General features: G+C 60.7%; 2 protein-coding genes across 5 annotated transcripts; one reads left to right on the top strand and one right to left on the bottom strand.

The window, feature by feature from the left end:
* The first annotated feature begins 12,651 nt into the window (after window positions 1-12,651).
* KIFC3 (kinesin family member C3) lies at window positions 12,652-47,628 on the top strand. 3 transcript variants are annotated; one of them, XM_062175866.1, is made up of 21 exons: window positions 12,667-12,724; window positions 17,529-17,739; window positions 20,657-20,799; window positions 24,193-24,337; window positions 27,012-27,214; window positions 37,820-37,885; window positions 38,291-38,455; window positions 38,544-38,783; window positions 39,194-39,367; window positions 39,824-39,971; window positions 40,147-40,277; window positions 41,181-41,292; window positions 42,891-43,072; window positions 44,015-44,119; window positions 44,415-44,545; window positions 44,831-44,954; window positions 45,452-45,581; window positions 45,668-45,897; window positions 46,081-46,215; window positions 46,505-46,613; window positions 47,231-47,628. In XM_062175866.1, exons 2-21 carry the CDS (start codon window positions 17,568-17,570, stop codon window positions 47,254-47,256), a joined length of 2,871 nt encoding a protein of 956 aa, XP_062031850.1. In that variant the 5' UTR covers window positions 12,667-12,724; window positions 17,529-17,567; the 3' UTR covers window positions 47,257-47,628. The 3 variants fall into 3 exon arrangements, with proteins under 3 accessions (XP_062031852.1, XP_062031850.1, XP_062031851.1); XM_062175867.1 differs by lacking the exons at window positions 12,667-12,724; window positions 17,529-17,739 and adding an exon at window positions 18,019-18,100; XM_062175868.1 differs by lacking the exons at window positions 24,193-24,337; window positions 27,012-27,214 and having other exon boundaries at window positions 12,652-12,724.
* Window positions 47,629-48,036: 408 nt separating this feature from the next.
* Window positions 48,037-67,147, bottom strand: KATNB1 (katanin regulatory subunit B1). Of its 2 annotated transcripts, none has more exons than XM_062175869.1 (20): window positions 67,040-67,147; window positions 65,747-66,046; window positions 61,408-61,538; window positions 58,073-58,190; window positions 53,096-53,196; window positions 52,717-52,758; window positions 52,102-52,185; window positions 51,805-51,920; window positions 51,366-51,437; window positions 51,060-51,210; window positions 50,751-50,941; window positions 50,505-50,635; window positions 50,245-50,295; window positions 49,615-49,682; window positions 49,381-49,497; window positions 49,151-49,300; window positions 48,886-48,962; window positions 48,729-48,803; window positions 48,505-48,621; window positions 48,037-48,397 (listed from the first exon to the last, which is right to left on the bottom strand). In XM_062175869.1, the coding sequence occupies exons 2-20, from the start codon at window positions 65,784-65,786 to the stop codon at window positions 48,265-48,267; spliced, it is 1,965 nt and encodes a 654-aa protein (XP_062031853.1). In that variant the 5' UTR covers window positions 65,787-66,046; window positions 67,040-67,147; the 3' UTR covers window positions 48,037-48,264. The 2 variants fall into 2 exon arrangements, with proteins under 2 accessions (XP_062031853.1, XP_062031854.1); XM_062175870.1 differs by lacking the exon at window positions 67,040-67,147 and adding an exon at window positions 66,756-66,777.
* Window positions 67,148-67,403: the final 256 nt, after the last annotated feature.

The following is a 67,403-nucleotide window of genomic DNA, read 5'->3' as shown; positions in this document are numbered from 1 at the left end:
CCACCCGCCCTCCAGGCCCTGTGGGGCTCCAGAGCGTGTCGATTTGACAGGTTCCTGCTCCTCGGCCTTGACCTGTCCCTTCCGTCCTTGCAGGCACACTCACACCCGCGGCCCCCAGCCCCCGTGAGTGCCCTCCACAAAAAGACTGGGATGTGGGCAGAGTGGGGCCATGTCCCGGCTGCCCCTCACTGGCACGGCGGGCATCCTCTGAGCCCCGGTTTTCTGGAGACTCTCTGGAGAATCAATCTCGACCTTGAGAGTGTCGGAAGAGAAAACACCACGCTGTGCTGGGGCCAGGCTCCGTGTGGCCAACAGTGGGGTGGCGCCTGTTCCGCTGGGAGGGAGCGCTGGGAGACACCACACCACCCTTGCTCTTCTGTCTCCTCCGAGACCCATGGCTTAGCTGGGAGCTGGGAGGGCCTCCCGGGGACTGACTGACTCTCTCTCTCTCTCAAGATTTATTTATTTGAAAGGCAGAATGTCAGAGAGATAGGGAGAGACCAGAGAGACATATATAGAGAGATCTTTCATCTGCTGGTTCACGCCTCAGATGGCCACAACAGCTAATGTTGGGCCAGGCTGAAGGTAGGAGCCTAGAATTCCATCTGCATCTCCCAAGTAAGCGGCAGGGTCCCAAGCACTTGGGGCAACTTCTGTTGCTTTCCCAGGTGGATTAGCAAGGAGCTGGATCAGAAGTAGAGCAGAGGCCAGTGCTGTGGCACAGAGGGTTAAAGCCACGGCCTGCAGTGCCAGCATCCCATATGGGCACTGGTTCGAGGCCTGGCTGCTCCACTTCCCATCCAGCTCTATGCTATGGCCTGGGAAAGCAGTAGAAGATGGTCCAAGCGCTTGGGCCCCTGCGCCCATGTGGGAGACCAGGAAGAAGCTCCTGGCTCCTGGCTTCAGATCAGCACAGCTCCGACCATTGTGGCCAATTGGGGAGTGAGCCAGCGGATGGAAGACCTCTCTCTCTCTCTCTCTCTCTCTCTCTCTCTCTCTCTCTCTCTCTCTGCCTCTCCTTCTCTCTGTGTGTAACTCTGACTTGCAAATAAAATAAATACATCTTTAAAAAAAAAAAAGAAGTAGAGCGACCAGGACCGGAACCGGCTGCTCATATGAGATGCTGGTGTGAACACTGAACACAACCCTCTGCACCACACTGCCGGTCCCGTGTCTGGCTTCAAGCCCCTCAGTTTGTGGAATTCGCTGCACCTCCGACAGCGCTCGGTTGCTAGGTACCTGGCGTGCAGCAGGCACTGAGTAAGGGTCAAGCTGTCACTACCATCACTCATCGTCTCACTTGTGGTTCAAGGAAGGGCGTGATGATTACAGATTTGACAGGGGAAGGGGGAAGACCTTCTGCCATGCTACCTCTTAATTTCGCTGCCCTGGACAGCAGCCCCGGGTCATGGTCTCCCTCGTGTTGGCCTGGAGGCCCCCCCGGGAGCCCCTGTAGCGGGGAGGGGGGTGCTGTCTCCTCGCTGGGCCTCCCGGGAGGCTGGCCAGCATGGCACCGGCCCCGACCTAGTTTCCGGAGCCCCACTCCCCAGATGCCTCCTAAACCTGTCTGGCGACAGCATGTGTCACTTCCCGGCCTGTGGTTTTGGAATGCGGGGACTTCAGCTGCTGCCTGGCTGAGCCCAGACCTTCCCCTGTGGTGGCCCAGACCCTTGCCTCTGGGCCCAGCTTCCGCTCCCGTCCAAGGTGGATCTTCCGAGGCCTCCGCCCGGGGAGGCAGCAGGAGGTGGGCCCTGGGCCCTCTGGGGAGGAGCACTTCCCCACTTCCTCAGGGCTGGGGCTGCTCATCTCTTCTGGGCTTGTCCCCACACGCGTGGGTTTAAGTGGGCTCACCCCACTGGGGCGGTACAGAGAAACGGCCTCCGAGCGCCTGTGTCACGCATGTTCCCGGCACACCGGCTCCTTCACCTTCTAGGCCTTGGTGTTCTGTGTGAACGGGGAGGTTGTGGGCAGCTCCTGGGGTTTCTGCGAGGCGGGGGGGGGGGGGGGGGGGAGGGGATCCTATTGATGCCCCCGACATCTCCCGCTTTGCTGCCACTTCCCTCTGGGACCAGTTGGAGCTCAGAGTGTGGACACGCAGGCCCGTAGTCTACAGTGATGGGGAAGCCAGGCCTGCAGCTGCTCTGGTTACAGATGAACACAGATGTCCTGCGGAGCCACAGCGGCCATGCACCCCTGGGGCCTGTTCCCCACAGGGCTCTGCCGGTGTGGGCTCGCTTTGGGCAAAAGCCACGGGCTGTCACTGTGCAGCTGCCTTGAGTCTCTGGGCCCCCAGGCGTCTCCCTTCTGAAGGCACGTGCTGCAGAGGCTGGGAGGTCCCCCAGCCTGCCCGGGTGAGCCGTGCCCCCTACCAGGTGCCAGGCTGGAGGCTGGCTTCAGAGCAGAGTGAAATCCAAGCGATTGCTGCGAGGGAGCGGGGCAGGCATGGGGCTGGAGCTCAGGGGTATCTGCCTCTGTCCACACAGGATGGGGCCATTTGCCCAGGGAGCAGCGCGGTGTGGACTGGGAGCTTTGGCGAGGCAGAGGTGGGGTGGGGGCTGCTCTCTGGGTTGTCTGCCTTTGGTGATTTGCATAGGGAGCTGTGCTTCTAAGACCCCCGGGACTCTGCTCTGGCCCTGGAAGCTGCCTCTCAGCAGGAGCAGGCTGGGCACCTGCCTGTCTGGCCAAATCTGCACTTGCTGTGGGCCTCTGCACCTGTGCCCCGGCTCAGGGTCAAGTCTGGGTTGGCTGCCTTGGTGTCCCCCAGCCTTGCCAAGCAGGTGTCCCTCAGTCTTGCCAAACACACACGGCTGTCCCAGTTGGCAGGGAGCAATGCGTGTTTCCTATTCACCCTGTCTGGAGGCCTGTGGGGAGCCCAGGCCACTGAGCGCGGCCCTGGCCAGCCCAATGTTTCCAGTCCCTGCTTCTGCTCCCAGGCCCTCCCCAGCGCAGCGATACCTTGCCCGAACTCACAGGCTCTCCGCTGCCCTGGCCACTGTCACCTTTCCCGCCACCCTCCTCCTCCTCCCTCTGGGTCCACACACACCTGTGCTTTGATCCACACTGGCTCCTTGTGCCTCGGAGAGGGTAAGCACCAGAGGCAGGGATCCCTGCCACTCTGGTCAGCAGCCAGAGCCATCGTCTGCCACTTGGGGGTCTTCACACGCTGCTTCTCTGTGTTCTGGAGAGGGGGTGCCTGGAGGGAGATGGCTGGGGAGAGCCTGGGTGCTGAAGGCAAATCCCAAAGGCAGCTCTGGCCTGACCCTGGGCACTCCCTCTCTCCTTCCTTTCCTTCCTCTTGTCCTTTCTTTCTTAAATAGCCTTATTGAGACGTAATTAACATACCATAAAATCCAACCGTTGCAAGTGCAGAAGTCGATGGTTTTTAGCACATTTACAGAATTGTGCAACCATCCCCATTAGCACTCGCTCCCCAGGCCCCTCCTCCTCCCAGCCCCTGGCAACCGCCAGTGTTTCCCCGTGTCCTTGGAACGGCACGCGTACTGCATGTAAATCATGAAGCCAGAGCCCCAGGGGCTGGGGGGGATCGCCCCACTTTGGGACTGGCGGGGCCAGGGCCATCCCTTCCAGCGCCCGTCACTCCTGGCTGTGGGGCTGGGAAGGTCGCCTATTCTTTACTGGGGGGGGGGGGGACATGAGACCAGCTGAGGGCAAGAAACCTGCCCAAGGTGACACATGGGGTTGGGGACACGGCCCCTGTGCTGCGGTTCCCACCTTCCCCATGGCAGCCCCTCCCCCTCGGTGGGGAGTAAATGGCAAATGACAGCACAGGCAGCCCTGGATCTAAAGGTTAAGGCCAGAGCTGGGCACGTAGTTGTCCCTCAGCAGCTGGTCAAACGCCTAGGTCAAACTGCTGCCCTGGCGTTCTAGGTCTGCGTATCCTGCTTGCTTGGGGCAGGAGGAAGTGCATCCCTGCGGCCCTGGAAGGTGGCAGGTGGACCCCGCTGGGGCTGCAGGGCTCCCCGTCACTTGTTCCTGGCACCCGGAGCAGGCGATGCTGGCAGGGCGGGTCGCAGGTTGCTTGTGATGGGCGGGATGACTAAGACCCAGGGCCGTGGGAGTCTGGTTAATCAGCCGTGGCAAAGCTTCCCCTTCTGTTTGCAAACAAGGGCCACCCCCAGAGGAGGAGCACCCGGGCTGCAGGGAGCTGCTGTGGCTGCCACAGGGCCTGGCACAGAGAGTGCGAGGCTACAGTGCCAGGAGGTGGGCTGGGCGGGCTGGGGCTGGGGCTTCCCAGGCGCAGGAGGCTCCCTGGCCCTGGCTGCTGCACCGGCCCCTCCCTCCCCTCCTGGAGGGGTTCTGGTCCAGGAGCGACTGACCAGTGCGGGGCGGTGGGAGAGCAGGGGTGATGTCGGGATGCCCGTGGCTGCCTGAACAGAATCACATGTCTACGGTTTCTTTCTTTTCTTTTCTTTTTTTAAAGATTTATTTACTTATTTGAAAGGCAGAGTTAGAGAGAGAGAGGGAGAGACAGAGAGAGATGGTCCATCCACTGGTTCTCTCCCTAAATGGCCACAACGGTCAGGGCTGGCCTAGACCAAAGCCAGGAGCCAGGAATTCCATCCAGGTCTCCCATATGGGTGGCAGGAGCCCAAGCACTTGGGCCATCTTCCTCTGCTTTCCCAGGTGCATTAGCAGAGAGCTGGATCGGAAACAGAGAAACCGGAACTCCAACCAGCGCTCACACGGGACTCCGGCATCGCAGGGGGCATCCTCCTCCTTGGCCCCCAGTGGAAGGTTTCTTTATCTTTTTAAATTTATTTTCTCTTTATTTGAAAGACACACCCAGAGAGAGAAGGATATTCTATTCAGTGGTTCACTCCCTAGATGCCCACAATAGTTGAGGCTAGGTCAGGCCAAAGCCAGGAGCTGTGAACGCATTCCAAATCTCCCACGTTGGTGGCAGGGACCCAACTACGTGAGCCATCGCCTGCTGCCTCCCGGAGTGAGCATCCATAGGAAGCTGGAATCGGAAGCAGCTTTGGGACTCTAACCAGGCACTCCCATACTGGGATGCAGGTGTCCCAACAGGTGGCTCACCTGCCACACCAACGCCTGCCCCATCTCGGATCCCCGAGAGGGTGTCTGCGGGTGTCTGCGGCTTAAGAGCTGGCAGAGAAGGGAGGGGTGTGTCCGTGTTCTCAGCCCCACCCTGCCCAGCCCGGCTGACACAGACACTCCTGGCCTGAGCACCCGGTGACAAAAGCAACACTCCCCTGGCTCTACAGTCATGGCTCAGGCGGCTCCTTACGTGCCTCGTGCCTTGCAGGGGAAGCAGCCCAGGCGAGCGTTCCAGGTCCCAGAGAAAAATTGTAAATTAGTGTGAAAAATAGTACTCGTCCCCAAACGCTGCCAACCCTCAGTGTAAACTCGGGAGAGCGCGGCCGATGGCAATCTGGCAACACGTTCTGAAAGTCAGACACGCAACCCCGACGCCGCTGAGAGCCACTGCGGTGCAGCTGACAACCTTCTCCTCCCCTCCTCCCCCAGGGGGCCCACAGGGCTGTGGGTGGGGAGATGTTGGCGCCTGTGCTGTTGGTGAGTGTGGGGAAAGAGATGGGAGCTGCTCAGACACGGGACTCGGGCATAGCCGGGTCAGCCAGGGCTGAGGCGAGTGGCCACCTGCTATGCAGCTGCTTAGGACTAGATTCCCGTCGCTGGGACCCCAATGCTGAGCGAGTTCTTGGTCTCACCCTCCCTGTAGGGGCTGTGGTAGGGAACATGTTACCTGGAAAATGCTCGTTATGTGATTTTTCTTAAAAAGATTTTATTTATTTATTTTGAAAGGCAGGGTTACAGAGAGAGAAGGAGGAATGAAGAAAGAGATCTCTCTCTGCTGGTTCACTCCCCAAATGGTCACAACAACGAGAGCTGGGCCAGCTGGAAGCCAGGAGCCAGGACCTTCCTCCGGGTCTCCCATGTGGGTACAGGGGCCCAAGCACTTGGGCCATCTTCTGCTGCCTTTCCAGGCACTTTGGCAGGGAGTTGGATTGGAAGTGGAGTAGCTGAGACTCGAACCAGTGCTCTGATATGGGATTCAGTGTCAAGGGCTGTGGCTTAACCACTGTGCTACAATGCTGGCCCAGGAAAAACAATTTGTAAAAAAATTTATTTAGTTGTTTGAAAGACAGTTATAGAGGAAAGAGAGAGAGAGAGATCTCCCATCTGCTGGCTCGCTCCCCAAATGGCTGTAATGGCCACGGCTGGACCAGGCATAAACCAGAAACTGGGAACTCCACGCAATCTCCCACGTAGGTGGCAGGGACCCAAGTACTTGGGCCATCTTCCTGCTACTTTCCTAGGCGCATTAGCAGGGAGTTGGATGGGAAGTAGAACAGCCAGGATTCCTCTGAGTTGCCTAACCCACAGCGCCAACCCCAAGAAAACAATTTTTAAGTTAAAGAAAATAAACAATAAACCAACCACCTAGAATTTGCAGCAGGTAAGGGGAAATCATGGCAGAGCAGGCAAAAGTGGAGCCGGTGTTAATATAACACAGCTCAGAGCAAGCAGAAGGGTGATAAGAGGGAGGAGGGGCAGGGGGCGGGCCGGCCTGGGCTTTCCCAGGCCATTCTTGCTAAATCTTTTTATTACCTGGTGCTTAAGAACTTTATCTCTGCAGTGTTTGCATTCCTCTCATTTTTTAAGACTACAGGAAATAATAAAGGGGGAAAAAGGCCTCTGTTTGCTTTTGACCTTGAAGCCACTGGGTCACAAACAGGTTTTAGGTTCCCCTCACCTGGGAGCTGGGAAGCTCTTCAGAGTGCAGCCACGCTGGGCAGGGTGGTTTCCACCAAGGTGGTTTGATTGGCAGGAGGACTGCCTTGGTTCCCAGCAGGGACCTCTGCAGGTGGGACAGTGGTTTCCCCTGTCGATGAGGCTGCAGAACCATGGGGAAAGGTGGAAGGCATCACTCACTCAAGTACCTGTGGAGTACCTAGCTCCTGTAGGAGCCAGTTTACAGCCGGCAATGGCTAGGGGACTGCATACCCTAGCCACGCGTTACCCAAGACCTCTGAACTTCCACGCCCACCAGAGAGCACGACTCCTGAGGGCCAGCCAGTGAGCCACGTGCCAAGCTTGCTCAAATGCTGCAGCTGGCGAGGGGCAAAGCCAGAATTTAGACTTAGGGGCTGCTGTGTGGCCGGAGGCAGAGCCCAGCCCTTCTCCTCCCCAGGGTCCTCTCCAGCTCTTTCTGCAGTGCTGCTGACCCAATTTCAGGGGCTATGCAAGATGTGGACTCACAACAGCAGCTGACTGAGGGGTCCTTGCTCTGGAACTGTTGAACCCAGACTGAGAAACTGTTCCCCAGCCTCGAGGGAAGATGCATGGTTCCCATAGCTGCCCCATGGAAATCATTGCCTAGGGGCTTTATCCTCTTCCATCCTTTTGCTAGGAATCATCATTGATTTACAGGGGAAGAAAGTCTATCTGGGTATGTCTCATGCACCTGCTCCTCCCCTCTCAGTTCTGTAGGGTCTGTGTATTCAATGAACACCCAAGAAGGCACTTCAAAAAGTGTTGCTGTGGATTCGTTCTGAGAAGCGTGGTGGGGGCAAGAGGTGCGGAGTCACCACACAGACACCAGGGAATCAGGTGAAAACAGGCCAGAGGCAAGCAGCCCACAGACTCATTTATTTCAGTTGGCACAGCAGCTTATATAGCCGAGGCAGCCAATCCGGTCAAGGGGCGGTTTATGCCCTAACCAATCACAGCCTGTTGCCAGGCAGGCTCCATTGCCAGGTTGTTTCCAAAGCCATTACTGAGTAACTGAGGCTCGCTTGCCAGTGGCCATCTTGGCATGGCCTTCTCATTCCACCACAAAAAAAATTCAAGGAAATGGGATTGAAAGTTTATTTTGGTCCAAAAATTTTTTGAGATCATCAATGCATAGCAGGGTCTTGGGAAAGGTGATGGAAAATTTCTAGTATGAAAAAACTGCATGGATTTCAACATTTTTTTGTGCTAAAAAGTTTCTCATTTTCCAAGAACATTTTGAAATCTTGCATGTGACACCAGGCCCTGGGCTAGGCTCTGCTGAGGTTGATCCTGGAATCAGGAAAGAGCCCTGCCTTCAAGGTGCCAGTAGGACAGATAGGAACGTCTGTGACAGCCCCGGGTGGGGGACACTGCAGGGGTGAGCCCATCTGCGGCTGCCAGGGGTCACGGACAGTCACCTCCAAGGCGACAAGCAGGACAAGCAGAACTGGTGGGTACAGGCTGGCAGAGGCATGTGGCAGTGGGGTAAAGGAGAGGGCAGGCAGGACAGTGTCTGCAAGGCCTGGAGGTGCCTGGCTCTCAGGGTGAATAAGAGAGCCGGAAAATCACGCACATCGTACCCGTGCTGACTGTGGTGCCGTGAGGATCGGGTCACACGCAGTCTGGCTTTCATGTCCCCTCTCTGCTTCCCTTGGCCAAGGGCTCCCAGGCCCTTGCCCGTGTCTCTGAGGGATGCTGGAGAGGTGAGAGTTTCAGGCTCTTTCAACACAAAGATAACGCTGCTGCCTCCTGCCTGGGGCACAGGGTGGATGTGCCTTTGGTGTGGCCCCCTGAGACAGCTGTGCCTCTACCAGAGGTGGCTGAGGCCAAAGGCTGAACCTGAGCATCATCACCTTACGTTGGCATGGTCAGGTTTCTGGAAGTTGTCTGCTTTCCCTGTGGTCAGGGGATCATCTGTGATGTTTCCGGGTAGAAATGACCTTGAAGTTGATCAGTATGAAATTCCTGGTGACTGGTACATTTTTAAAAATAAGTGTCAACAATCATGAAGCCATTAGGTTTTTTTTTTTTTTTCTGTTTAAAAAGATTTATTTATTTATTTGAAAGGCAGAGTTACAGAGGGGGAGAAAGAAAAAGAGAGGGAGAGACGTCTAGCATCCATTTGTTCACTCCCCAATGATTGCCAATAGTCAGGTCTGGACCAGGCTGAAGACAGAAACCTGCACCTCCATTCGGATCATCCTTGGGGGAGGCAGGACCCAAGCACTTGGGCCGTCTTCTGAGCTAGACTGCAAGTGGAGCAACTGAGATTTGAACTGGTGTCCACATGGGATGCGGGTGTCACATCTTTAGGCTTAATCTACTGCACCACGATGCCAGCCCCTAGTTCGTGCTTTTCAAGTCAGAGTTTTGCTACAGTTCTAAGACTATCTCTCTCTCTCTCTTTTTTTTTTTTTACACTTTAAAAGATGATTTATTTATTTACTTGAGAGGCAAAGTCACAGAGAGAGGGAGAGACAGAGGTCTTCCATCCACTGTTTCCCTCTCCAAATGGCTGCAACAGCCAGAGCCAGGAGCTTCCTCCGTGTCCCCAACATGCGTTCAGGTGCCCAAGCACTTGGGCCATCCTCCGCTGCCTTCCCGGGCCATCAGCAGGGAGCTGGATCAGAAGTGGAACAGCCGGGACTTGAACCATCGCCCACATGGGATGCTGGCACCACAGGCGGAATACTAACTCACTACCCCACAGCCCCAGCCCCAGAACATCTCTTCTTCATGTCCCGGATTTCTTGGTCCTTCGAGGGACTGTGCTCTCACACCCGTATACACAGGATGGCCCTCTGGGTGTGCCCACACATCCTTGGGGGCTCCCCGCTCATGTTCACTGCAGGCGGGATTCATCAGCGAACTTCCTGAGGCCCAGCTTGTCTCCTGAAGACAGGCTCCGATGGCGCGGGCGCTCGGGGTTAAATGGGTTCGTGTTTATGAAGCGCTCACTGCAGTGCCTGGCACAGGGCTAGCTTAGAAGTAAATGGTGTCTATTATGTGCCCAGAAAAGGGAAAAAGGCTGTACTACAGTGTTGGCAGGGTTTATCTCCAGTGGGTGGGATAAGGGTTACAACGAACATCTAATCAGAGAAAAAGAACACTAAATGTTATTAAGTTAAAATGCTGGCTCAGGCTTGCCGGAAGGAACCTGCAGTTCGTATAAATGTACCGCCTCCCAAGTAAGACCAGCCCCCTGCCCCGTTTCACACCAGGACTTGGAAGGCAGGCGACCCACCCTCCCACCAACTGACAGGGACCACAGTAAAGGGAAGTGTCTGGGTGCCGGCCCCAAGGCTTTCTCTCCCATGGGGAGGGGCTTCAGGGGGCTTTGGCTGTCAATCAAGCTCACCAGGGAGCCTCGCTGGGAGCCTGCCATCTAACCCTCCACTGAGCCTTCGCTCAGGAATCTCAAATTCAAACAGGCCCTAGCCCACGTCCAGTGGGAGGGACGGTGACTGTCCTGACCTGGCATCCAGAACATTCGGAGGCCCAGGCCCTGGTAGACTGCTAGCCCCAGGCCTGGGCAGCCACAGGAGACAGAACTCGCCTGGAGCGCCAGGACCCTGCAAGCTTCCCCCTTGCTCCTCCTGGGCCACCCTCCGCCAGCCAGCAGGAAGGGCCCCATGCCCACCCTCCTCGGATTACCTGCAGAGCCATCAGCTTGCTTGCTTTCTCCTTCCGCACCCTGGAGGGAGAATACTGCTGCTAACCCTGGAATCAAACGCGCCTCTGTCTGGGAGACAAAGAACAGAGCAGCTCCTCCGGGTCAGCTGTCTGTCCTGCCCGCCCGGCTGAGTCTCCCCCAGGCCCCCACCAGGAGCTCAGGAGCCCCGAGGGGAGGGCCTTCTGGGGCTGAACTGGGAACTGCTGCCTGGGAGCTGCTTTCGCTGGAGCGGAAAAGAATATTTTACCTTAAAAAACCCCCGAGCAGCTTTGCCGCACTGAGATGCTCATTTGCTGGGCTTGGGGGAGGGGAGAGGCTTGGAGGCAGCTTGGCTTCAGCGTTGGCGCTAGACAGCGTGACAGCGCGTGTGCCACAGCACGTGACAGAGTGTATGTGCACCATCTCCTGTGCAAGAGCGAGCATGTGTAAGTGCCTGCCGGGATGGGAAGAAAGTGTGTGTGTGTGTGTGTGTTCGAGCGAGGCTGCTAAGGACAGCGAATGAGCACGTGAGAGGCGTGCACAGGGTCCTTCCACAGAGTCACTGAGGAGCCGGTGTTGCGGTGCAGCGAGTCCAACTGTGCCTCGGGACGCCCGCAGCCCATATCAGAGTGCAGGTTCAAGTCCTGGCTATCCTGCAATTCTGATCTAGCTTCCTGCTAACATGCCTGGGACTTAACAGATGATGGCCCAAGTCCTTGGGTCTCTGCCACCCAAGTGGGAGACCCAGATGGAGTCCCTGACTCCTGACTTCAGCCTGGCTCAGCCTTGGCTGCTGTAGCCATTTGGGGAGTGAATGATGGAAAATCCTCCCCCTCTCTTTCTCTCTCTTTCCCTCTGTCTCTGTCACTGTACCTTTCAAATTAATAAATAAATATTTTTAAAAATGAAATCAATAAATATTTTTAAAAACCAAATAAAATTCATGGAAAAATTGAATTAAAGGGCTGACAATTGGCACAGTGGCTGCTACATATGACACTAGCATCCCATATGAACACTGATTCGAATCTAAGCTGCTCTACTTCCAATCCAGCTCTCTGCTAATGCACCTGGGTAAGCAGCAGATGATCCAAGTGCTTGGGCCCCTGCCACCCATGTGGGAGACCCGGATGGGGTTCCAGGATCCAGGTACAAGCCTGACCGGGTGGCAGCCATTGCAGCCACTTGGGGAGTGAACCAGTGGATGGAAGATCTGTCTTTCTCTCTCTCTCTAACTCTGCCTTGCAAATAAATAAATAATTTTTTTTAAAATCTTCTACTGCTGCTATCCCAGTAACAGAGAGCTGGATCAGAAGAGAAGCAGCAGGGACTAGAACCGGCACCCATATGGGATGTCGGTGCTTCAGGCCAGGTCTTTAACCCACTGTGCCACAGTGCTGGCCCCAATAAATAAATCTTTAAACACCGAATTAAAAGGTATCAATGCATGGGACTACAGCTTGACCTAGTAGTTGAGCCACCCATTGGGACACACCCATTCCAAAACAGAATGCCTAAATTTGAATCTTGGCTCTGTATCCAATTCTAGCTTCCTGCTAACGTTCATCCTGGGAGACAGCAGGTGAACGTTCAAGTACTTGGGTCTCTGCCACCATGCATGCATAGAGAGACATGCATTGAGTTCCTGGCTCCCTGCTTTTGCCTGGCCCAGCGCCAGCTCTTGTTTGCATTTGGGGAGTGAAGGTGAGATCTGTTTTTCAAATAGATAAAAGGAACAAAAACTGAACAGAGTAAACCATCTTCTATGAACTTTCCGGAGCACCTTGTATGTGTGAGTACTGGCTAGGATGCACGCACTCTTTGTCCCAGGACTGACGCGTTGCTCACCAGCACGAGGGAGCGCGCAGTGTGCACCACCGGGTGTGGGCACGTGTGTGATAACTTCCTGGGTGGGCGCTGTCCGGCGTGTGCCGGCATGTGTGTGGCATGCTCTGCGCCCGAGACCGTTCGCGAAAGCAGGAGCACGTGTGCGGGCGCCCGTGCCCCCGCGGCTGGCCGCACACACCGACACCAGCGTGTGCGGGGGCGCGCGCCTGGGCCCGCGCGTGCGCGTGAGAGCGTGCGCGCGCGCCGCCCCCCCGCCGGGGTCGGCGCCGGTTGCCATGGGAACGCGCCGCGGCCCGAGTTAATCATTTCCTGTGGAAAGTGTGCGGGAGGGGCGGGAGCGGGGCGGGCCGAGGAGGCGGCGGCGTGGAGCTGCCTCCCACCGGCGGGCCGGGCCGGGCCGAGCCCCGGGCGCTGCGGCGACGCCGGGATCCTGCCTCCGCCGGGCCGGTGAGTCGGGGGCCCAGGCGGGCTGGGGGCGGGCTGGGCGCTTGGGCTCCGCCCGGTCCGCCGTTCGGGGCGCCGCGTCCGGGCCGGCCTTTCCCACGGGACCCCTGTGCCCCGGCCCGCCAGGGACGCGGGGAGAGCCGGGCCCCTGACACCCGGCCCTGCGCAGGCCCCCGGCGTCGTCCAGCGGGAGCCGAGGACCTTGCTGGGAGCCGAGCACGGGGCCAGCACGTCCCCTGGGATCGGAGCAGGCTCGGTAGCCGATTCTGATTTCATTGGCCGGGGGAGAGCGCAGACCCTACCTGGGAGCTGCAGTGCCAATCAGCGCCGCCCCCTTTGCAGGGGTCTCCTGCTCCCACCCACCCCGTCCCCCTTGGTCCCTCCCACCACGGTCAGTTCTGGCGGGGCACAGGGTGGGGTGCGCCAGTCCCGCGGTCAGGAAGGAGGGTCCGGGCCGGCCGGGGCCCTGTTGGGCAGTAAGGAGAGGGCCTTTGACAGCTGCAGCTGGCAGGGGGCGGGGGTCCCTGCAGGGAGAGTGAGCCCAGGAGCCACCCGTTTCCACCCACCCCCACTGCGAGTTAGAGCAGAACTCTGGCCGGCGCAGTGAAGGGCCTGGTCCTGGGAGATTTTAAAGAGGAAGCTGTATTTGAATTCTAAAAGGCCGTTTGCAGCCCCACTCCCACCGCCCAACACGTGTGGCTCAAGGTTGGGGGTGACGGCCACCTCTGGCCTTTCACCTTCCCTGGCGTTCCCTCGGGGCCGAGGCTGGGTGAGCACCCACCCTTGTCCCGCTGCCGTGTTCCCCGTGCCCTTGGCCGGCGGGAGCTATTTGCTAGGAATGCAGCCTCAGAACCCGGCCCTGTGTTCGCAGTGTCCGGACATGAGGGACGCTGGTGCCGAATTCTGCTGTCTGTGTGGACACCGGGGCGCAGAGGCTTGGAAATCTCAACCCCTGCGCTGCCTCTCCCCCCAGTAGGCCTGTCCCCCTGCAGCAGTCTGTGGGCAGCTGTCATCTGGTCCCCCGTCTCTGCGGGGTCCCTGGTCTCGGGCAGGACCAGAGCCTAAAGCCACAGAGCCAGTTGGCCTCCTCTTCCTTCCACCCCCCGGCCCCCCAGCCAGCTCCTCTAGATCCCCCCACCCCTGGAGCAGTCACTGCAAAATACGATGTTCACGTTCCTGGCGTGGGCCAGTCTTGTGCCGAACACGTTTATACACACACTGCTCTGACCTGTAAGGTGGCTTCTCCCCATTTGGTAGAGGGAAATGGTGAGGCACAGAGGGTCAGAGTCATTCTCCCAAGGTCACACAGCTAGTGAGCGGCAGAGCCAGGGTTGAGCCAGCCTCCTGGCCTTACCCTGTGAATCCCAGGTAGGCAGAGGTCCCGGGAAGCCGGAACCCGGAAGCTGGGTCAAGTGTGAAATGCCTGTGCAAAGGAGGAGAGAGAGGACCTCTTTGTGGGTCCAGACCCTGGACTCATTTGAGATTCCCTGAGACGTTTGACCTTCACAACCGTCCTGCTGCTAAATTCAGCTGCTTCCTCCTCTTTGGGATCTAGCACGCCCTTCCTCTTTCTTCCTGCCGTCTTCCTGGCCGCCTCGCTGGCTTCCCCTCCTGATAGCCGCGGGAACCTTGTCTGCTGGCGCCCCGTAGCCTCACGGATCTCCCTGACACCCCCGCTGCCCGTGGAGTCAGCCTCAGCGCCCTGCAGCCGGGCACGCAGCTGCACCAGCCCTCCCCCGGCTCTGCCGCTGTGCCCAGCTTTGTGCCAGACAGCCTGGAGACCAGGGCGGCGCTGCCTCCCTCGGTCTCCTCCTTTGCGCGCTGCTCCGTCTTGGTTCCCCCGTGGCGTCTGCCCACGTGTTTGGATTGGCCTCTGCCCCGTCCTTGGGCACACACTCCTGTCCTCCTTCCAGCGAGACTGCATCCGGGAGCCTCCTCCTCCAAGCTGTCTTCCTCGGTCCAGGAAGCAAGGGCCCGTGATGCCATCCTCCCGGGGCCCAGCTCTGGGCCTCTGGTACAGGATCTTCAGGCCCACGGCCAGTGCTCTCAGAGCCTCATTCACCCCCGGTTCTCTGTCTACCGGCATGTTCAACCCTGTGCTCAGTGTACCACGTCCTCTGGTGTGTCCTCTCCTTCTCACCCTGGCCAGACAGCCCCGAACAGAAGGGGGCTGCTTGTTCTCCAGCCCTTACCCCACCCCTCAAGCCTTCCAAGCCTGCTCTATGCCCTGCTCCGTTGACCACTGTCTTTTTTTTTTTTCTTTTTAAAAGATTTTATTTATTTATTTATTTGAGACATAGAGTTACAGAGTGAGGGAGAGGGAGAGAGAGAGAGAGAGAGAGGTCTTCCATCTGCTGGTTCACTCCCCAAATGGCTGTAATGGCCAGAGCTGAGCCGATCCAAAGCCAGGAACCAGGAGCTTCTTCTAGGTTTCCCACGCGGTTGCAGGGCCCAAGCATTTGGGCTATCTTCTGCTGCTTTCCCAGGCCATAGCAGAGAGCTGGATTGGAAGTGGAGCAGCCACACATGAACCAGTGCCCATATGGGATGCCAGCGCCACAGACAGAGGCTTAGCCTTCTAAGCCACAGCGCCAGCCCCTGACCACTGTCTTGAGGAGCCCCCAGGGCCTCCACCTGCCTCAGCTTTCTTCCTTCCTGTCCCTCCCATCGGCTCTCCAGTCACTGCTGGGACTGCAGTTGATGGTGCACCTGCCGCCTGCCTGACATACCTTCTCCAGCCTCCTCACTGCCCCTGTGCACCCTGTCCTCACCCAGCTGCCACTCCTCTTGCTCAACCTTTAGTGATTGTGTCCTCACCTCTGGCGTCAGTGGCTGTCTCTCACGCCGAGTCTCAGTGTCCAGCCCTGACCTCTCTCCCAGGTTTCAGTCTCAGCAATTGTATGTGTGCCTTTCAGTTCATCCACCCAGCGAGCCGTACAGAATGCGTGATGTGGGCACAGCTGCAGGCTGGGTGCTGGAGCCAGAGTGGTTAGGGGTAGTGGACGTCGTTCAGACAGACAGCTTTCCTGCCTACAGGAAGTGGTCCTTGCAGTGAGCTGGGGGGAGAGGTAGCTGCACTAGGAGGTACCTTGGGCACCCCCAACTCAATCTGTTTTTTAAATGTTCAATTTGTTTATTTGTTATTGTTGTATATATTTCAGCTGGTTTTTTAAAAAAGATTTATTTATTTGAAAGTCAGATTTACAGCAAGAGAAGGAGAGACAGAGAAATAAGAGAGATCTTCCATCCCCTGATACACTCCCCAAATAGCCGCAACAGCCAGGGCTGGGCCAAGCTGAAGCCAGGAACCAGGAGCTTTATCCAGGTCTCCCATGTAGGTGCAGGGCCCAAGCACTTGGGCCATCCTCCACTGCTTTTCCCAGTCCATTAGCAGGGAGCTGGATCAGAAGTGGGGCAGCTGGGACTTGAACTGGTGTCCATATGGAGTGCAGGCACTGCAGGATGTGGCTTAACCCACTGTGCCACAGCACCAGGCCCCCCAGCTCAATTTTTTTTAAAGTTTAAACAAGTGACTTCAGTTTCTACTGTAAAAAAAAATAAGATTTATTTATTTATTTGAAAGGCAGAATTACAGAGAGGCAGAGGCAGGAGGAGGAGAGAGAATCTTCCATCTGCTGGTTTATTCCCCAAATGACCGCAACAGATGGAGCTGGGATGATCTGAAGCCAGGAGCCAGGAGCTTTCTCTGGGTCTCCCATGTGAGTGCAGGACCCCAAGCACCTGAGCTATCTTCTACTGCTTTCCCAGGCCATAGCAGAGAGCTGGATCAGAAGTGGAGCAGCTGGGTCTTGAACCAGTACCCATATGGGATGCCGGCACTGCAGGCGGTGACTTTACCCAGTACACCACAGCGCCGGCACCCCCAACTCAATCATAAAACCAAAAGCAAGCTCCATGTTGCCTCTCCAGGCTGATTTGCCTTCTTCTGTAAGTGACATCACTGGGCATGAGACTCTAGCTTGGTCAGCTTAAATGCCCTTAAGGCTGCTTTGCACATAGTAGGTGCTCAGTAAAGTCTTGTGCAGTGCATGCTGGAACTCTGGTCCCTTTGTTCTGTTCACGAGGGGCCTGTGAGGTTTTCTGTCTCTGATCAGTGCCCTGCACACCACCTGGTGCCCGGCACCGACCTCCCTACCTCCAGCCTCCCTGGATCCCGTTCAGACTGGGAGGCTTGATTGGAACGTTTATCTCCCTTCTGACCTGGAGCTTGGAGGCTGCATCGCTCCTGATTAAAGAGGACTCCCTTCCCCTCCCCGGCAGGGACCTGACCCACAGCAGGCATCTGATAAGTAAGTGGTAAATGAGGAATGGATGAATCTTGGGATCTCAACAGCTGACGTGGAGCCTGCCCTGCTCCAGGCACAGCGAAGGCTAGGCGGCTACACGAGGGAGCTAACTTTAAGAGAATCTGCTGCAGAAACGTCTAGCTTGGCACTGGCCACAGCCAGGGCTTTCCCAAGCCCTTGTCTACAGAGCAGCCTGAGGCTGACGGTTCAGAAACTAAGACGTCTTGGAGAAGAAGGACCAGACTTCGGGGTAGGGGAGATGCTGCTGCTGTGGTGCCTTCTCCAGGTGGGGCCATGACCTGTGCACTGTCTGTCCGCTGGGCTCAGGGGCGCGCCCCGCAGGGTGCTGCACACCCACACCTTCCTGAGCCTCCCTGCTCAGTAGCAAGCACCCTGCAAATGGTGACAGGTCCCATTTTGTGCTGGAGGCCGCCGCTGGGCAACAGGTGACCCGTGGTCCCCCGACCACTGGAGCTCATCTCCCGTCATTCTCTCCACAGGCTGCCCCGAGCCCAGAAGAGGCCGCTGAGCCCCGGGCCATGGTCCCCTCTCGCAGGACGTGGAACCTGGGAGCCACGCCCTCGCTGCGGGGCCTGTGGAGAGTGGGCCGGGCCGTGGAGCCGGAGCCGGGGATGGCTCGCCCCGCCCCAGCCGCTGCCAGCCCGGCCGCCCGCCCTTCCCCGCACACCGGCCCGGGGAGGTTGAGAACTGGTGAGTCCGCATTTTTAAAATGCCTCTTTATTTCCCGGCCTTCCTCCAGATCGCAGAGATGAGACTGAGGTTTCTCGCCCGGTTCCTCAGTCAGAGCTGTCAGGTAATTACAGGGTAAGCGGCAGCCCGAGCCAGGCGGGCTGGCGGGCGGGCGGGCGGGCAGGCACAGTGCCCCGCGCTGCCTCGCCGGGCGCCCCTTCCCTGCGCCCTGCCTGGACGCTGGGTTAAACTTTAACAGTCCCTGGAACGGGAAAGGGAGGAAGGACAACCACGGTCTCGGTGACCGGGCCCTGCTGGGGCTCTGCTGTCCGATCTGCCGGTCCCAGGCCGAGCGCTCCCGGGCTCGCAGCTGGTAAACAAGGTAGGCAAGCGGTGGCCGGCCGGGGCGCCCTGCGCCGCGCTGACACTTGATCCCGGCTGGGCTGGCCCGAGGGAGGCGTGAGGAGTGGACTGCGGCTGCCGGGGAGCGGCCTGGCGGGCTTTGGGTGCCCATGTGCTCTGTCTGAGGTGCCCTCCAGGCGGCTTCTGTAGGTAGTAGGGCAGCACGGGGCAGGGACGGGGAAGGGGCCCTGGGGAACTGTCGGTGCCAGCACGCCTGTCTGGGTCCTGTCCCCGGGCGGGCGTGCGGCCACCTAGGAGTGCTTGGCTCCTCTGGTGCTGGGTGGGGCTGGATTGTGGGGGCCGGGGAGGTGCCCCGACCCTCTCCGGAGCTCTCCCTGGCAGGGTGCTTTGGTTTGTCAGGAGAGAGGGCTCTCCCGGCTGGCTGGCTGCCTAAAGGGTTTTGCTGTCCGTCACTGCTGCCCGACACGGGGATAGGGGTTGTTACCAGCTGGTCTCTGGGCCATCGGGTTCAAGCCCCTGCATGCACAGAAGGGGAAACTGAGGCCCAGAGCAGGCACGGGGCAGACTCCTCTTCTTTCCCGCTCTCCTGTGTTTGTGCCATCAGCGGCAGCCAGCGGGCCGCCTCCTGAGGTCTCCCTGCTTTCCGGGTTGCCTGTGGCCAGCTGGGGATGACCCAGAGGGGCCTCTGGGAAAAATGTGGCGTTTAGGGACCGGTAGAGCCAGTGTCCAGGAGGGGGCAGAGGGTGCTCTCCTCCCTGCGAGGATGTCCTTAGGATCACAGATATAATAGGAATGAGTTTTGCCTTTCTGGTAGAAAAGAGAAAAAAAGAGAACTTAGAGAACTTCAATATATAAAAAGAAACTAGGAACAGCCTGTAAGGTTGTCACTGAGGGTTTTGTGCAGCCCCTGCCAGTCCTGTGTGCGCACGCGCTCGTGGGTCCCTTAAACAGGTGCTGTGGAGGCTGTGGCCATGCGGACTCACGACAATGACCAAGCAGAATTCAGTATGAGAAGTGAAGGTACAGCACGTGCCAGCGGGCGGGTGCACAGCCCCCTCGACCGCTCTGGGCCCCTTGGCACCCCCTCACTGCCACCCTCTGCAGGGTAGCGCAGAGTGTCCGTTGGCACCCGGTAGTGGAGTACTGGCTCTGGGTGACCCGAGCACACCCTTTTTTTTTTTTTTTTTTTTTTTTTTTTTTTTTTTTTTTTTTTTACAGGCAGAGTGGACAGTGAGAGAGAAAGACAGAGAGAAAGGTCTTCCTTTGCCATTGGTTCACCCTCCAATGGCCGCCGCGGCCGGCGCACCGTGCTGTTCCGATGGCAGGAGCCAGGTGCTTCTCCTGGTCTCCCATGGGGTGCAGGGCCCAAGCACTTGGGCCATCCTTCACTGCACTCCCTGGCCACAGCAGAGAGCTGGCCTGGAAGAGGGGCAACCGGGACAGAATCCGGTGCCCCGACCGGGACTAGAACCCGGTGTGCCAGCGCTGCAAGGCGGAGGATTAGCCTAGTGAGCCGCGGCACCGGCCTATCCGAGCACATCCTTAACCCACTTGAGCCGCTGGTTCTTTGCCAGTCCAGTGGGGAGGTCGTGAGCTGATGGCAGTTGTGGTCCAGATGGGATGCATTTGTGGGGACTGTATGTGTGCCGTCCTGTTAGATCCTCATCACAGGGCTTTGAGGCTGTCTCATTAGCCCCACTGTACTCACAACCAGCCAAGCCCGAGCTAGGTGGGAGCCAGGCGTCTGGTGCAGCAGCTAAGACAATGCCTGGAATGCCTGCCTCCCACATCCGAGTGTCTGGGTTCAGGTCCCAGCTCTGTCCCAGTTCCAGCTTTCTGCATGTGTGCTCTGCTCTGGGAATCAGCAGGTGATGGCTCAAGCAAGTGCTTGGGCCCCGGATGGAGTTCCTGGCGCCTGGCGTCAGCCTGGCCCGGCCCTGGCAGTTGCAGGCCTTTGAGTAACAAACCAGGGCGTGGACGATCCCTGTCTGTCTGTCTGTCGTTTTCTCTCTGCCTTTCAAATATATAAAAAGAAATACATAAATGAAAATGAAAGAGGGGCTGTGAAGCCTGGAAGCCTGGAAAGTGCTTGGCTCCAGGGGCTGGCACTCAGGACACTGTGTCCCCCGGAGTCGCTGGCCCCGCATCTGGCCACAGTAGAGGGTGCTGATGGACGGGGTGGCCTGCCCCAGTCAGCTCTCCTGTCCTGGAGGGAGGCAGTGTGTCACAGGTGCCAGCAGATGTGTTTTAGCCGGTCCTGAGTATGCTCTTGGAGCCAGCAGGGGAGAAGATGCCACCTAGAGGCGGCTGAAGTAATGAAGCCGGCCCCAGGTGCTGGCTGGCATCAGCTTCCTTCTGCCACTGTCTGTAGAGGGCGCTAAAGAGCATGGCCAGCCCCAAAGCCCCTGTGGGGACAGGGAGCTGGTGGGGTCTTGGGCACCCTCCAGAAGAGAACCTGGGGGTGGCCCCTGCTTCTGTGTGGAGCAGGTGGGCGGACAGGTGCACAGGAGCTCAGCCAGAGCGCTGCGCTGGCCCGTAGTCAGAGCTTCTCACCCATCTCTCTATCCCTGGTCAGGGCGTGGAAAAGACACGGTCGGCGGCAGCGACGAGGACTCCAGTGGCCGCAGTGCAGCCCGCCCGGCCCTAGCACAGTGTCGAGCGCTCAGCGTGGACTGGGCTGGCCCTGGGAGTCCCCACAGGCTCTACCTGACCTTACAGGTAAGAAGCTCCCAGCCCGCAGAAACCTGAGGGGCCAGCCGGGCTGGTGGGCATTGGCCCCGTGAACCCCCGCAGCCGGGTCCCCGGCAGGCTCCCGGGAGAGAGCTGGGGACCTGCCGGAGCCTCTTCACCAGGCTGCCCCAGCACGGCCCTGGGAGCCCGCGTCCTTGGGGCAGTTTGCTTCGTTGTCCGGGGGAAGATCTCGCAGGGGGTGACAGAAGCTTTCCTTGCCTAGGAGTTAGGGTGGGAGGATGGGGCCTGCTGAGATGGACTGAGCCCCAGGAAATATCGGGGAGACTGGTGGGTTTGGGGTGCCTGTCGGGCACGTGCACCTGGGGTGGGGTGGGGTGGGGTGGGGGGAGCAACGCTGCTATTCCCTTGTGTGATGTGAGGATCTAAAGCCAGACAGGAGGCTCTGCCAACACCTGGGGTCTTTTCCTTGGCCTCCTCATGGTCACTAACTTCACCCACGTGGGCACCCTCGGCAGTGGCACAGTTGCATGGTGACCGCAGTAATGACAGCGACTGTTTATCGCACGCTGCCTTTGTCCCAGGCAGGACGTAGCTCGTAGCAGCTGTCATGGTCCTCATTCCAGTCTCGAGACACCGTCTGATCCGAGTCTCATAGAGGAAGGTGCAGAGGCTCAGAGAGGCCCAGGAACTCGCTGCTGGCCACACAGCAAGCCAGGGTCTGAACCAGTAACCGTAACTAGCTGTACAGCACTCACACAGGCCAGAGGCACCATGCCTAGACCCCAGATGCCCTCTTACCTTTGAAAAGTGTGCTAGTAAGCGCTTAATGTTTACCCGCTCCTCTTTCCTATCCAAGCGTGTCCTGTGTGTCTGTGATGGTGATCGCTCTTGAGGTTGACCTGCTGTTCTGTGACCAGCTCTTGTTCCCAGCAGTGAGTCTCCATGGTCTCTTCACGCGTGTTCACATGCGGAGAGTAATGCGCCGTGGCCCCGATCCCGGTGTGCACACAGACCCAGTGCTTGATGTGGCTTCCGGGCCCATCTGGTCTTCCGCGGTGTTTCCTGGCCATTTTCGGGCAGTTCAGCTGTGCAGATGGAGGCAGGCCATTCTTTTTTTATCCGCAAGGTCTGGTGAGAGAATAGTTAAGGAAACCAGAGCAGAGCTTGGCTCTGACCTGAGCCGTCGGTAGTTAACTGGGCGGCAGTGGTCAGAAGCCCGCAGCCTGCAGTTGGGCGCGGCTCCATTCTGAGTTTTGATGACAGGGTGCCGGACTGCGTGGCCTGGGCTCAGCAGATCTGCCCAGGATCCACGTCCCTCTGGGCGCCGTGAAGCTCCACTGCTTCAGGTCACGGGGGCGCGTCCCAGGCTCAGGGAGGCGACCCAGTGGGCAGAGGGCCACCCCAGCCTCCGGCCCAGCGGTGGAAACCTGAGGTCCTCCCCACAGAAGCGCTGTAGAAATCCCCAACCCCCCAGGGACCAGGCTGCCCTTCCTGTGGCTTGGCCAGCGGGCCCGAAATAGCGTGACCTTGGCTGAGGTCTGCAGATGGGAAGTGCCAGCTGCTCTGACAAGCCCCTGCCGTGGGACGGCAGTTGGTCCTGGTCCGGGGGGGAAGGGGGGGAGTTTTCCTAACTCCAGGAGGCTCGTGCGCCTCCCTCCCTTAAGTGGAACCTGAAGGCCAGAGGTCATGGGAGGGAGGGAGCAGGTGGCAAAGGATGAAGGAGGAACTCTGCGGGTTGTCCTGTCTCCTCTTTCCGTTCTCTTCCTTGGCTGCTCAGTGACCAAAGTGAAGAGACGCGAAGATGACAGATAATGCAATGAAATCCGAGACCCAGACGCCCCCATATCAGAACTTCCTGTGCGCTGACACGATGCCACAGGTGGAAAAGCCCGCCCCAGGAAACTTTGTGTCGTGCACAGACTCATTAAAGCCGTCCATCAAAATCACCGTCAGGTTCTGTGTGCGTGAAACGGGCACGGACGGCACAGCCAACCTCGGCTCCCCTCCCCACGGTCTGTCCTGGTGTACCGGCGAATGTTCCAGAATACCCGTGGGCCCCAGCTTTGGGACAGGGGATGTTCCGTGTGTAACAGCTGCCCGTGTCCAGTGGCTGGCACTTCCTGAGGACCTGGCCTCGGCTGGCCCCGTGAGGCGGGCGCTGCCGCTGTCGTCTCTGGAGGAGGAAGACAGTGCAGCTTCAGCGAGGGCCAGGAAGCTGCCCGCAGTCACACAGCTCACGCCAGGCAGAGCCAGGCTCCCCACCCGGGCCCTGAGACTCATGACCGAGCATTTTCAGAACACTGAGGGCACAAAGACACGCAAAACCTTGTTAACCCGTGTTGACGTTAAAAAGCAAAAGAAAACACTGTGGATATTTAGAAGGCCAAAAAGGTTCAGAATAAAGTAGGGGCCACTGCCTTCCACTCTCTGCACGTTCCCCCCAGATGCTGAAGAGCCACTGGTTTCCGCCCTTAGCCGCTGCACCATCTCCCCAGCCTCCCAGGGAGAGCCACCTGTCTGGATGTGGTTCTAGATCTGTCTGTGTCGATTCTATCTCTTAGCCTCAAATGGGAGTGTGCCTTACACAGCTGTGCACTGCTTGTCTGGGGCGTCCTTCTTTCTCTTTAAAAACGTTCTTTCTTTCTGAGGCAGAGAAAGAGAGAGAGAGAGATCCCTCATCTGCTAGTTCATTCTCCAAGTGCCCTAAATGGGCCAGGCTGCAACCAGGATAATGGGGCCCAAGCACTTGGGCCATCGCTGCGGCCTCCCGGGATGCCCACGAGCAGGAGGCCCAGTTGGAGCCCAGCCTCTCAGAAGCAGGACACAGGTGTCTTCGCCGCCCTGGAGCTGTAGGGGACTTCCTCTTTCTCTTCTCCCACCTCCTCTGCCGTGTCTCAGCCTTCTTTGCCCGTGTTCCTCCTTGGCCAAGAGATGGGGTTTCCATGGTCCCTGGACAGCCACGTGGTCCTGGTGCTGCGTAGGTAGACTGTGCTGCGTCCTGGGCAGCCCCGAGGGTGCCGTCTGGAAGCAGGGGGCCGTGTCTCTGGGGCAGTGGCAGCCAACATGATGGGGGAAGATGCCCTGAGATGGGTGGGCTTGTGGTGGGGTTGGGACAGGTGTCTGGGATCAACGGGGCTGCCCTGTTGACTCACGCAGGGGCGATCCAAGCTCTGCCTGAGGGCTTCAAGTGCCCATGAGTCTTCTTTGCTGGTGCCCGGGGGCCAGCTGCCCTGGGGGAGGGCGGGAAAGGCAGTGCCACCGTCTCATTGTCCACACCTCTGCCCGAGGGCTGGAGCCTCTGGGCCTGGGTTCGCTCCAGCTGCAGGTGCCTGCTGCTGGAGTCCTGCCGGGTCCCTCCTGGCGCAGGGTCCCTCCCGGCACAGTCCCCTTCACCAGAGGCTTCTGGTTGTGTCTTGGCAGCAGGCCCTGCAGGACAAGGGGTACGAGAGCAAGAGTCAGGGGACGAAAGAAGAGAAGCTCCTGAAGAGGCCGGCGCCGGCCCCCAGGCGGGAGCGGGAGCGGGAGGCCCAGGAAGCCGGTGGCGCCATGAATGTAGAGAAACCAGGTAAAGGAGATTCTGCCCACCGGCCTGACACCCTGGCCAGGCCAGCTCAGGAGGGGGCCCTCGGGGTCGGAGCTGTCCCCAGCCCACCCTTGGCAGCTGTAGGAGCCTGGGCCGCCCCTCCCGGGTCAGGGACAGTGAAGTGTGTGTGATTGCCTGTCCCCGGCCACCCTGCTCCCAGCGCCCCACCCAGTGATAAGAAACCTTGGCCAGCTGGGGCTGGGGTTGAATTTCCCCACGTTTTGTCTTTTCCCAGTGCCTGTCAAAAGCAGGGCAGGGCGGCAGCCGCGCAGGCGCCACTGCCTCTCCCCTGGTGTCCTGCCGTGGCGGGGGTCCGCAGTGTCCTAGGACAGGGCTCTGATTCTGCTGCCTTGAGGCCCAGAAAAAGCTGATGGCGCCACTCTTCTCTGGCAAGGCCGCGATGGCATCCAGAGGCTGCGGTTCTGGAAGATTCTGTAGCCCTCCACCCCGTAGTCTCACAGGTCCGTGCCGGGGCTCCCAAGAGCAAGCCTGAGCCCAGCATCCTCAGCGCGCTCACAGGGGAGGCCGAGAGCGGGCAGACGGAGCAAATGGAGCCGGCCTCCTGCTGCTGCCACAGGTTAACCTGTGTGTCTGAACTTGCCAGGGCTGCAGAGAGCTGCTCCCTCTCTGAGGCGGTGCCGAGCCGTGCTCGCCTATCTGCCCGGGCGGGAGCCGTGACGTCCAGCAGCAGGTGCAGGGCCTGGGAAAGGCGGACATCTCCCAGCTGGCAAGTGGGCTTCTTTATCGGGCAGCAGAGGCTCCGAGAAAGACTAATCCAAGCTAAGAGTGAGGACCGACTCCTGTCTGGTCCCAGCCCAGGGTCTCCCAGGGACAGTACCCCAGGAGGGCCTCTGAGGTCCCCACTTTTTGACCACTGGCCTTCCATGCAAATGCAGCGTGCTGGGCCCCAGGGCCCTGTTCCGCCCGCCTGAGTGTTCCTTTGATCTCACCTTGTCCTACCTTGTGCTTCCTCTGGGGACCTCCTGTAGCATCAAGATCTTTTCTCCCCACCCCTCTCATCCCTAGTAGCCCCTGGTCCCCAGTCGGCACCCTGCACCTGCTGAGGTCAGGAGGCACCTGCTGGGGGGGGGGGGGCTTCTAAGTGTTTCCGAGGCTCCCATGGTTGAAGCAGTGGGCCCAACACAGGGTTCCCTGGTCTCGTCTCAGCCCTGTGGCCTGCAGTCCCCTACAGGCTCTGGGCTCCTTTCCCAAGGTTGTCTTTTGGGCAAGCTGCATTGTCCCACTTCCTGCGGGGAGGGGAGATCCCCGCGGGGCCCCTCCCGCGCATCTCTTAGGTGCCAGCCTCAGCTCTGGGGCCAAGTCCAGCGTGTTCCCTCCCAAACCCCCGCAGCCTACGGACAGCATGCAGGTCACATGCCACCCACGGCAGCCCCGTGTGCAGGCCTGGAAGCGTCTGGCTGCCCTCACTCCCTCTGGAACACATCACAGAAGCCCGGCCAGCTCCGTGTGACACACATGCTATGTCACGTGCAGGCCGCACAGCCAGGGTTCCTGTCCAACCAGGGACTGCCCCAGCCCTGGCTTTCTGGAAGGAGGGAGAAGCCGGCATGCGTGTGCCCTTCCTGCTCTCTCCAGGGAGCCCCTCTTCACCTCTCCTGTCTCCCACCTGTCCACCTGCCTGCCCAGCAGTGCCCAGCCTGCAGCCCCGTGGGGTGGCCTCCCTGCCACCCAGACTGTTAGTCTCCGCAGAGCCGTGAACAAACACACTTGCTGCCTCCCGTCAAGGCTGCCAGCTGGGTCAGGTGCAGGTGGCTTTGTTCACAGAGGCGAGGAGCCCGCCCACTCCAAACAAAGCCCAGAAGCCCTGGGGCTCCAGGCAGAGTGGGGAGGCCAGCAGGTGCCCCTCTGCACTGCCCGCCAGGCCCCCATTGGCACTGCCTGAGGGAGGAGGCAAAGCCTCTGCCCTTCCGCTCTGTCCTGTGCCCGGCTCTGTCCCCTGCGTGCCCGCTCCTCACTGGAGAGCTGCAGACACACACGTGCTGTGACGAGCTTGCCGGGCTCCATCAGCGGACCTCGGGCTCCTCGGGCCTCAATGCTCTGTCCCGCGTCTGTCTATCCCCCACTCCTGGTGGCAGGATGGTGGAAGGCTGTGGGAGGAGAAGGAGGAGGACTCAGCTGGGGCCCCGCCCAGCTCTGAATTGATCATCTTGCACCTGTGCAGTCCCCACATGCCCCTGGCCCGGCTGCATGTGCTGGTCTGTCTCTGCCTCCTGGCCCCTATGTCCCTGGTACCCACACTCACTCCCCTAGCTCTGCCTCCGTGCACCGGTGGGGAGCCCCACTCCTCTGCGGGACACTAGAGGGAGAGAGAGGTGTGAAGAAATCATGTCTCCTGTTCTTCCTCAGCCGCGATTCCTTGCAGACTGGCCCTGGAGAGGGACTGGCCCATCAGGCCTGGAGTGCAAGCTCTGAGAGGGGTCTTCATCCCCCGGAAGCTGCCCGTGGAGGCAGCTTTCCCCGAGGAGGGCCCCAGATGACCTGGCTGACCCCTGCTGCCGCTGCCTGCAGCTCCCCCGGGTCCCCCAGGTCCTCTGCTTGCGTCCCCTGACGTCCCCGACAGCCTGCCCTGCCGTGAGGTCCTCCACCAGGCTGGGACCTCCGCCGCCCCCCTGACCAGCCACTACTTTGCTCGTAGGTGGGCGGCTCTTTGGCAGCGGGAGGTGCTCGAGCCTGTCGGGGTCGCCAGGGGCGGCCCCCGTTGTACACAGGATGGTGGAAGCCATGGCCCAGCTGCAGGAGGAGAAGGCCCAGCTGCAGGAGGAGCTGGTGGTCCTGCGGGAGAGGCTGGCCCTCCACGACAGCGACCAGCAAGTTGCAGCCGCCCAGCTGCAGAACCAGGTACCTGGGGAGGCTGGGCCAGGCAGAAGCCACTGCGCACCTGGGGAACAGGTCAGAGGCCATTGCTCAGGACAGCGGGGGCCTCCACTCTGGGCCTGGCGCCACACTAGAGGGTGAGGCGGGGCCATGCAGGGCCCTGGTGTGACCGTCTCAGTTCTGGGAGGCAGCAGGTGTTCGCGTCCTTGTCTGCGCTGGCTCCTGCCCCAGCTGAGCCGGGTGGGCCCTCTCAGGGGCACCCTTCTCGCCCTGTGTCTGCCTCTTATGCACTTCCCCGCTGCTTTGCCGGCTCCGGGCCTGTCTGCCCGCCGAGGGCCTCCTCGTGGCCAGCTCTGTCCCGCCGTCTGCTTGTGTGAACCTCTTTCGTGCTGGGTGGGTGGGGCCCTGCCCCGTGGAGGCTGCAGGCTTCAGGCAGAGGGTCATTTGTTCCGTGCACACACGTACGGTGAGGAGAGTGACGAGGGCGCAGGAGGGACACACGCACGCACACAACACACACACACACACACACACGGCGGTGAGGGCTTAGCCCCTGGGGAAAAGCAGTGCTGGCACTGAGACCAGCACAGAGCTGAGGGAAGTACATTCTGTGCTCAGGGAAAGCCAGTGCAAAGGGACCGTGGCAGCGGGAGAGCCGTGGCTCTGGGTGCTGTGGGCTTGGTCCAGGGCCCCCGGCAGAGTACACATCTGGCCCGAGGCGGGAGCTCAGCAGCAGTTCTGCCTTCCCCAGCCCGGCCCAGGTTAGGCAAGCCGGGCACTCCTCTTCCCAGACAGCTCTGCGCGTTCCTTCTTCCCCGAGCTTTGTTGAGATTCCGTTCATGCGCCGTAGATTCTGAGCCCTCTGGGACAGACAGCTCCCTGTTCGTGAGTGTGTACCCCTCCCCGCTCTGATTCCAACTCAGCTTAGTACCCCCCCCCCCCCCCCCCCCCCGCCAAAGACAGGTTCATGGTCAGTCCCTGTTCCCCTGCCCCCAGTCCCTGGCAACCCTTAACCCACTTGCTCTGTTTATGGGTTTTCCTTTTCCGAACATTTCCTGTAAATGAAGTCATAGTAACTTGTGGCCTTTTGTGACTTTAAGCAAATTAAAAAGCAAACGCTTCTTCCTCTAATTAGCACCACGAACTTTTTAGGAGGGAAGGTGGAGGTGAAGCAGCCCAGCTGCCCCGGCGCCTGTGGTCCCCAGCGCCGCAGCGGCCCTCAGGAGCCCCCTGCCCCAGCCTGTGCCCCCGATGACTTGGGAGTTCCCAGTGGTCCCCGGTCTCGGCTCAGGAGTTGTCTGTGAACGTTCTGACTGCCAGCTGTTTCCCGGGAATTTCTCAGGGGATGCCCTGAAGCTTCAGATCTCGGAGCTGCTCTCTGGAGGGTCTGGCCCTGCGCAAGTGCAACTGGAGCCAAGGTCAGAGTCTGACTTTGGCACCACTCACTGGCTCTGTGAGCCTGGGTGGTTATAATTAGCACTCTGTGCCTCTGTTTCTTTCTTTCTTTTTTTTAAATTTTTTTATTTTATTTGAAAGTCAGTTACACACAGAGAGAAGGAGAGGCAGAGAGAGAGAGAGAGGTCTTCCATCCGCTGGTTTTCTTCCCAGTTGGCTGCAACGGCCAGAGCTGCACTGATCCGAAGCCAGGAGCCAGGAGCTTCTTCCAGGTCTCCCACGTGGGTGCAGGGGCCCAAGCACTTGGGTCATCTTCCACTGATTTCCCAGGCCATAGCAGAGAGCTGGATTGGAAGTAGAGCAGCCAGGACTCAAACCAGCACCCATATGGGATCCTGGCGCTTCAGGCCAGGGCGTTAACCCGCTGCACCACAGCGCCAGCCCCGCCTCCATTTCCTCATCTGCGAAATGGGCTTAATAACAGTCCCTGGACGAGGTGGTCCCTGGTGAGTGCCCACCACCATCCGGGGTAGCGTTGCAGATTCGTGATGGTCTGAGCAGGAGTCCTACCCTGGCCCTGCCATCCGGAGCTGTAGGAAGTCACTTCTCCGAGCCTTCCTTTCCCAGTCTCTGATCTGGGGCTAAGCATTGCTTGTGGTGGGGAGCAGACCAGTTGTGAGAGTGGACAGAGAAGGGGGTGGCACACTGTAGGGTGCGGTGCCCAGCGGGGTCACTGCCGGGTGCTCTGTCTGACGGTCTGAATGTTGCTCCCCCAAGGAGAGCCCCCCACGGCGCCTCCACCTTGCTTTTCCTGGCCTCGGCCCCGGCCTGTCCAGACTCGCCTCTCCCCTCTGCCTGGCTGCTTTGCCTTGCAGATCCCGGTGTGTGTGTGTGGGGGGGCCCTGCCAGGATCAGCCAGACCTGAGTCAGTGCTGCGTCCGCCACTCAGCAGTCACGTGACCACTCGAAGGTTGCTTAACCAAGGCTAACCCTCCGGAAGCTCGGACGGTGCGGATAATCACACCTGCCTGACGGGCCGTCGGAGCTGACTCAGCCGGTGCGGCTGCCGTCGCGGCTCTGGGGGGTTGTGGAGTCTCTGAGGCTGAGTCGGGGAGTCGGGGGCGGGGGGCGCGCTGTGTGCACTGGGAGCACTCAGGCCAGAGGGCTGCAGCCCTGGACCGTGCCCTGGCGGCCGTGCCTTCCTGCCTTCTTGGGGGGGGGGGGGTGGTCCCTGGAGCGAGGCCTCCAGGTTCCTCCCCGTGTTCCGTGCTGCCCAGACCGTGGCCCTCCCCACCTCCTCCCCTCCCACCTCTAGATAGAACCGTAAAAATCGCCCCTCAGGGCGGGCATCCGGCCTCATAGAGAGGACACCTGCGGCCCACATGGGAGTGCCTGGGCGCGATGCGCAGCTGCGGCTGCTGGCTCCTGCTTCCTGCTAACGCACACCCCCGGAGGCGGCAGCGACGGCGCCAGTGATTGGGTTCCTGTCACCTGTGTGGGAAACCAGGATCGTCTCTCTTTCTGCCTCGCAAATAAAATATTTTAAGAATTATTCTCAGAGGGCACAGACTGGAAAACTAGATCTTGCCCTTTAAAATGTATAATGTGGCCTTAAAAAAAGTTTCATTCATTCATTCATTTATTTGAAAGGCAGAATCACAGAGAGAGAGAGACAGAGAAAAAGAGAGAAAATCTTCCATCCACTGGTTCACTCCCCAGATGGCTACAACAGCCAGGGCTGGGCCAAAGCCAGGAGCCAGGAGCTTCTTCTGAGTCTCCCACATGAGTGCAGGAGCCCAAGCACCATCTCCCACTGCTTTCCCGGGCACATTAGCAGGGAGCTGGATCGGAAGTGGAGCAGCCAGGACCTGAACCGGAGCCCATGTGGGATGCCGGCATCGCAGGTGGCAGCTTTATCTGCTGCACCACAACACTGGCCCCTGCCTGCGTTTTTGTAAACCATCTTTTTAAAACAATTGGAGAATCCATGTAACACCAAACGTTCCATCTTAGCCACAGTGAAGCCTCAGCTGAGCGGCACTGAGGCGATTCACGCTCTTGTGCGACTCTCACCACCGTCCGGCTCCTCCCCCAGCCGTGACCCAAACTCTGTCCCCAGCCCTCCCTCCGCCCCCCAGCACAGCTCCATTCTACTTCCTGTGGCTCGGAACCTCCTCTGGGTCCAGCCTCCGGGTGGCATCCCACAGCGGTCGTCCTGACACCGGCTCATTCCCCCCGCCGGATCAGGGCTCCCTCATGGCGGCGGTGTCAGACTCTGCCCCCGCGGTGTGTCTCACCCGTCCACCCACCGACGGGATCCCAGACCCTTCGGCCCTTGCAGGTAGCAGTGCTGGGTACACTGGGGCAAGCTTGCGGTTCTCGTGAGCGCGTACCCGGCAGTGGGGTTGCTGGCCCGCGTGGTGACTCTGCTTTTCCTCTGTGAGGGAGCCACCGTATCGTGTCCCACAGCGGCTGCAGCGCCTTACGCTCCCCCGGCAGGGCAGGAGGGGCCCAGGCTCTCCACATCCTCACCAGCACCTGCTGTTGTGTTATTTCTTGAATTTCTTGTCACAGCCGTCCTAGTGGAGTTACCTTTGGAAATGTCACTTCCAGGTATTTCTCTCCAATTCCATGGGTTGCCATTTTTACTCTGTTGATAAACTCCTTTGTCATAAAAACATTTTCAATTCTGATGAAGTCCATCCTACCCATTTTTTTCTTTATCATCCGTGCTGTTGGTGTCATGCCCAAGAAATCTTCAAATCCAATGTCATGAAGTCTCTTCCTATGTTTTCTTTGAAGAGCTAAGAGTTTGACAGGGTCGCTGTCGGGTTTTGGTCTTGGATGTATTTGAGGTGAACAGTGTGTGTCGGCGAGGGTCAGGCTCCCACTTGGTTCTTTCGCACATGGATGCCCGGTTTTCCCAGCACTATTTGTGAGAAGACTCTTTGCTCGCTCGGATGATCTCAGCATCCTTGTTGAAAATCGCTTCGCTGTATCCGTGAGGGGTTACTCTTGGGCTCTGTATTCTATCCCATTGGCCTGTATGTTGGTTTTAATGGCAGCCCATGCTGTTTTGATGACAGTGGCTTTGTAGTAAGTTTTTTAAGCAGGAAGTGTGACGTCTCCACCTTTGTTCTTTTTCAAGATTGTTTTGGTTCTTTGATGCCCCTTGAAATTCCATATGAATTTTAGGATGGATTTTTCTACGTCTTCAGAAGCCGTTGTTGGGCTTTTGATAGGGACTGCAGTGGACCTATGGAGTGCTTTTGGTGCTATTGACATCTCAGTAATCCATGAACACGGGATGCCTTTCCATCTGTTGGTGTCTTCTTTATCCCTTTCAGCAACATTTTGTGGTTTTCAGTGTAAAAGTCTTTTACATCCTTTTGTGCTATTTTGTTCCTTTTAATGCTGTCATAAATGGGATCATGGTCTTAATTTCCTTTCGGGGTGGTTCTTTGCTAGTTACAGAAATGCAGTGGATTTTTGTGTGTTTTTGTATCTTGCACATTTGCTGAATTTGGCTATTAGTCTTAATTGGCCTGATTTGTAAAATCAAATTAGTTGCCTACCTTTAAATTTTTAAAATTTATTTATTTGGAAAGCAGAGCTGCAGAGCAAGAAGGAGAGACAGACAGACAGACAGACAGACACACACACACAGAGAGAGAGAGAGAGAGAGAGAGAGAGAGAGAGAGAGAACGAGTGAGTGAGAGAGAAGTCTTCCATCTGTTGGTTCACTCCCCAAATGGCCAGGATAGTCAGGGCTAGGACAGGCTGAAGCCGGGACCACGGAATTCCATCCAGGTCTCCCACATGCTTGGCAGGGGCCTGATTATTTGGGCCATCATCTGTTGCATTCTCGGGTACATTAGCAAGCAGCTGGATCAGAAGTGGAACAGCCAGGACTCAAACTGGCGCGGCTTCCAGGGACTCTAAAGTGGGATGCAGACATCCTAGTCAGCATCCTAACCACTGTGCCAAATGCCTGCCCCAGTTGCCAACATTTAAATATTAGTGAAGGTCACATAAAAAGCTGGGCTTTGTGGTCAGCATTGTGGCACAGTGGGTTAAACCATTGCCTGTGACACCAGCAGCCCACCTCCTCCACTTCAGTCCAGCTTCCTGATAATGTACCTAGGAACGCAGCAGAAGATGGCCCAAGTACTTGGGTTCCACCACCCATGTGGGACACCCGGATGGAGTTCCAGGCTCCTGGCTTTGGCCTGGCTGAGACTTGGCTGTTGCAGCCATTTGGGGAGTGAGCCAGCAGATGGATAATCTCTCTCTCTCTCTCTCTGTCCTCTGTCTCTTCCTTTCTATGTCTTTCCCTGTCTGTTGCTCTGCCTTTCAAACAAATAATTATTTTAAAAAAATCTGGACTCCCTTTGTGCACTAAGATGCTGGGAGAGGTGGTCTTTGGGGCCAACTCTCTCCCCAGCACCTGCTGTCTAGAGTGCTGTAGCAGCTCCCACCCTGGGCAGAGTGAGCTTCCCTCAGTATGCCCCGGCGCCACCACCCTGCCCGCCTTGCACCCTGCTTACCACCTCGCCCATAGATACTACTCTGCTTGGTGGTCCTGGGCACACAGCATTCATCCTACGTGCGTTTACTGCACACCTACTATGTGCCAGCCACTGTCGTATGGCCCTGAGCACCACGGACAGCTCCCTGCCGTCCCGGGCCCTTCATTCCAGCAGTAGGACCCACTGAGCGCTGGGCCCCGTCCCGAGTACATCACCTGTGTCATCCCATTCAGTCCTCACAATAAGGTAGATGAGGAAACCAAAAGGCACTGAGAGGTTAAGTGGCTTGTTCAAGGTCACTGCAGGGAGGGCCGTGTCTCCAGGGGAACCCCGGGCAGCCTGGCTCAAGATCCCTGCTCGCGGTGCAGTGAAGACTTGGCCGAGGAGGTGGTGTGGACACAGCCAGGACCAGGCCTGCTGGGAGCCGGAGCGTTGGGGGGACGGGGCGGGGTGGCTCCCAGGGGGCGCTCCTGAGGCCTTCGGGGCTCAGCAGCTCCTCCACAGAGGGGGGTGGGGGTGGTGGGCAGAGTGCCCGTCTTTCCTGGGAAGACGGCTGAGGACCCTGCCGCCAGGCTCTGTGGGTGGTAGGGCCTTAATCAGCGGGTTATTTGCCATGATAAGAGGCTGCCCGCCCCTGGGCAGACGGCTGAGAACACACAGAGCGAGCGCCCGCCGCGCCCTCTGCTGAGTTGGCTCTGCCCCACGCCGACAGCCGCTCCTTCTCCCCGCACCCCCACTCCCCGCTGAGCCGGCAGGGCTGAGGCCCCATCCCACGACTGGCTTTTTTGGGCTGTGGAGGAGGGTGGGCTTGGGTGGGGGTACCAGCCAGCTCGCCCCTCCAGGGCCCTGGGGCACAGGCTGCACGCCCCAGTCCTGCTCCTGGGCTCCGGAATGGCTGTCCCGCCAAGCAGTCAGTGAGCAGCCACCGGGTTCTGGCCCCTCCCACCTCAGGCTGACGCCCACAGTGGGTGTCGGAGCGCCTTCAGGGCTCCCTGGGCCCCCGGAAGCAGACCGCACTGATGAAGTCGAGGATCCTTCTCCTGGGCCAGGCCGCCCATGGGTGCCCCTGCTCTGCCGCTCGCCTCCCGGGACAAGCCCGGGGATGGCTTAGCGTCCTGTAACTCTGCCCTGGGGTCTTCTACCGCTCTCCCCTAAACCTGCGCTGTTCCAGCCGCTTCCTGTCGGGTGTCCCTGGGAGAGCCCAGCCAGGGCCCAGGAGCACCCAGGTTCTATCTGTGACGCAAGGAGGGAGCAGGCAGGCGGCGGCCGGCAGTGGCACTGGGAAGCCCCATTTTCACTGCCCTGGCATCTGATCCTGGGCAGGGCTGGGCGCTGCAGAGAGCTGCAGTCGGAGCGTGGCTGGTGCAGCCGAGGCAGCCGCCTCTCGGGGGAGGAGTGGGCTTGGGGGCCGCTGACCCCGTCAGAGGAAGTGCACCCACTTACTTCAGTCAGTGTACAAGAGGAACACACACATCTTTTCTTATGTGTATGTGCTTGTAGTTTTTATTTTAGAGATTTACTTATTTGAAAGGCATAGTGATGGGTGGGGTGTGGGGGGAGAGAGAGGGAGAGAGAAACAGAGAGGACTTCCATCCACTAGCTTACTCCCCAAATGGCCACAGTAGCTGGGGCTGCACTAAGCTGAAGCCAGGAGCCTGGCATGTGGGTGGCAGGGGCCTAAGCACCTGAGCCATTCTCTGCTGCCTTCCCAGACACACTAGCTGGGACTTGAACCAGAGCTCCCACACGGGATGCCTGCACAAGTAGTGGCCCAACCTGCCACCCCACAATGCCAGCCCCAAGGAACATATATGCTCTGAGACTTAGAAATTCTGGAAAGAACGAAGAATTTGCCAGCCGTAATTCTACAACCCAGAGCTCCTCCGCCTCTGTACCGCACAGGCAGTTTTTTCCAGGTTGTTCTTTGACTTGGTGTGTCGATGGGCCTTTCCCCATGCCACTGAGAACTCTTGGTGAACATAGTTGTAATGACTGCATAACAGCCCAAGAAGCAGATTCTCATACATCGCTTAACTTAGCTAACTACTCCCCTGATGGTGAGTATCCAGTGTATTCCCAGTTGGACGCTAGGGGGCGCCAGGAAGAGGACTTATGGGTTGCAAGCAGAGAAATGGAAATAGCTTTGCTCTCTGCTGGTCGGTGACACCGTGTCTCATCAGGAATGGACCCGTGGAGGTGGCGACAGACACAGCCTACGTGGGCCCAGCCTTTAGGTCCCCTGCTTGTCCACCAGGAGGCATTGTGCCTCCCAGCCCCTCAGCGGAATCTTGTGTCTTGGAACTACCCCCCCCCCCAACCCTCCCCTGCAACTAAACCACAAGTGAGCCGTGCTGGGGCCACTTTTTTTTTTAATGAGAAATTTTCATCTATCATTTTTTTGACAGGCAGAATTAGTGAGAGAGAGAGAGAGAAAGGTCTTCCTTCCATTGGTTCACCCCCAAATGGCCGCTACGGCCGGTGCACTACACTGATCCGAAGCCAGGAGCCAGGTGTTTCCTCCTGGTCTCCAATGTGGGTGCAGGGCCCGAGGACTTGGGCCATCCTCCACTGCCTTCCCGGGCCACAGCAGAGAGCTGGACTGGGCAGGAGAAGCCGGAACTAGAACCGGTACCCATATGGGATGCCGGCGCCACAGGTGGAGGATTGACCCACTGCGCCATGGCGCCGGCCCCTTATCATTTGTTTTCATTGTGAGTGAAAGGCTGGGAGACAGAGAAAGATCTTTCTGCTAGTTTATTCCCCAAATGTCCACAACAGCTGGGGCTGGGCCAGGCCAAAGTCAGGAGCCAGAAATTCAGTGCAGGTCTCTCATGCGGGTGGTGGGGACTGGGACTTGAGCCCTCACGTGCTGCCACTGAAGGTGCATATTAGCAGGGAGCTGGGTGGGACGCTGAGCCGGGACACTCTGACACGGGCGCAGGTGTCCCACGCGGCATCTGTCAAACTCTGGCCCCCAAGCTCGCTTTCTCTCAGAGGTAGGGACGGGTGCCACGGGTCATCTCCCTCCTGCCTGTTCAGAGAAGCAGGGGCCTGACCCCTGTGGTCACACTGTCCTCTCCCGCCCCCGGAGACACTGACCCCACAGCTGAGAGTGGCCCACAGACTGCCATTGGATGGCGTCGCGGCCATGTTAAGCAGGGAGATCTTCACACGCACACCCACACCCTGAAATCAAATATCAGGCCGCTCTGCACAGATAAGTCTGGCACACGTTGTGGCGCCCCCTGGTGGGTCTCAGCATCCAGTCCCGTAGAGCCCCTCGTCTGCCTGGGCCCTCGGCAGTGGCCGGCGCCACCTGTTGCATTTGCCAGCTGCTCATTACTATAGCGAAGCGTTTAGGGCTGGCTAACTTGAGGAGAGAAGAGGTTGATATTGGAAATTGTATTTATTTGAAAAGCAAAATTACAAACAGAGAAAGACATCTCCTATCTGTTGGTTCATTCCCCAAACAGTCCGAACCCAGGAACACGGGTGCAGGGGCCCAAGCACGTAGACCTTTTTCCGCTTCTTTCTCAGGTGCAGGGAACTGGGTTGGAAGTCGATCAGCCAGGACTCGAACTGGTGCCCATGACGGCGCTGCAGACAGCATCTTTTTTTTTTTTTTTAAGATTTATTTATTTATTTGAAAAGCAGAGTTGCAGAGGGGCAGAAGTAGAATCAGAGAGAGAGAGAGGGAAGGAGAGAGAGAGAGAGATGTCCTCCATCTGCTGGCCCACTCCCAAATGGTCGCAACAGCTGGGGCTGGGGCGTATGAGACCCACAGACAGCGTCTTAACCCATTGTGCTGAGTGCTGGCCCCAGGAAAAAGGTTTAGTTTGCTTCTTGCTGACAGAGCAGAGTGTCGCATGGCGAGAGACAGGGAGCCTGTGAGGCCGTCTATAGGTGGTGGTCCCCCCTGCCCCGCCCATAAAGCCACAAGGATTCGACCTTGAGGCCCTGCCCCAGTGTCCTAACCCAGTCTCATCACTTTCCAAAGACTCTGCCTCTGCACACCGCAGTCAGAGCAAGCTCACGCTTCTCACTGCTGTTAGCGTCCGCCTCGTGGAGTTTCGGGGGGAAATCATATTCAAACAACGGCCCTGGTGGCCGTGAGAACCCAGTGCCTCCACACCAGCTTGTGTACTCGTCCTGAGCCATCACACAGAGGTCCTGCAACTCACTGCACCTTTTCCAAGGGGAAGTATGGACGTCACAGAATGTTCTGGAACAAAAGCCCCAAACATGCCGGCTGAATGCTGGTGCCAGAGCCTTTGTGTGTCTGGGTTATTTCCCGAGGAGACGCTCCTGGGGGCGGGCTGATGTGAGGCCAGAGTCAGGGCCCTTTGGGAAGGGGACAACTTCAGGGACGAGGGTGCTGCCCGAGATCCGTGCTCCGTGGGGACGGGGGGGGGGGGCTCCCCTCTGCCAGGCCCTGGATGAGCCAGGTCCTCTCTCCTACAGGAAACCGCTCAAAGTCTAAGATTCCCAGGGCTGGGCCAGGATAGATCCAGGGCCTCTTACTAAGAAAGAAAATATACAATTGCCTAGGCAAAGGACCTGGGAGGGGACCCGAGTCCCGAAGAGCTACGGCTGGCTCGGTGCACAGTGGGCAGCCGGAGGTGCCCGAGGCTTGAACACAGGGAGGCCCCAGGCTGTGGGCTGGAGGGGAGGACCAAGGCCCTGTGACCCTGGCTTTTCCCTGCAGGTGGAAAACCTGAAGGAGAAGCTCATCAGCCAGGCCCAGGAAGTGAGCCGACTTCGATCAGAGCTGGTGAGGCTCCGGGGCGCCCCCTGGGGGCGGGGAGCTGCCCCATCCTCTCCCCATCAAAAACGCATCGGGAACGCAGGCTCAGCTGCTAGTCCTCGGGGGTCATGTGGTTCCTGCAGGGAGGGGAGCGGATTGCTCGCTGACATAAAATAGGAGTGTGAACCCTGTGCATAAATATGACTTCTCGGCACTTTCACACTCGGGAAACTAGGCCAGGTGGGGGGCGGGGCAGGAGGCCCCTCCTGGCCGCCTCTCTCCCTCTCTGCCACCTGTCTCTGGGTTTCTCCCAGTGTCCTGCTCTCTCACGTTTCTCCTTTTTCTTTCCCCCTCCATCCTGGGCCCTTGCGTGCTGTCTGTCCGCCCCTCTGCCCCCTCCACATGCCTCCCCTGGGCCCCGGCCCTCCGCAGGGAGGCACCGACTTGGAGAAGCTGCGGGACCGGCTGACGGTGGAGAATGAGCGGCTGAGGCAGGAGCTGCGGCGCTGTGAGGCCGAGCTGCAGGGGCTGCGGGCACAGCCGGCCGTGGCGGCGGCGGCGGCACCGGCGCCCTGCTCGGGCTGCGAGCACAGCCAGGTGAGCCGGCCCCACACCCTGGCCCCGCTCGGTCCCGGAGGGTCCGGCTCCTCCTCACTGCCCCTCACGGCGGCCCGCGCCCCCGCAGGAGAGCGCCCAGCTCCGGGACAAGCTGTCCCAGCTGCAGCTGGAGGTGGCGGAGAACAAAGGCGTGCTGTCCGAGCTGAACCTGGAGGTGCAGCAGAAGACGGACCGGCTGGCCGAGGTGGAGCTGCGCCTCAAGGACTGCCTGGCCGAGAAGGCGCAGGAGGAGGAGCGGCTCAGCCGGCGCCTGCGCGACAGCCACGAGACCATCGCCAGCCTGCGGGCCCAGTCCCCGCCTGTCAAGGTGAGCCTCACCTGCGCCTCGGCCCAGGGCAGGGCCGGCTGGAGAGGGGCGCGGCGTGGGGACACAACAGGTGTGGGTATTTAATGGACTCGGTCCCGTGCTGCGCTGGGCCTTGCCCCTTTCTGCGGGTGGCCAGGGCCAGGGCCGGAGAAAGTGTCCACACCCAGTGCTCCGGGTGCCCGCGTGTGCCCTCTGGGTTCTGCCCTTCTCCTCTGTTCCAAGCCCAGGTGGGATTCACAGCTGAGCTCGTAGCAGGCTCTCATTAAAATGAGAAGATTCCAGTGCGTTCTGGAAAGCTAGGACCCCAAGCTGCTCTAGCTTTTTTCCCCCGGGGCTCTTGATGGGGCCCCTCGAGGCTCCCCTCCCCTGGCCACCTCCCAGGGCCCCACACGCCTGCCCTGGCCTTGCAGTATGTCATCAAGACGGTGGAGGTGGAGTCGCCCAAGACCAGGCAGGCGCTCAGCGAGTCCCAGGCCCGGAACCAGCACCTGCAGGAGCAGGTGGCCATGCAGCGGCAGGTGCTGAAGGAGATGGAGCAGCAGCTGCAGAGCTCGCACCAGCTGACCACGCAGCTCCGTGCACAGGTGGGCGGGGGCTGGGACGCGCAGTGGCTAAGCATGTCGGGACGGGCCAGTGCCTCCTCTACCTCCTGACCCCGTGACCAAGGGCAAGGTTTGTCTGTTTCCTCATCTGTAATGCGCTCTGCTCCCAGAGCCCACGGTGGGGACACGACCAGCAGAGGCTCAGGCCAGGTGTGCTCCATAAGCACCACGGGGCTTTTGTCAGTATCGGAGCCCCAGGGCCCAGCTCAGGCGGTGCTGGGGCCCATGGCGGGGGTGGGGGGTGGGCGGTGGTGGCAGCTACATGAAGTTCGCAGCCCTGTGCCCAGGACAGAGAAGCCGGTTGACCCTGCTACCCAGTGTGCTTGTGCGGGAGGAGGGGGGTGGTGTTGGCGAGGGGCAGGGCTCCCCTCCCGTACCTCCCCCCCCCCCCCCCCCCCCATTGCACGGCCCTGAGCCTCCTCGTGGCCTGGCCGCCAGATTGCCATGTACGAGGCGGAGCTGGAGCGGGCGCACGGGCAGATGCTGGAGGAGATGCAGTCCCTGGAGGAGGACAAGAACCGGGCCATCGAGGAGGCCTTTGCCAGAGCCCAGGTGGAAATGAAGGCCGTGCACGAGAACCTGGCAGGTGAGGCGGTCCTGCCCGCCCCCGACCTCGCCGCGGCCCCTCCCACCACACCCAAGTCCTGCCCGCCCCCAACCCCGCCGTGGCCACTTCCACGCTGCCCGAGCCCTGCCCACTGCCCCCCACTGCACCGCGGCCCTCCCACCCCGCCCGCCTCACTCCCCTCGCGTCCACACAGGCGTCCGGACCAACCTCCTGACGCTGCAGCCGGCGCTGCGGACTCTCACCAACGACTACAACGGGCTCAAGCGGCAGGTGCGCGGCTTCCCCCTGCTGCTGCAGGAGGCCCTCCGGAGTGTCAAGGCTGAAGTGAGTGCCGGGGCTGGGTCAGGGGCTGGGAGAGGCCCTGGGGCCTTGGGGCAGGCGCAGCATCCACCCGGGACCCGGTTCCCGAATTCACAGACACTTCCGCAGCTCCCACACGCTGGCCGTGGCCAGCTATCTGACTGCCTGCTGTTCTGTTCTACACGTGTGACCGTGACCTACCGCTTGTTCTCACGTGTGCTAGGTTTCACTTTGAAAGCTGGACTTACAGGGTGGGAATAGCCCACGTGCAAGCCCTTGGCTCCCTGAAATCGCCCGCCAGGGCTCTGCAGAGACTCCTACACTGCGGGTTCTTCCATAAGCAGTGCTGAGCGGTGCACAGCTCGGGGAAAGTCAAAGCCTGCGGCAGGTGCCGAGGAGAGGCTGGGCTCCCCGTGCGCCCCGCAGCCACCCATGTTGAGCCCGTTGGTGTCTGCGTCTCCCTTCATAATAACAAAGGAGGACACGCGGGGTTTGGGCTTCCGCATCTCTTTCTCCCTCTGAAGTTACCTGGGAGACCTGAACTCTACCACCTCGTAGACTCGCGTTCGGTGGTGTCAGCCCCACGCTGCAGGTGAGGGAGCTGGGGCCGTTGTCTCAGGCGCCCCAGCTGTGCAGCTGGAGCTGGGATTTGTGCCCAGTTGAACGCTGTTGCCATCGGGTGCTGGTGCTGCACCCTGCACAGGGCAGGGTAACTGGGAAGCAGTGGCTCAGTTTCTTCACCTGTAAAGTGGGATGGTAGTGGCACCGCCACGCCAAGAGGTCACTGGAAAAAGGTGACATAGGACAGCGCGTGTCAGACCCTCAGCCCACGGCGGGAGGCAGGGTGCACCCCTGGTGGGTGGGTGGCAGGGCGAGCCAAGCCGGGGAGCTGGCCCCCGACAGCCGTGCCCGTGCCCCCGCCCCCAGATCGGCCAGGCCATCGAGGAGGTCAACAGCAACAACCAGGAGCTGCTGCGCAAGTACCGCCGGGAGCTGCAGCTGCGCAAGAAGTGCCACAACGAGCTCGTGCGGCTGAAAGGTGACTGTGACCGCCAGGTGGGCCGGGCTGGGCCGGGCCGGGCAGCACGGCGCTGCCCCACGGAGGAGCTAGACCAGGACACGGAGCCGCAGAGTGGTCGGGGAACGTGCTCCAGGCCGTGTGGCCGGAGAACGGTCTGCCTCGGGCGTGAGCAGCGCTGAAGCCCCCGCCCAGCGCCCGCAGCTGTTCACTCCCCGGGCCCCGGGTGGTGGCAGCTGGGTTGCCACTTGTTCTCACCCGGGGCCTGCACAGAAGCCTAGGTGCTGTGTGCCAGGTGCTGCCACCCCAGAGGTGCCGCCTCTGCCCTCATGGTGCTCGCCTTGGCTGGGAGAATGGACAGTGACCGTCACCCAGAGGACCCTAACTGTGTTCCCTTACGAGAGCCGGGAGGCGCTCTGACAGCCCCTGGTATGGGACAGATGACGGTGTGTAGGGGCTCCTGGAGGAGGCAGAGCTGTAACTGACACGTGGCCTGTGAGCTGGACGGGGACTAAGAGGGGAGGGAAGGGGGGGCCGTGTTGGGCGGTGGGGGAGGGTGCTGGGATTCCACGAGTGGGTTGGAAGCAAGGGGTGCGTGACCAGCTCATGCTGCCAGACACCCTTGGGCTGCCCTAGTGTCTCTGCCCAGCTGTCTGCCTGCCTCCTGGACTGATGGCCGAGTCCTTCTAGAATGACCGGAAAAGGTCCTTGGCTCATCAAGGCTCAAGCTGCTCGTTGAGGGGTGAGGAAGCCAAAGTCCAGAGGGCCAGGCCTCGTCTCGCTCGGGCTCGGGCGGTGCCGGAGCCCCACCAGCGGCCTTTCCTCCCAGCCCCAAGGCAGAGCCCCCAGGGCTGCATTGCTCAAACACACGCCGCAGTGCAGGGGACGAATGTCAGCCCTGGGAGAGGGGGCTCCTGGACCACTCTGCTTCCTGGAACACCAGAGGGTACTAGTGCGAAGGCCATGTAGTTTATTTTATTTTTCAAAGATTGATTTATTTGAAAGGTAGAGTTAGAGACAGAAAGAGAGAGGTCTTCCATCTGCTGGTTCACTCTCCAAGTGGCTGCAACGGCTGCAGCTGGGCCGATTCAAAGTCAGGAGCTAGGAGCTACTTCGGGGTCTCCCACAGGGGTGCAGGGGCCCAAGGACTTGGACCATCTTCTGCTTTCCTAGACTATTAGCGGGGAGCTGGATTGGAAATGGAGTAGCCGTGACTCGAACTGGTACCCATACAGCTTTATCCAATACACCCCAGCACCATCCCTGCCTTTGTACTTTTTAAAGATTTATTTGAAATGCAGGGAGAAGAGAAACAAAAAGACCCTCTCTCCACTGGTTCACTCTCCAGATGGCTGCAACAGCCAGGGCTGGGCCAGGCTGAAGCCAGGAGCTTACAGCTCCAGGTGCAGGGGCCCAAGCACTTGGGCCATCCTCTGCTGCTTTCCCAGGTGCATTAGCAGAGAGCTGGGTCAGAAGTGGAGCAGCTGGCACTCAAACCAGTGCCCACATGGGTGCCAGCATTGCACGCAGAGGCTTAGCCCAACTGCACCAAGATGCCAGCCTTGGCAGTCTGCTCTAGACCCGGCCTGGGCCCTTCTCTCCACCCCCAACCAACTCAGGGAACATCCGGGTGATTGCTCGTGTCCGGCCAGTCACTAAAGAGGATGGGGAAGGCCCGGAGGCGACCAACGCAGTGACCTTCGACCCTGATGACGACTCCATCATCCACCTGCTGCACAAGGGCAAGCCCGTGTCCTTTGAGCTGGACAAGGTCTTCTCGCCGTGGGCCTCGCAGCAGGACGTGAGTGCAGCCCAGAGGGACAGACAGACTCAAGGGGAGAGCCAGACGGAAGGCGGTGGAAGAGGTGGGGATGAGTGAGAAGCAAAGACTGAGGGCCTCAGAAGCCTCCCGTGGGAAGGGCTGGGTTGCATGCAGCCCACCCTACCCATGTGTCTGAGGCCCCGCCCACCCACGTGGCTCCTCCCATTTATGTGATCCAGGGCCCCTAAGCCCCCTCTCCTGCCAAGAGTACCCTCTTTTGTGGTTAAAGATTTATTTGCTTCCAGCTGCTGGTTCACCCCCCACCCCCCAAATGGCTGCAATAAAGCCCAGGCTGGGCCAGGCTGAAGCCAGGAACCAGGAGCTGCTTCTGGGTCTCCCATGAGGGTGCAGGGCCCAAGCACTTGGGCCATCTTCCACTGCTTTCCCAGGCCATTAGCAGGGAGCTGGGTAGAGTAGCCGGGACATGAACTGGCACCCATATGGGGTGCCTGTGCTGCAGGCTGTGGCTTAACCCACTGTGCTACAGCACTGGTCCCAAGGATACCCTCTTGTATCAGTCCCCTGGATCTTGCTAGGGCTTCTGTCCCCGCAGGTACGTGGGCGCTGTGTGGTCTCTGCATCCCCCCTTCTCTCTGCCACACCCAGTCCCCCGGGCCTGTCCTGCCTGTGCCCTCATGTTCCCACGTCTGCCCCTTTGCTCCTGCAGTCTGCTGGCGGCAGGCCCTGGAGGTGCAGGTGCAGGCAGGTGCTGACCTCTGCCTTCCCTCACTGAGCTGCATGGGGGACTGGCGTCCGTGGCAGCACCCCGGCTTTCCACCGGTGTCCAGCAGGGGGGGCTGGAGAGCAGGGAGCGTCAGCAAGGCCGCAGGCCTCGGTGTTGCTGGGGCTAGCGGGCTTGGAGCTGGCGGGGCCCCCTCCCTGCAGTCCGGGACCCCACAGTCCGTCACACTTCTTTCCCAGGTGTTCCAGGAGGTGCAGGCCCTGGTCACCTCCTGCATCGACGGCTTCAACGTCTGCATCTTTGCCTATGGCCAGACGGGCGCTGGCAAGACGTACACCATGGAGGTAGGTGCTGCCCGCGGGGCACCCCTCACGGACACCGGGGTTCTGCACAGCATGTGGTTTGCCTCAGGAGCAGAGGCCTCGAGACCCCAGGCCACTTTAAACTGGGGCCTAGGCAGCAGTTGCTGCTGCCAGTGGAGGGGGTGTTTGGGGACATGACCGGCAGGCAGGGAGGTGCTCCAGATAGGGAGGCTCCCCTGGAGTGGTGGCCGAGGGGCTTGGGGGCAGCAGGTGCCACGGTGAGCATGGCACAGCCCCTCCCCCCGGGAGGCCTGGCTCACGGGGCCCTTCCCTTTAGGGAACCCCCGAGAACCCTGGCATCAACCAGCGGGCACTGCAGCTGCTCTTCTCTGAGGTGCAGGAGAAGGCGTCCGACTGGGAGTACAACATCACCGTCAGCGCCGCTGAGATCTACAACGAGGTCCTCAGGTGCAGGCGCCAGCCCCACGGGCGGCTGTGGGCACTGCTGGGGACTAGGGAGTAGTCCTCTAGGGCCTGTGGAGAGGGGCTCTCCTTGTGGGCTGCAGGGGGTAGTGGTGCATGACAGCCGCTGGGGCCCTGCCCACAGAGCTGCTCACTGTGGAGGTAGGAATGGCGCCATCTACAGGACTCTTGGGGAACAGCAGAGTGCAAGGGAGGAGCTGGAGGAGCCAGGAGAGGCCACACCTGGGAGGAAGGAGTAACCGCCCTCCCGCACCCCGCCCCCCACTCCAGGGACCTGCTGGGGAAGGAGCCTCAGGAGAAGCTGGAGATCCGGCTGTGCCCAGATGGCAGTGGGCAGCTGTATGTGCCAGGACTGACCGAGTTCCGGGTGCAGAGTGTGGACGATATCAACAAGGTGTGCGGCTGGGGGACTCTGGGGAAATGCCGGGGCGGGGGGGCAGCCCCACGCAGAGCTGCCATGGACCAGGATGAAGCCAGGTTCCACTGCAGCCTCTGCCCTGCCCTGTGTGACTCGGGCCTGCCCCCGTCTGCTCTGAACCTGTTTGCTCCTCTACGGTGTGGAAGGGCGGGCGTCTGGGGCGGTGATGTCCACGTCCCCTAGCAGTTTCCAGGCCTGATTCCTCGGCTTCCCCCTTAAAGTGGCTCCTGGGAGCAGCAGGCAATGGCTCAAGTACTTGGGTCCTTAGTGCGCCCCTGGGAGACCTGGATTGAGTTCCAGGCTCCTGGCTTTGACCTGGCCCTGCCCTGGTTGTTGTGGGCAGAGGGGCTGAGCCAGCAGCTGGGAGATGTCTGCCTTGCAAACAAACTAAACATGGCGGGTCACGCTACCCCTCAGCGAGGGCGTTGGGGCCAGGGCGATTCCGAAGACCCGTTCTGAACCCTGTGCCCCAGGTGTTCGAGTTCGGCCACACCAACCGCACGACGGAGTTCACCAACCTGAATGAGCACAGCTCCCGCTCGCACGCCCTGCTCATCGTGACGGTGCGGGGCACGGACTGCAGCACGGGCCTGCGTACCACAGGTGAGCGCGGGGCCCTGGGCAGCCTGGGCAGAGCCCCCGCCGCCCCGCGCCAGGCAGCCCTGACCTGGCCGGCACCCTCCCTGCAGGGAAGCTGAACCTGGTGGACCTGGCTGGCTCCGAGCGCGTGGGCAAGTCGGGGGCTGAGGGCAGCCGCCTGCGGGAGGCGCAGCACATCAACAAGTCGCTGTCGGCACTGGGGGACGTCATCGCCGCCCTGCGCTCGCGCCAGGGCCACGTGCCCTTCCGCAACTCCAAGCTCACCTACCTGCTGCAGGACTCGCTCAGCGGTGACAGCAAGACCCTCATGGTGGTGCAGGTGGGCGATCGGCGTGGGCTGGCACCAAGACACGTCCCGCCCCCCCCGGGGAGCACCGGGCTCCTGAGTCAGTGACGCGTGTGCCTCGCACGCCCTCCTCCCTCCCCTCCTCAGAATCACTGTCCCTCTGGTGCTATGGGGGTGGCCGGCTGGCCTGGGTGGGCTGACCACTCTGTTCCCCAGGTGTCCCCTGTGGAGAAAAACACCAGCGAGACGCTCTACTCGCTCAAGTTCGCTGAGCGGGTGCGCTCTGTGGAGCTGGGCCCCGGGTCCCGGCGTGCAGAGCTGGGGTCCTGGTCCAGCCAGGAGCACCTGGAGGTAAGGGAACTGCCCCAGGCCTGGGAGGGGGGGGGGGGCGTGAGCAGCAGGAAGGGGCTTAGGGGGCAGCCTGTGGGTGAAGGGGGCGGAGCTAGAACGAACCCAGACGCCGAAGCTCTTTAGTCCACATCTGTCATGGTCAGGGAGGCCTGCAGGCCTGGCACACGGAATACCAGGGTCTCACTTAACTCTTATGCTGAGACGGGCTCTCGTTAATACGCCCATTCTACAGACGAGGAAACTGAGGTTTGGGGAGGGAGGCCCAGCCATTGCCCTCCTCCATTCACAGTGGGAGCCAGCTTGCCAGGCATCGCAGCCCTCAGCACGTGCCCACTCAGCCCCCGGCTCAGGGACCACGAGCCGTGCGGGCTCCATCCGAAGGAAGCTGCAGCCCTCGGGTGAGCCCCCACCCCCTCCATCATCACAGCCCCTAGGTGCCCTACCTGGGTGGGCTTTTCTAGTCTCTGAACCTCTGTCACCCTGTCCCCTGCCCTGCAGCGTCGGGCACACAGCGCTGGGTCTACTTTACAGGAGGAGGGCGGGGCCGGAGTGAGCAGCAGCCCAGCCCTCCTGCTGCCTAACGGGCTGGCCGGGCTCGGGGAGCAGGCCAGGGACCCCCTACCCTGGGCACAGAGAGGGCAGGGCCCACCTGTGTCCTGGAGGAGAGGTGAGCCCCAGCACAGGTGCCAGTGCCCGCTGGAGGGCCTGCCCAGGCCTGGACGGCAAAGGGCTAGGGTCGGCAGGACCCAATGGGGGCCTGGCCTGAGGCATGCCCCCAGTGAGACGCCTGTCGCTTTGATTTCAGCCTGAAGGCTGGGCTGCAGAGTCTCCAGGTGAGTGTGGGGCCAGTGGTCCAGCGCTGCTCGCCCGCCTGCCTGGGTGGCGGGGCTGGCTCTGTCCCCGATGCCTGCTGTCTGTGTGCTTCTGCGGGCTCCCTCCTGCTCTCGCAGCACTGCCGTGGGCACCCCTGCCTGCTGCTGGCCCGCAGCTGACCTCCCCGCCTCCCCTCCCGCAGGGAAGTCGAGGCCCTTGCCTGTGTGATGGACGGCCGGACTCGCTGGCTCGCGGGAGGCAAGGATGTCCTGGCCCCTCGCAGAAAAAGAAGCAGCAGCCAGTGGCGCGGACGGCGTGAGCTGCAAGGGCGGGCCGGCAGTGTTCGGGAGGGAGGGCTGGCCAGCTCCCCCCAGGCCCGCGGGGCCTCCCGGAAGGCACCAAGGGGCTCTGGCCACGTGTACATAGCGTTCCCGGGGCGCGGGGCCCAGCCCTCCCTGCCGCCCGGGCTGTGTATTTATGGCCGGGGGCCTCAGCTGCTCCCCCGGCGCCTGGCAGCAGGCACTCTGGCAGTCCCCCCCCCCCCCCCAAAGTCCTATTTAAGAACTTTTGGAAGCGTAGCCATTTTTACTTCTTAAAATAAAAGCCTTTTTTACACAAGTGTGGTCTGAAAGAGCTGGGCTGGCGAGCCCTCGGTCCAGCCGCAGGGGGCGTGGCCTGCTCACCCCCCTGCCCAGGGTTCACAGGGGCCAGCCGTGTCACCTCCACGCAATAGGTGGGAAACTGCAGGGCGCTGCTGGGGCTCCGCTCTCCCCCACTCCCCCTGCACCAGCCTGTGCTGAGTCCCAGCCCTGGGAACTTGTGCAGGGGGGAAGGGCAGTACAGAGCCACCCTCCCCTGGGGCGCAGCTGTGGCGGGGTGGGTCTGACTTAGCCCTTTGCTGCTGTCCCCTGCTGGTCAGACAGCCTGCAGCACCACCCAGAGCTCGGAAGCGCCAGGGCTGGCAGTCCTGGGGGCCAGGCAGTGCCCCTCCCCACGAGGAGAGCAGGCAAGAGTTACAAATTTAATAAAATTCACCTTATAAATTACAGTAGCAGCCCTGGGGCTCAGTTCGCTGCCTAAGCAGGCAGAGCTGGGCAGCCATTGCTGGAGTTGAGTTCGAGGCTCTGGAGGTGCCAGGGGCCCAGTGTCGCCTCCTCCAGGACAGCTCGGGGCAGCGGCGGGGGCTTGCGGGCCAGTGAAGACGCGGGGAGCAGGCACCAGCCCCCCGGGGGCGCCTCAGTCTAGACTGGCCATGAGCAGGTGCAGCTCGCGGAAGGCACTGCCGTGGCGGCCGCTCAGGCCCGACTTGCTCTTGACGAGGCCGCTGATGCCCTTGAGCTGCTTGTAGCAGAGCCGGCACTTGTGCAGCCTGTGGGCGGCAGGGCAGCCCTGAGGACAAGCGTGTCCTAGCCAGGGCCCCGCCCAGGCTGTGCACCAGGCCACGCCCCACACCAGCGCCCTCGCCCCGCCCCTCACCTCTCCTCCCGGCTGATGTCCACGCCCACGGAGGGCGGCGCTGCCAGGATGTCTGTGATGAGGGGCAGAAACCGCTGCAGGATCAGCTTCAGGGAGGTGCAGCCCGTCTGGACGTAGCTTCAGGGCAGACGGAGGGTGGCGTCACCGACAAGCGGAGAGCGAGGCTGGCAGATGGGCCCCACGACCACCCCTCCTGCCACCAGGCGTGCCTTCCCTGCACGCACCTCTCATACTTGCTCTGCAGAAGCTTCTCGATCTGTGGCAGGACGGTGGTGCACAGGTCCAGCTTCCACAGGGAGCTGGGGAGAGGCGGGGGACAGGCACCGTCAGCCCGGCCACGCCCCCTGCCCGTCAGCCTGCCCGCCCGCTGCGGCCACTTACGCTTTCTGGTTGACGATGTTCAGCAGGTCTACCACCACCGAGAGATCATTGATGGCCACCGCCGAGTCCACCGAGGTCTGCACAGACAGAGCTTGGTCAGGGTGGCGGGGCTGTCCCATGACGACGAGCTCAGGCCAGGCGTGGAAGGCGATGCAGCTTGGGGTGAGGGGGAGGGGACCCAGCCCACCACGGCTCTGCCTGCCCAGCCCCACTCCGTCCCCCCTCAGATCAGCCCCAAGGCCCCCGAACAGGGAGGGGCACTCGCCTTGATGTCGCCCGTGGTCCACACGGCCCGCACGGTGTCCAGGTTCTTGTGGCGGCTGGTGAGCACCACGCACATGGTGTCGTGCCCCTTGCGGATCTGTGACATGGCGTCCTCGTCCACCAGCTCCGCCTGCTGTGGGATCTTCACGGCCTGTGTGGGGCAGCCCCAGAGGATGGTGGCAGGGCTCCTCCTGCACCCGGGGGGCGTCCGCCCTCCCCCACCCCACTCACAGGCAGGAAGTCGCAGGCCTTGAGCCCAATGGGCTCATTCCGGGTGGCAGGGATGATGGCGGGCTCACCCTTGGGTGCAGGTGCGGAGGTGACGGGGGGCCGGGGCGGGGCCTCGAGCTGAAAGAGGGGAAAGCTCAGCAGGGGGCCCCTTCTGCCTCCCAGCGTGGGGCACCCTCAGCCGTGCGAGGGAACCCTGCCCCTGAGCCCCACGCTGCGCTCCCACTTTGGACGTACATTTGGCGTGGGGAGCTGCACGTCCATGGCAGGGCTGGGCCTCACTGCCTCCTTCGCTGCGGGCGTGTCTGCAGGCCAGAGGAAAGGCTCGCTGGGGCAGGCCAGGATGCGGGCCAGCGGGTGGGGGACAGGGCTCGGGGGAGCCAGCGAGGCCGGGGCGGGGCCTGCCCTTCCCTCTGCTTGGGGGCTTGCTTCCGGAACCCAGGAGCCCCAGGGCGTGTGGCACAGGGGACGCGCTGTCCGTGTGTGACGGTGAGAAGGCAGTGGGGAGGGAGAGGCCGGGAGGAACCCAGCTTCGAGGGAGGAGGAGACGGTCCCTCAGGGAGCCAGGCGGAGGGCAGACGCCCTGCCCCCTCCAGCACAGGGCCTTCTGGGCCTGCCTCCGGCAGGGACTCGCCCAGCTCCCGCTCTGGCCTCCCTCTCTCACCCGGCCCTCGGGCCTCCCCCAGAGCCTCCTGCCCATCTGGCTGGCTGGCTCCCACCTGCTCACCACACAGCTGGGTGTGAGCCCCCAGCGGGAACACCCGCCCTTGCACAAGCGGACACACAGTAGGTGTGTTTAGAAAGGTGGACGGAAAAGACCCAGGGAGAGAGGGGCCCCCGGCAGGCCAGGTGCAGCCCCCGACTCACCATCCTCTGGGGGTGCTGGGAAGGGCTCGCTTCTTCGGGGTGGCGTCCGGCCTGCAAAGGTGGGGGGTGGGGAGGGGGCGGGGCTGAGGACTGGCCCTGGCCTGCCCAGGGCTGCTGTCTGAGCCCCAGGGGGCAGACCTGCGGACCCTTGCCCAGCCCACCTGCCCACTGTGGGCCTTCCCTTCCCTCTGCTTTGTTCCACCCGTGGGGACCAAGACAGGTGTGGGCCCCCAGGGAACAGGCCGGGGGCCGGGCCTCACTGATGCTGTTCTTGGGCTGGAAGATCTCGTTGTAGTCCTCGGCGTTCTGGATCTCCGCGCGAGACTCGCGCTCGTCCCGGTCCTCCTCGCTGCTCGGGCTGCGGCGCTCACTCTCCGAGTTCTGCTTCACCCTGGGAGCGCAGGGCCAGGCCACAGGGAAGCCGGGGCCCCCAGTGAGCAGCCTTTCCCAGCATGCCCTGCGCACCCCAGCCTCCGCCACCCCGTGCCCTTCACAGCCTCCTGCACCTCTGAGGCTTGCTGCAGGTCGTGCTGGGCCGCTCATAGATGCGTCGGAGCGGGGCGCTGGGGTTGGGGGGCTGCTGCGCCAGGGGCCGGCTGTCCTGCACGGGGTCCTGGGCCACCGTGCCTGTCCTGGTGACCCGTGTCAGGTCCACCACGTAAGAGGAGACGTTGCTCTGGGCGAAGGCCACGCCTATCTGCAGGAATCGGCAGGGCTGGGGCTGGGGCTGGGGCCAGGGTCCCGGAGAGGCAGGGCAGGGGCGGGTGGGGCCCGAGGCGGGGGTGGGGGATGAGCGCTGGGCGCATGGTGCTCACCAGCTGGTCGTTGCAGATGGCCAGGTCGGCCACCTTGCCCCAGTTGACGAGGACCACATCGAAGCAGCGCTCGGGCTCCCAGCCGTAGACGCGCAGCGAGTCCTGGCAGCCGCTGTACAGGCAGCAGCCGTCGGGGTTGAAGAGGACACTCCTGGGCCAGGCGAGAGGCGGCTGTGGGGCTGGGGGCACCCGGCCTGGGCCCCACCCTCAGAAACCTGGGGAGCCCAGGTGAGGGAGGAGCAGAAGCAGAGGTGGGAAAGGCCCACCTGGACCCGCGTCCCCTGGCCCAGCTGCCTGCACGTGTACCTCACGGGCCCTGGCTCCCCTTCGATGCAGCTCACCACCTGGAATTTCTCCAGATCCCAGAACCGGATTGTCCTGCAAAGGCAGCCACACTGTGTCACCCTCCACACAGGCCCGCGGCCTGGGCAGGCCCTCTGACTACTGTCCGGAAGCCTCCCCAGCAGGGCCAGCAAGAGCAGGAGCAGGGGCAGGGGCAGGGGCTGGCCCAGCACAGGCAGAGGGCGGAGCCTGAGTGGGCGGAGCCCAGTAAGCCCCGTCCCCAGGGCTGGCCCCAAAAGCCACAGGCCTTGCAGCACTGAGTCCCCACTAGGACACGAGGGCGAGAGCCCAATCCCGGCTCGGCTGGGAGCCAGTGTAGTGCCCACGAGCTTGTTGGTCTCGTGGGACACCCGGGCCACAGAGGGGGGCAGTGGGCGTGGGAGAAGCGCGCGCTCTTCCTCACCTGTCAGAGCTGCCGGAGGCCAGGAGGTACTCGTTGGGGTGGAACTCCACCACGTTCACGGGCCCCGTGTGGCCCGGGAACTCGGACATCATCTTGCCGGCAATCAGGTCCCAGAGCTGGGGCAGAGGGGGCTGAGGTGAGGGGCGGGCAGGGCACCTCCATGGCCCGCTTTCCCTAGAATGCAGCCCGAGCACTGGGGACAAGCTTGGGATGTGCCGTGGGGTGTGACTACTCCGGAGGCTGCGGTGGGCAGACCCAGCCCCTGGGGCCCCGCGCCCAGGTCGGGCCAGGAGCTACCTTCACTGTGTGGTCATCGGCAGCCGACGCCAACCACTTCCCGTCGGGGCTGAACCGCAGACACCGCACGGCCTGGCTGTGTCCCTGTGGAGGAACAGAGGCCGCCACGCTCACGGCCGGGCCCGCAGCCTCTCCCACCTCGTCCTGTCCCTGCCCCCCACACCCTGTGCCTGCCCAGCGGACAGAGGGGACAACGGGCCACAACTGGGAGGTGCCGCAGAGGGACACGGCTCCACGTGTGACCGCAGACTCCCAGGCCAGCAGGATGCCCCAGGAAATCGCGGGGTCCGACTGGGAACCAACGTGTGCTGTGTCCTCTTCCGGAGAAGTCAATGTCCTGTTTCAACACTGAAGGCTCTGGAAGCCTCCACAGATGACGCTGAGCTAAACAGAGCACTCGTGTGCTCCCGTGGACAGGACCCTGGTGCCTGCCTTACCCAGGCATGGAGCCCAGGAAAATAGGCACCACTTGTTGGGGGGGGTGTTAACGGAAGCCAGGGGTGCAGCTGGACCACCCCGCCCTGCCACAGCTCACCAGAGTTGGTCAGCAGCCCCCACCCCTGCCAGGGTCTGCGAGGTGCCCAAGGAATGAGCGACAGGGGGCGCTGTCCTTACCCGGTATCGGAAGACGCAGCCTTTCCTCCTGATGTCCCACAGCTGTGGGGGAGAGAGGGGCAGAGAGACAGTCAGGAGAAGTCGGGCCACAGAGCTGGAGCCTGGGCCAGGGGCCGGTGAGCAGCCCCGAGCACAGAGGGCTCTGGGCTCCTCCAGGTCAGGACCCCCGCCCCAGACAGTGGTCTGGAAACCACTCATCGAAGCTGGGTGTTCTGGGCAGAAGCCTGTGGTTCCCCTGCCCTGGGGGCCGCGGACCCTGCGGCAGAGAGGGAAGAAGCCCCCTGGCACAAGAACCCTCCCCTCTCCCCGACCATCCAGCAGGCAGCATGGGGGGCCAGGCCCGTCCTGCGGGAGGCACGAGGACAGGATGGGGCCTCACCTTGATGTTTGTGTCCTGGGAGCCCGAGGCCACAAACTCGCCGTAGGGGTGGAAATCCAGGCTGCAGATGTTGGCTTTGTGCCCCATGAGTGTGCGCAGGACTAGCAAGGAAGAAAGCGGGCAGCGGCGTGAGATGCCGGGCGGAGGAGGGCCGCCGGGGCCGCGTGGGCTTTGTAGGAACCGCACAGAACAGAAGGTGGGTCTTAGAGAGAGGGGAGGGGAGGGCGTGGTGGCGCGGTGCTGAAGCCGCTCCTTGGGATGCCTGCGTCTCTTAGCAGAGGGCCTGGGGTCCAGTGCCGCCTCTGCTTCTGTTCCAGCTCCCTGCGAATGCGCCTGAGAAGACAGCGGATGATGCCCAAGGACTTGGTACCCTGCCACCTACGTGGGAGACCTGGACTGTGGCAGTGAACCAGGGGATGGAGGCTTGCGCGCATACTCTGCCAAACAGAACTTAAAAAAAAAAAAAAAAAAGGAGGGGGGGTGGGGGAAGTCAACCAGAATCACACCACCCTCTCAACTAATTTTCCTCTTGGGTGACAGCAGCCATTGCGGCCATCAGTGCGTTCTCACCATAGCAAAGCCCCAGAGGCAGCTGAGCCAAGCAGCCCTACGTGCAGCTCAGGCCCTGGGAACGTGGAGCTTGAAGACTGCAGGCATCTGGCCCCACCTGACAGCGCAAGGACAGAGATGAGGAGAGGTTCAAGCTGGGGGAGAAGCTGCTTAGTTGAAAAAAGAAGTCCAGGAAGGCTTTCTGGAAGAGGTGGCATTTTGCCGCTTAGCCATGGATGGAGAACACGGGATGCTGTGCTGGGCACACGTGACTTGTGGGCAAAGCCCCAAGGAAAGCAGGCAGGGGAATGTCTGGGTGCTCACACTGGTCCTCTGGGGTGACCCAGTCTGAGGGACCCCAAGGGTGGCCTTGGGGACCAGCTGGGCAGCTGTGAGAACCGAGAGAGCACAGGGAGGGAACAGGGAGGCACAGCAAGGGCCAGCGACTGACCTCCTATACGGCCCCAGGGAGCCAGTCTCTCTGCTCTGCAGCCAGGGCTGGCCCCGCCTGGACGCACGCTTTGCTACGTTTCGGGGTGCTGTGAGCTCCACTGCGTCTCGTGTGTCTCGCTTTTTGAAAGACTGACAACTCCACTGCTGGAATGCAACTGATGAGCCCTCAAAAGCTGCAGCCTAGGGGTGTGGGAGCCCAGCCAGCCAGAGGGCGGAGTAACAGGGTGCCTCGGGAGGCAGCCAGCCTTCGTTAAAGGAGGCAAAGACTCCAGACACGAGGCTTCAGGGACAGGAGGGCAGAGGTGCAAGCTCTGGGTGCATTAAGTGAACCCTACAATCTCCACCCCGCAACACCAGCCCACAGCCCTCCCCCAGACAGACCGGATGGGACCTGACTCTGTTCCTCACTTGCGGGGTGACCCCAGGCAGTCACCGACCCTCTCAAGCCTCCTGTTAGATTCCAGAAACAATCAGGAAAATGAACATAGGGGCTGGCGATGTGGCGTAGAGGGTAAAACTGCCGCCCGCAGTGCCAGCATCCCATATGGGTGCCGGTTCGAGTCCCGGCTACTCCACTTTCGATCCAGCTCTCTGTTATGGCCTGGGAAAGCAGTGGAGGATGGCCCAGGTCCTTGGGCCCCTGCACCCACGTGAGAGACCCAGAAGAAGCTCCTGGCTTTGAATTGGCAAAGCTCCAGCCATTGTGGCCAACTGGGGAGTGAACCAGCAGATGGAAGACCCCTCCCTCCCTCTCTGCCTTTCCTTCTCTCCCTGTGTAACTCTTCCAAATAAAATAAAATAAAAAAAGTACAGTGCTTAGCCCAGGCCTGCCTGATAGAAGTCAGCTCAGTAAATGCCACCTGTAATTGTTGCTGTTCCACTTTCCTCCTGCGGGAGGCCTGCCTCCGCCCTCTGCTCCCCACCCCCACCCCGGCTGTCCCTGAAGCCAGACCTCCTCTCCAACTGGCATCCATGTGGATGCCGGCACTGCAGGCAGAGGCTTAGCCCACCACGCCACAGCGCCAGCCCCTACAGACCCCCTCTCCTCCTGTGGCTCCCCAATGGCCTCAGTGATGACCCACGGTGTGCCTGGGATGTCGCCTGAGCACTTCCCAGTGGCTCCCATGCAGCCAGCCATGGCCTGCCCAGGCCCGAGGCTCCAAGGGTGAGGCAGCCTGCCGGAGGCTGAACCGTAGACAGCAGAGCCCTCACTCACATGGGCCCCCGCCTGCAGCTTCACCTGGTCAGGAGGAGCTGCTGTCCTGGTCAGCGCCCTGGGGACTAGGCCCCCTCACATCCTCCCAGGAGCCCGACACAGCACCTGCCCCTCCCCCCCCCCCCCCCCCCCGGTCAGGTGGGTGCCTCACTCAGCGACTCCCACCAGAGCTGGGGCCCTCCTTGCTGCTGTGGCTAGCACGTGCTGCAGGGGCTCAGCACCGCCTTGCAGGCCTATGCTGCCCAGCCCACAGGCCAGCGCCTGCTGCAGGCCACGCCCGCCCCACCCGGCGTGGGCCGCCTGCCTGTGGCTGCGCGGGGGAAAGCAGGCAGGACCACATTCTTCAGGCGTGACTTCTGCGTGGGAGTCAGAAGGCCTGCGGATGTCCAGTCTCGGCCACAGGGGCCGAGGAGCCTCCAGGCCCATCAGGCTGAGCAGCTGCTCGGCCTCCCTCTCTGCCAGTGCTGAGCAACCTTTCAGAGTAACTGTGACAGCTGGGCCCCTTCTAAATCTGGGGCCTCGGCAGGCCTCTCTGTCACTGCCACCCACACTCTGGTAGGGGTGTGTGTAGGGGGGTGGCCTGAGGTCTTAGCTCTTCCGGCTGAAGATCAGCCTCTCCTCCACTGAGAACCCCTAACGAGGTAGCAATCGGGAGAGCCGAGGGCACTGGGATGGGAGGCCTGACACACAACGGGAGCCTTCGCCAAGCTTGGTGCCTTCCCTGGGCCTTGGTTCACTCCCCTGACAGATACGGGGGCCCTGACCACCTGGCTCTGGGTTCAAATCAGCTGCAAGCTGATCAGGTTCAGGGGGAGGGGGTGTCTGGGCCACGTGTTTGTCTGGGAGCCAGGCCAGCGCCAGCGCCCAGGAACCCAGGGCTCTGCAGTCTGCACTCCCCGGTCACCAGAAAGAATTCTTCCGTGGAATTCCTTCGTGGCTGGAGAAGCCTGGGGCAGGGGCACAATGCCTGTGGCTTCTCTCTCCTGCAGGTGGCTGACCACTGACCACTGCAATTCAGGTGCAGGCTGGTGCTTCCAGGGGGGTGACCCATCTTCCTGAGCTGCACCCCTTCCCAGAGGGCCACCCTGGGCTTGCTCCTCTGGACCCACCCAAGCCCAGCATGCCCAGGGCCCAGTGTGGCCAGGCAGTGGGGCTGTGTGCTGGGACTCTGCAGCTCCCAGACAGACCATGCCTGGGGAGGCAGGCATCCCTGCACAGGCCCGGGGCTGACACAATAGCACCCCTCACCACTGGGCACTGCCACCCCCGCAGTCCTGCTGCAGACACGGGGAGCCTAGGGAGGCCCAGAAGAACCCTGGAGCCTCAACCAGGCAGAGGGGCGCTCTTCTGGAAAAATCAGCCTTGGCAGAAACCCAGGCAGCTGTCTCCCCTGTGAGTGTCGGGCATGCAGGCGGCCTCCTCCCTGCAGACCGGCAGGGCTGGACCAGAGGCCAGGGAAAGGCAGCGAGCAGGACTGAAAACGGGCACACTCACGCAAAGGGCCCAATCTCCAGCTTCCGAAACACGCATGGTGCTGGCAACGCTGCACCCCAGCATCCTACAACAACACCCGGAGAAGGGGACACGCCCCACGTGGCCCAGAGTCAAGGGCCCCGGTTTCAGACTGAGAGAACCCAGAGGGCACCTAGCACGGGGATGAAAATAGACCCACACAAAGCTCATCTCTGCGGGCCACAGATCCTCCAAGCTTGTGGGAGGGAGGGCGCAAGAGACACAGACATGGAAGAGAAGGGGATCCTTGGGGAAGGACCGGCCAGGACAGCGCCGGCCTCCCAACATGCCCAGCACCTAGAAGGCCAGGGAGCTGCCCTTTCAAAGTCCCGGGGGTGAACCATCTGCACCCCAGAGCCCTACACTGGAACTGTGGAAAAAGCCTGGGGTACAACCAAGTTGCCCGCACCCAGTGGCCTCTGACACCAGGCCCAGGCAGCCTTCCGCAGAAAGCTCTGGAAGAATGGCTCTGAGCAAGACGACAGCACAGGGCCCGCTGAGGCAGAGAAAGGGAGCACTCCGCGAGACAGGGACGGCCGGGGGCAGCCGGGCTGCAGGCCACCGGGACCTGGGGGCGAGAGGCTCTGAGCCGAGATGCCTGCAGTAGCTAACACCTTAAAACAGAGAAGGCAGAGGCCGCAGCGTAATCACACTACTGAAAACAGAGGGGATCAGTACAACAGAACGAGGCAACCAGAGCTGGGGCTTCTGGACAGGGAGGGCCGGGGCACAGGGCTCGTCTTCCATGGCGACTGCTCTGCATCTGCCAGGGCTCAACTTTCTACACTAACCACAGCCTCCCTCACGGTGAACCAACAAGGCACAAGCAAACCCAAGATCCACCTGCCCCCTTGCCCAGGCCCGTGTGCCCGCAGTAGGGACTGCCCCAGGCTGGGCATGGCTCCCCAGTTCTCAGCCTGCTCCTCACAGCTCACTCATCCACGTGTCCTGCAGGTCCTGGGTTCTGAATACGCACACGCACCCCCCCCACCAAGGGCGCACACAGCCAGATTCAAGGTTGCTCATTCAGACATTTCCTGGGCACCTCCTAGGTGCCAGTCACTCAGGGGGCAACAGTGGCCATCCCTGCCAGGCTGGTGGTGCGGGGTGGATGCCACACCATCTGATCACTGCTACAGGAGTGAAGCAGCGGACCCAGTCAGGGCAGGCTTCTTGGAGGAAGCGGCCCAACTGCAAGCCCAAGAGGAACAGGTGCAGGTGTGCAAGAGGCAAGCTTCAAGGCCTACTTTTGGCAGCTTCCAGGTCCCAGACGCGGATGGAGCCCGACTGGGAGCCGGCCACGATGAGCTCCTCGGGGGTGTTGAGGCGGACGCTCTCCACGGGGGACGTGTGGCCCGTCAGGCTCTGTGGAAGAGAGCAGCAGCTTCAGGACGCCTGCCCCGCCCACCGCGGCCCCGAACTCGGGGCCCCTGGAAAAGGCTGCAGCAAGAGTGGCCCGCAAGAGAGGCTACCCTGGGGCCACAGGAGGCCTCCGCGGGCCCCCCGGAGTAGCCACGGCTCTCGGCCGCAGCTCCTGGGGCTGACAGGGGCTGAAGCCCAATGCTCCCACCGCCAGCTGCGCTCCGAGGTGGCCGTCACTGGCAGACAAGGCCCCGGGTCCCCCGAAGGGGAGCAGCTGGCCCAGATAACAAACAGCGGTCTCTTCAGTGCTGAGGTCACAGAGCCCCACCCCACACCCAGCTCTCGGCTCCTGCTTCTGCCCAGCCCAAGCCAGGCCCTCGGCGGGGAGCCAGGGCAGGATGGAGGCCCGACTCAGCACAGCCCTCACACCCCCACAGCGCCCGGCTCCCAGGCCAGCAGCCGCAGGGAGCCGCACGGGGACTGGGAGGACGGGATTCTCACCCAACTCTGAGCACAGGGAGCTGGGCGGTGGCACCTCCAGATTCTGAGGTGCACGGTGTCGGTCATGCCACCTCCACACCTCCCCCCATCCCCTGGCACAGGGGCGCTACCATCGGCATTTGCTATAACGTTCCCACAGAGGGTTGGAGGGCCAGGGAGGGGCTGACGCTCCTCAGCACAATGGCTACCAGCAGCACGTTCATCACTGTGGAGGCTCGGGTGGGCCTGAATGCCACCGAGGGCAACAGCTACCCGCGTGGGAAATGCACGCTCTCTTCAAACCAGTGACGCCAGCACTGGGAAGGTGCTGTGCTCACACACACCTGAGGCTGGCCTCCACTGCGCACCTGCCCAGAGAGATGGCAGCGGGGACAGACACGCCCACCCCGCAGGGCCCGGGGTTACGGCAGAGCGTTAAGCATCCCATCTTGGAGCGCCAGTGTGAGTCCTGGCTGCTCTGCTTCCGACCCAGCCTCCTGCTAACGCTCCTGTAAGATGGCCTGAGTGCTTGGGCCCTGCCACCCACATAGGAGACCAGGATGGCAGCCCAGGCTCCTGGCTTCAGGCTGGCCCGGCCCATTTGGGGAGTAAGCCAGAAAATGGAAGATCTCTCTTTCAAATAAATTATAAAATACACCTTTAAAAAAAGAAACGCCCACCCCAGGGACTGGTAGGCGAAGCCATATTTAGCTGCGGTCCCCCACGTGAATCAGTGAGGCAATCCTTCAAATAAGGAGTCGGAGCTTGCGACGCCTCCTGGTGAAAAATGAGGACGATGGGTCCAGTGTGATACACTCTGTGAAACAGTGAAGAGAGCCGGCCATACCTGCTCGTGTGGACCTAAAATAATTCTGGAAGGACATAGAGGGATTGTGATCCATGGGCACCTCCAGAAAGAGATGTGTGGGTCCAAGGAGGGAGGGAGACCTTTCTCCTTTTACCCTGCATCTTTCACAAGCTGAACTGCCTGTGTCGCAGCCTCAGAAATAAACAAAGCCAGCAGCACCCTGGGAGGTGGCAGGTGATGGCTCCAGAACTAAGGCCCCTACCACCCACATCAGAGACCTGGACTGAGTTCTGGGCTCCTGGCTTGGGCCTCGCCCACCCCTGATTGTTATAGGCATTTGGAGAGTAAACCAGCGAATGGAAGATTTTCAAATAAAATGCAAGTAAATAACAATGTAAAGACCCAGCAACCAAGATAAACAGCACCAGGAGCAGCAAAGTGCACTGCCTGCAGAGGGAGCAGCATGGGCAGAAGTCCCAAGGCGAGAGAGCACCTGCCAGGTGAGCCACTGAGAGGCTGGGCAGCTGGTCTACAGCGAGCTGGGGTCTGGCTGAGGCTGCACCTGGTGTCCAACGAGAGGTCCAAGGTGGGACCCTTTGCACTGGTAACCGTTTCTCTGGGGGGCCAGGGCACGGGGTCATTTCATGCCGATTTGGGGTCAGTCTTTGCTGATTCTCTATTAACTTGTGTATCTGGTGGGGGGAGTTGGGCCGGGAGAAGGGGGTTTAAGTCTTACCTTTTTTTGAAAAAAAGAAAACAAAACATTTCAGTTCCATTCTTACTGAACCCTGGCACTCCAGTTCTGGTTCAGGCAGATCCCAGGTCGTCCCCCGGGTCACACAGAAACACGGCAGTGAGGAAACTTCTGCTAACAAAGATCACCGCCCAGCATCCTTCCCCTTCTCCTTGATCTGGCCAAGGGTCGAGAAGGCTCGTTCACTGTGCTGGCTGGGATGCGAAGGGAAAGGGCTGCTTCCCGCGCTGCTGCTGGTGAGCAGGGGAACTGATTTCTGGAGGGCAGTTTGGCAACAGGCTTTGGAAGCTTTTTAAAACGTGCACGCCCTTGGATTTGATGCAACCATCACAGATGTGCTCCAAGGGCAGGTTGATGTTTGCCAGTGTGCTTTAGAAAAACTGGAGACACCCTCCTTGCTCATGGCAGGGCATGGCTAAGCTAATCACAGCCTACCCCACCATGGGATACCATGAAGCCTTTAATATTCACCTTGTAACAGCACTCGCTGACATAAGAAAATCCTGCAACATTGTTATCCTAAGAGAACAGGCTATACTAGAATAAATAAGATAGTGTCCTGGGAATATGTTCCTATGCATGCATGTGTGTTTACATACATGTGCATCTACATGCATGTATGTGCACAGGCACGCGCGTACACACATGTGCGTGCACATACAACTATCTCAAGCACCTGCAAGGACACAGACAAAATACCAACTACAGTGCTTGCCGCATAACAGAACTGTACCCGGATGTCGGTCCCTTGTCTGTTTTCCACCTGTATGCTTGCCTGTTTGGGCAAACAGTCCCCAGCACGCAATACAGTCATGTAACTAAATGCTGTTAAAGGCCTAGTTCCCTGAGCGGCTCCAGCCACGTCCCCCAGACACTCTGTGTGGCCCGAGGCCATCAACATTCCCTGTGAATGACAGCAGGCAGATGGGCAGGTGGGCTGGGGAGGGCTTCAAGCCTTTCGGTTCAACCGCAGGCCTGGGGTTTCTTTACCCTTTGTGCAAGGGACCCCTTGGAGTTCTCTCCCACGGCCAGGGGCGCCCCCACTCCCGAGGGCCGGCCTCTGTCCTGCCAGCCAGGGGAGCACTGACGGAGCACTGTGGACGCGCTGTGGATGCCACGGCCTGGGCTGCACCGCCAGAGCCTGCAGAGCCCCTGCTCCCCGCCCGGGCCCCACTTACCATGATGCAGTTGGGTTTGTTGATGGACCACAGGTTGACGCGGCAGTCATCCCCGCCCGTCGCCAGCAGCCGCCCGGAGGCCTTGCCCAGCACCAGCGAGGACACATTGCTGGCGTGGGCGATGATCTCCTCTGCAAGGCAAGGGGGAGAGAAGGCGGTCAAGCACATGAGGGGCCGCGTGGGGAAGGGGAGGCCCTGCGTGGAGACCGGCAACCTGGCCGGGCGTGGGCCCAGGAACACGTGACTGCTCTCAACTTCGGCCAAACCTTTTGAGTTTTTACCTTTCTCTGCACATCAACTGGTGATACCAATGAACTTCAAAATCAACTTGCCAGTTCTAGATCACTTGATCCTAAGCAATAATATCCATGAAATTCAAGTCTCATCTGCTCTTGATATTTTACCACAATACAAAAACAGAGATAACTATCAAAATAAAAAAAAAAATTGACCCATGCCCACTTGGATACCCATGCTCGCCTTGGAGAACAATTAAGAACAATTCAAGGGGGCCCACACTGTGGCGTAGTGGGCTAAGCCTCTGCCTGTGGTGCAGCATCCCATATGGGCACCGGTTTATGTCCCAGGTGCTCCTCTTCCGATCCAGCTCTCTGCTATGGCCTGGGAAAGCAGTAGAAGATGGCCCAAGTCCTTGGGCTCCTGACCGGTGTGGGAGACCTGGAAGAAGCTCCTGGCTCCCAGCTTTGGATTGGCCCAGTTCTGGCCATTGCAGCCATCTGGGGAGTAAACCAGTGGATAGAAAACCTTTTTCTCTGTCTCTCCCTCTGTCTATAACTCTACCTCTCAAATAAATAAAAAAAACTTAAAAAAATTCTTAAACTTAAAAAATATTATAACGCAGCAGATTAAGCTGCCAGCTGCGATGCCAGCATCCCACATGGGCCTTGGTTCGTGCCTCAGTGGCCCCACTTCCAATCCAGCTCCCTGCTGATGGTCTGGGAAAGCAGCAGCAGATGGCCCAAGTATTTGGGTCGCCACCACCCACATGGGAGACCCGGATGGAGTTCTGGGTTCTGGCTTCAGCCTGGCCCAGCCTCAGCTGTTGTAGCCACTTAGGGAGTGAACCAGTAGATGGTGGAACTCTGTCTCTCTGTAACTCTGCCTTTCAAATAAATAAATTAACAAAAAAAAAAATTCAAGTCACTTTGGGACAGGCTATGCCTAGGTGAGCTCACATGGGACTTCAGTTCTCCAAGCGGAATCACCGGTCAGCTTTGGCCTGGGCCTGGCTGATGCTCTGTGGCCTTTGACAAACCACTTGTCCTCTCTGAGGCGGTGTCCCTCGTCCGGTGAAGATGGGTGGCAGTGGTGCCTATCCCATGGGGTAGCTTAGATTCCTGGAGACCATGTGAGCCACGTACCCTGTGGCTACACGTGTGGGGTTCAGGAGGTGGGGGATGGAGGCAGCAGAGTGAGCAGGCTGGGCGGGGTGAGGGCTGACCATGCTGAGTGGGAGATAAGGCCTGTGGGCAGCCGAGGGCCCCTGGCCTGGCCTGCGAGGCAGCAGCAGGGGCCGCAGACATGAACCTCAGGGTACCTTGTCAGTGCTCTGAAGGGTAGGGGACAAAGGCGAGGGACCAAGTGGCGCAGACTCTGGGCCAGCCCCTGGGGGATTCCCCCTGGGAGCCTGCAGGACAGCACTGCCCACCGAGGCCAGGGCAGACCTGACACGCCAACACCCAGGGCAGCCGAGAGGCCTCACAGGAATGCGGCTCACGGCTCTCCCACAAAGGGCCTTTTCCAAGCGCCAGATCCGGACTCCCACCCCGGGGGCCACAGGCCCAGGCCAGCGGCTCGCGAGGAGCTACGAGAAGGTTGGGCAGCAGGCCCCAGGCTCAGCCTCACAGACGACACCCACCTGCCTGGCCAGGGCAGCGCCCTCAGAGGCAACACCCAGCCCCAATGAGGACAGGTGCTCCCTGCAGTCCGAACACAAGCCGGATTCTGGGGGCCCATCGCTTGGATCCAAGGGAGCTGGGACCCTCTCTGGCCCTCGCCTCTCCTTCAGAGCCTCTGGCCTTGGATCCTGGGGGGACACACACCTGGGGGGCTCTGGCCCCAGACACCTGTCCGCTCAAGAGCTTCCGTTCCACCCTGAAAGCAGGCAGAGTACCTTCTCCCTGAGCGCTCTGCCCCTCTTCCGGCCTCCGAGTTCCGCCTGGGCTTGGGCGGCCCCGCACCTCTGACCACTGCCCGGGAGATGGCCACTAACTCCTAACTAAGTGTGTCCTGGCGATCTGGCTAGGCCTAGCGCTCGGAGGCTGAAGGGAACGGAGAGAAGTCCCTGGCTTCACACTGCAGGGAGAACAGGCAGAGGGCTCCGGGGCCAGCGCATCGAGCTGCAGACCACAGACTTCGGGATGACAAGGGGTGAGAGGCTGGGTCCTTCTAGAAGGGTCCAGACTGTTCCCCTCTAAGCAGCCTGCTAGGAGCTCTTTGGAGCCCATGGCGAGAGGCAGAGGTATGGGGGACCCCAGCAGAGGCAGCACAGGGCACACCGTTAAGCCTGGCTCAAAGGACAGCAGCCGCCGACGGCCCGGCCTGGGCACCGAACCTACATGCACACGAGCACCCTCCAGTGTGGCTGGCAGGCCAGCTCACAGCTGCCACTCCGTACTGTGGCCCAAGCCCTCCCCCAGCCCCCGGCTCAGGTCCACATCTGGGCCAACACCGGGAACACGGGGCGTTCTGGTCTCAGGCACTGAGGACTTGCATCCCGTATGGAAGACACAATGAACCAGGGAGGAAAACCCCAGGCTGGCCGAGTGGCTTTCGATCCTCACTGGGCCCCAGAGCCACAGGCCACTGTGGCCTCGGGACATGCGGGCGGGTCGTAATCTCGAAAAGCACTGTGCCCAGGAAACTGCCCGTAGATGCCCAACGCGCCACCTCACTTCCCTCCTGCTCCAACACGAGACGGCTTGTCCTTGCTGTGAGGACAAAGCCACAGTCTCAGAAGGGCGGGGGCCGCCCTCAAGTGGCACCTCGTTCCCCCTGCAGCTGCCCCTTTCAGTCCTTTCCAATCCACGGGGCTGCTGGCCTGGGAGCAGCCTGCAGCGCTGCCTGCCCACCTACCCCATCCCGCAGCACAGTTCGGAATCAGAGAAGGAGCAGTGGGCGGATGCGGTGCCTGTGGCTTCCCAGGCTCTGAGCCCCCGCGATACAGCGCCCTTGTCCACTCTGTCCCCCTCCGGCTCCCCAGCACCGTTCCATGCTCAGGAAAGCCCGGCTATTGAAAGGATGGATACGACGCTGCTCTGTCCAAAGTATACCCTTCTTGGGGAACCATAATCGGGTTCTCCCCAAACCAGAAGGCTTTGGAGAACAATTAGAGAAACTGAGGCCCAGCAAAGAGCTTTGCCCAGGGTCTCAAGGTTTAAAAGTGGGCGAGCCTCGCCCCAGCTCCCCACAACAGCCCAGGGACAGCGCACAGCAGAGGTGACCAGGTGGAGCGCATCACTCCTGGGCCGACTAGTAGTTACAGCTGGGGGACGGCTCAAAAGGCCGACACGCAGAGCATTCTCGAAACGTGGTCTAGGGGCCCTCAGGGTCCTTACGGTGAGACAAGAAGGCAGAACTACATTCCTAACACGACTAAAACCATAGCTGCCTTTTGCAGTCTCGTTTGCTCACAGCATATGCTGGGGTTTTCTGGAAGATGCAGGTCACGGGAGGCACCATCAGCAGTGGCATGTAGTGACTATAGGTATTCTTGAGTTTTATTACATCTCAGTATTCATTTCTAACATGCTAAGTACTGACAGACACACATAACTCCCATCCACGAGAGCACTCGGGGTCCTCAGTAATTTTTTAAAGTATAAAGCGGTCTTGAAATCAAAGAGCTTACTTAGGATCAGTGCAGAGTAATGGCGGGGTGCTGCATTGCAGGCCCCGGTGGTAGCCCTCTGCCTGCCCCAACCCCCTTCTTTCTGGCACACCCCCACACCCCCAGACCCAGACGCTCTCATGCGTGTCAAGTCTGACATCCAAAACACCGAGAACACCTGCGAGGAGTCGTCACCCCGCTCTGCCCGTCAACCCTCTGGACATCCGGGGCTAAGCGCTGTAGTCTATTCACGATCCCACTTGAATCTTGGAGCGACTATGGAATACAGGTGCAATCATCTCACGGTACAGACAGCGGAACAGCCCCAGAGAGGCCAAATCACCTGTCCCGTGTCACCCAGCTAAGAAGTGATTGCCATCTTGGTCCTCCCTGCCAAGAACAGGGGACAAAGCTACAGGCTCAAGCCAACCCCTAACCAGCAGCTCCCAGACCAGACCGGGGTGGTAAAGAAACCTGCAAACTACTCACGCAACTTCCAGGCTGTCTTGGTGACCACGGGGGTGGCCATTCTTCAAGGGCTGACACCTGAGGCTCCACCCACAAAACCGGACCGCGCTTTCCTGCTGGGGTGGGGGGCGGATCCCCCCCAGATCCACCAATCAAGTTGGCAGGGAGTTCCCACACATCCAGGCAGGGGGAATGCCTTCTCTCCTGGCCCTGAGCTGCCTTTAAACCATCCGCCGCAGGCAACAGCAGCAGCCTGTGCCCAGCCGCCAGGGTCCGCGAGCTCCGGGCGTCAGACTGGAGCCATCTCAGCTCAACACCGGCCTGGAACAGACACAAGGGCGGCTTGTTAGGAGATCCCTGGGAAGAGCCACAGCTCCCTGCATCACCCAGAGCTCCCAGCGCCAGGGGCCGTACTGCAGATTGGGTCTGAGGATCGCCAGCGGGGGCACCCGTGGCAGGGCCGCTCAGACAGAACCCAGGGCAAAGGGGAGTGCGGCAGCCGCAGTCGGCGGGGAGGACCACGTGCCTGCAATTCACACAGATTTCTAGAGTCACTGCTTCTGGCTGACCTAAGGGATGGAGGGTGGAGTCAGAGGCTAGACTCGGGGATCCCGGAAAGGTACCTCCGAGAGAGAGAGAGCCATCCAAGTCCTCTCGGGGGAGCATCTCAGAGGCCCCTGGGGTCCAGACCCCCCAGCTCCTGGCAGGGAACCCCTCCTGTCCCCCGCGATGCCCAAGGACGGAGCAGGGAACCAGGCCTCCGGTCCGGGCGGGAGTCGGTTATGACTCCAACTACAAAAGGCCACTCCGGGGGCCTCCCACCACCCGCTTCTCACACCCCCTTCTTCCCTCTCCCGTGAGCCCCCTCCCTGCGCCCCCTGTCTCCTGGGTCCCCCCGGTCTGCCTTTCTCTGGCCGTCCACGGCTCCCATTCCCGCACATCCCGCCTCTTAAACTCCCTAACTTGGCCCCCGCCTCGAGAGCCCCCTCCTCCCCTCTCCCCAGTGCTAAGGTGGCCCCCATTCACTCACTCTCCTGGTCTCGCGTCCCTATCCATCACCCACCGTCCTGCAGGCCCCCAGCTCTGCTTCCGGCCCTCCAGGTTTCCCCCCTCCGGCCCCGCTGGTCCCAAAGCCGGGGCTGGTCTATCAGCCCCGCCTGATCCTCCCACCCCTCTCGGATACCGGGGCTCGGGCTCTAGCCTCCCCCTGCCCGGAGCTCGCTCCGGTGTCCGGCCAGCCCCGCCGGGCGCGGCCCAGGCCAGCACCCGTCCTCCCCTCGCCTCCTCGCCTTCTCGCCCCCCTGCCCACCCCACCTGCAGCTGCGGCTCCCGAGGCCGAGGCGCTCGCTGCTCCAGGCGCGACCCCCACTTGCTTCCATCCCCTGCTCTGATTGGCGGCTGCTTGACAACCGACCCTCACAACAAAACCTCCGGCCCAGAGCCCCGCCCACCTCACCACCCACACCAATCAGCCGCCGCCGACGCTCCACCTCCCGCCAGCATTGACCAATGCAAGCAGGCGCTTCTGCCGCTTTTCCTAAATGCCCGCCCTCTTTTCCCTGAATCCGACTAATCACGAGAAAGGAGCGTTCAAGAGCCTCCCCTCGGCCTCCAGTGAACCAATGTGGGCTGCCATCCTCTTGGTCCCGCCTCCACCTCAAGCTTTCCCTCGCCTCCC

This window comes from Lepus europaeus, chromosome 19 (assembly GCF_033115175.1).
Source record: "Lepus europaeus isolate LE1 chromosome 19, mLepTim1.pri, whole genome shotgun sequence".
NCBI lineage: Eukaryota > Metazoa > Chordata > Mammalia > Lagomorpha > Leporidae > Lepus > Lepus europaeus.
The sequence above is the reverse complement of the archived record's forward strand: the minus strand, read 5'-3'. Positions and strand labels throughout refer to the sequence as shown.

What these genes read in the sequence shown, in the direction of transcription:
- KIFC3 (XM_062175866.1), top strand. Translation starts at nt 17,568, where the DNA reads ATGGTCCCCTCTCGCAGGACGTGGAACCTGGGAGCCACGCCCTCGCTG. An exon ending in AGACCCTCATGGTGGTGCAG is followed by an intron (nt 45,898 to 46,080) that starts GTGGGCGATCGG and finishes TCTGTTCCCCAG; the next exon opens with GTGTCCCCTGTGGAGAAAAA. An exon ending in AAGGAAGCTGCAGCCCTCGG is followed by an intron (nt 46,614 to 47,230) that starts GTGAGCCCCCAC and finishes CCCCTCCCGCAG; the next exon opens with GGAAGTCGAGGCCCTTGCCT.
- KATNB1 (XM_062175869.1), bottom strand. Translation starts at nt 65,786, where the DNA reads ATGGCCACCCCCGTGGTCACCAAGACAGCCTGGAAGTTGC. An exon ending in ACAAACCCAACTGCATCATG is followed by an intron (nt 58,191 to 61,407) that starts GTAAGTGGGGCC and finishes TCTCTTCCACAG; the next exon opens with AGCCTGACGGGCCACACGTC. An exon ending in CCATCTGCAACGACCAGCTG is followed by an intron (nt 50,942 to 51,059) that starts GTGAGCACCATG and finishes CGATTCCTGCAG; the next exon opens with ATAGGCGTGGCCTTCGCCCA.